General features: G+C 46.2%; 1 protein-coding gene across 1 annotated transcript; it reads left to right on the top strand.

The window, feature by feature from the left end:
• Positions 1-24,483: 24,483 nt before the first annotated feature.
• Positions 24,484-69,622, top strand: VTCN1 (V-set domain containing T cell activation inhibitor 1). The gene is made up of 6 exons (XM_037499628.2): positions 24,484-25,033; positions 53,732-53,796; positions 64,727-65,074; positions 65,961-66,239; positions 66,409-66,578; positions 69,115-69,622. The coding sequence occupies exons 1-5, from the start codon at positions 25,002-25,004 to the stop codon at positions 66,531-66,533; spliced, it is 849 nt and encodes a 282-aa protein (XP_037355525.1). The 5' UTR covers positions 24,484-25,001; the 3' UTR covers positions 66,534-66,578; positions 69,115-69,622.
• Positions 69,623-71,821: the final 2,199 nt, after the last annotated feature.

The raw sequence follows: 71,821 nt of genomic DNA, 5'->3' as shown, positions 1-71,821 counted from the left end.
AGTATTAGAAGATGGTTCTATTTTTTTAATTTAAATAGGACAACTGCTATTTATGTATATATTTTCATATGCTTAAAAGAAATGGACTGGCAGAATGTACATGAAATAATTATAATGGTTACCTCAGAGGAGCAGAATTGGGAGCGATGGGATAGATGTTATATTTTACTCTATTATTTGAATGTTTTTCTAAAAATAAGAAGAATTTGCTGTGAGGTAGACCTGATCCTTATCTTACACTTTGCTCTTTCATAGAATAGAGGATTCATCAACAAGTAGTTATAACAGTAATAATTCTTTAGCACCTTCCATGTGCTAGGAACTGCCCTTTGGGTGTTTTACATATGGTAGCCTATCTAATTTTCATCAGCCGCCTCTGAGGTAAGTTCTGTTATCATCCCCATTTTACATGGAGGACACAGTAGCAGAGGGAATAAGCAAGCTACAAGGTAACCAAGTGATGGAGCTTGATATTGAATCCAGGCAACCCCATTCACTATGTTATGTTGATTAATTGATGGAATGAGTGAATGAATGAATGCTAAAATTAAAAGAGAGTTTTCTAGCTAAGCCTCTGATAAGTAGAAGAATCAATGAACCAGGAAAGCTCATTCCCAGGGCATTCTGCTTAATCAAGGTTCTACAATTTATCTTTCACTGCAAGGTAATAGGCTGTTTATACTCAGAGCCTTCCAAATGCTGAAAAGACACTGATGTTAACAGTTGTTGATGAGTGACTGGGAAAGGCTGAACATTTTAATTTAAAGTAAGTGAAAGAATTAATTGCCAGCAAATTAAAAGGCTTCAGCTGCCATTTCTCTGCTCCCTGGTCTTCTGCCTTCCACCCAGAACAATAACAAGTGCCTTGTGAGCAGAAGCATGACTGGACAATTTTGCAGCTTCTGCTTACATCTGGGGACCTGGAAATGTAGGGAAGTAGCCTGTACTGCAGAAGTATCTCTATTCCTTAAGGGATGACAGGACTCTGTGCTCAAGGAAAGGGCTGAAGCATGGACAGTGAGTCCTGGAGCAATTACATATCATTGATATCCTCAGCATCTGGCAGTGCCTTGCACATAGTAGGAGCTTTCCATAGGACCTGCTATTGGCACCAGCGGTTCAGAAGAAATCTTGATGGTATCGGGGAAGTTCTAAGAAAAACAATAAATGATCCTTGGTTGAAACAGAGTTTTCTATATCAAAAAAAAAAATGCATTCAGCATATAAATACTAATCACGTGCTATGTGCAAAGCACTGTGGGAGATACAGGTGAATATAAAACAGTCCCACTCTTTAAGAAGCTAATAGTGGCATCCTGGAGATACACACACTGTGCTGCCTTCATGACTTTAGCATAGGCAGAACAATTTTATAAAGCTGAAGTCAAGAAAAAGTAGCACTTATTTTTAATTTTAAAGATGACTCAGGAATTTTTTTTAAAGATGACTCAGTAATTTTGTGGGCATATCACATCTGCATACCTGACTACCCTGAATTTTTGCAGTATGTGGGGAACAAATAAAACCACTTCCCTAGGGCCATTGAATGTGATTCTTGCAGAGTGGGTGGGGGGGTGCTTTGTGCACAGCTGAGTTGAGGGGAAGTTAGCAGATGAGCACTTTTCCATGGAAGTAAGGAAAACAATCTCACAGAAAGATGTGTCCACCTGTTTGATGAGGGGGGAAAGGAGAGAAGAACTGTAATCAACAGCTGTGATGGAGACTTGATCCTGAATGATCTTAAAGGGCAGAGAGGAGGGGCCTCCCTGGTGGCGCAGGGGTTAAGTCTCAGCCCTATCAAGTTATTGTCAGCCACTGCGGCCTGAGTTTAATCCCCAGCCAGAGAGCTGACCCACATGGTGCAGCAGACCTCTCCTGTCTCCCCGCTGCTCCCCTCAGCAGTGTATTTCACTAGATCCACCTGTTCTGCTCCCCACTCTATCTCTGGTGAAGCCTCTCACCCCATATCTCTGGCCAACCCCCCAGTTCTTGTATGCATAAATAAACAAAAATAAATCTTAAAAAAAAAAGGGCAGAGAGGACTATGTCACTGAGAGACAAGACCGGCAGAGTTAGAAAGAGCAAAACTTAAACCACTCACACTTTTATCTTTTGCAAGGTGGATTAGCACCAGCAGTGAAGTTCTGAGCTGCCACATACCAGGAATATCACAATTCTTAGGTTGTCTCTAATCAGAAATGTTAACATCTCTTTGACTATTTGGCCTAAGTCTTTGGGAAGACCATGTCGTGTTGCAGGGGTCTTGGTGTTAGACAGCTAGTGCTCAAAACTCATCAGCCTCATGACCCTACGCAAGAAAAACTTATGTGAACAGTAAAATATTCATAGGGTATTACTGAGATGAAATGAAGCAACATGTAAAATATATGGCACATCCTGAGTACTCACAGCTGCTAGCTGTTATACTAGCTAGCAAACTAGTATAACTAGTTTGTGTAACTGCTAGCTGTTATACTAGCTTCCCCCGTAAACAAGAAGTAAGTTGTGGAGAACCTTACATACATATTGTGGGGTGAAGCACTTTCTCTAAGAGTCAATCTGTTAGCAGGCAGACTAAGGGGCACTCTGAGACCCCCAATCTTGCACATTCTAAATGAATTCTGGCATCCACCACATAAATACAAAGCATATTCTGTGTGTAAGATTTCAATAGAAAAGAACTTTAATAGAATTAGTGAGGATGGAGAGAATGAATATAGTTAGTTTCCCAATGAAATATCCAAAGTTACGCATCCCCTCGGGGTAAATACCCAGCCAAGTAGGACTGGCCCAAAAAAGGGCCGCTGAGGCCCAAAAGCTTGCCACAAGTCTAAGTCAATTTCTGGCAGAGACTCCTAGGAGAGGGGCCAGAAGGGGACAGGGAAGTCTGGAAGGAAAGATGCAAAATCATAGTACAAGTCAAGATAAAGGCTGCCATTGTCAGCCTCCCCACAGATCTCACACCATGTCTCTTCCAAGTGTGTCCTTCCATGGCCCCAAGGCCATGGTGCAAGTTCAAGGCCAATAAGCAAGTGTGGCTTCTTCACGAGTCTCTGCTCCACATACCTCCTGCAAGTCTCGTCTAAGTCTTCTCTCCCCAGTTCTCCTTAGCTTCTTCTCTCTGCTCAGCTCTACCCTTCATTAGGTGGCCAGGGGACAGGGACCCTCCCCTTATAGACGGCACTGTTCCAAAACCTCTGGGCTCACACAGGTCTGAGTCTAAACACTGGTTCCCTTTTCACCAACTTTGCAAACATTGGTAAGTTGATTAACCTCTAAGCCTCAATTACTTTATCTGTAAACCGTGGTGGTGATGGCACACGGGTGTATACAGTACTTGTGAAGATTAAACACTGTATGTAAGCTGTTGGAACATACTAAGTGCTCAAGAGGGTTAGCAAGTATTTATCATCCTAGTTCTCCATTGAACAGCTCTGTTCAAAAGGACCAGCGACTCACATCCAGCTGTGTGTGTTGGGGTTTTTCCTGCTAGTTGGAAGCATTCCAGAGCCAGGCTGAGATCAAACTCAGTGCAAACAGATCTCCTGGCTGAGAACATTTTCTAGCGGTGATGTGATGTCAGGGAGGTGTTTCAGAAAATGAGTTGGAGGCTTCAATGGAGACACACCCTGTACCTGAGCCAGGAACAAGGATTCTAACCCCAGAAGCTTTCAAGTCAGCTGGGAGGGCTGGACAAAGGGTCCATTTGAAGCTGGCACAGTAAGACCAGGATCCTGTCAGCTCCCTAATGGGGGTGAGGTGGGGATCTCTTTGCTTATCAAGAATAAAGGCTGGGGCGGTCACAATACATTCTGGAGGTACCCGGGGCCCTTGGTTGCCCTCAGAAATCTTTAGGGTGTGCCTTCAATTAAGTACAAAAAGAGAACTCATAGGGATGGGGCCATCTGGAGCCCCTTGGATCAGCCCCTGAGATGCTGCAGGATGACAGACTGGGCTTTGAGATCTGCTGAGCCAGAGACAGTGTCTCCTTGCAGCCACCAGCAAGTGCATTCAGACATGTGAAGGGATTGAGTCTCTTTTGGCTGATACCCTCCTCCATTCCCCACCCCCCTTATTCTTTTTCCTCCTCCAGTTACCCCCCCAAATTGTACTTCCTTAGACCACACCTTCTTCTATAGAGATGCTCACTTACTGCACTTTATTCTCGAGTTTTGTGTGCCTAGCCCTCTGCACTTGGCGAGTGTTTGCACGTGTCTGTGGAGTGTTGATCCCAGGGCGTGTGTGAATATGTGTGTTGATGTGACCCATACCTGTAGCCATGAGGGACTTAAAATCTTAAAGCCAAAACCAAAGGAAATTTGCTCATTTGCCAAAGCAAAGTCTGAAAGTGATGCTTTCCTTGCACCAAAGCTTAGAAGAAAATATCTTGCTTCAATTTAAGATGTGAGGTAGAAATTGTAATAAGTCAGTCAATCTTTTAAGAAGGCACTACATCTATGTGATTCAAAATTAAATACACACACACACACACACACACACACTTGACTTTTTCCCACCCTAACCTCTGAGTGTTCCCTTCACCTTCCCTAACTGGTAACCAAGTTAATAGTTCCTGTGGCTTCTTCTAGAGACTCCATGTGGATTCTTCCAGAGACTCTAAATGAGTGATAGGTGTTAAAAAACAAAATCCACAAATTTACTTTACAAAACTCTCATGAGTCAGGCAGCATCCCATCTAGATACTGCAAGGGGTTACACAAAATGGAGGGGGACCAGAGAGACAGAGGATGGGACAAGATTATTAGCAACTCCAGATTGATTGGTTTGGAATTATACTTTGGGGAGTAGTTGAAACTGCAACTATTAAGTCAGGGTGAAGGCCAATACGAAGAACTCCTTCTTGGGCCTGTTTTTTAACCCAGAGCATCCATTTCCCCATGTCTGTTTAGTAACCCCAAATCCAGGGAAATCTGCATCCCAGTTTTGTACAAACACAAGGACATGACAAAGGCAAACAGAACAAAATCTTGTGTGACAGACCCTTAGTTACAAGGCCCCTGTAATTTGGACCCTGTTTGTTTCCTCGTCCTTGTTTGTTATTTATGGAGTTAGCCTGGTCCTTGTTTGTTTATTGAATTAACCTGGTAAAACCCCGGCCAGCCAATATCCTGCTTCCCTGATGCCCTGCCCTGGTGATCAGCCCCATAAAACCAGGACCCCTCCCTGGTCTAGACTCTAGGGGATAGGTCACAGCAATCAGCGCCCCTCTCCTGTGGTGTGATCCACAATAGTTGCTGCTCCTGGCTTGAAACCAGTTGTGGCTCTTTCAAAATTTGTGTAGAATTGAGGAAGCCAGACAAGGACTGTTCGGGATCGGTGACAAATAGGCTTCCCAGGCCTCTGTAAGTGTATCCACCTCCTAATCCTTAAGAATATAGCAGAATCTGCTGAAAAAGCTGCCCAACAAAATCCTTAGACTCTGGTCAAACTTGTTAGAAACCCTGATTGCCATTTAGCTAAGCAAGGAAGTGTCTGTGATATGTTACACCATATGCTGTACCTGGATGAACACTTATGGAAGAGAGGAAACTCAGTTACATAAGATCACAGCTTTTGAAGCCAAATGGTTTCAAAGGACACTCCTTTAGAGGGGTCTTCTGTGGTCTGGGCCCTTGGGACCCTGGCTCTGAAGCAAATTCCAAGCATTGGGAGTCATCCTGGTTTTAATCTCAACAGTCCCCTTGACACACTGGATTCTCTCATGTTTGCAGTCCCCAACCACCAAGCAGATCTCCTGTTCCTAAAACAATAACATCTATCTGCAGTGAAGGTCTCTATGCCCTTTTAGCTGGTCACTCCCTGCGCTTTCCAGCCCCGTGCCTTCTTCTCTGGAGCATCCCCAGCAGCACATGGCCCTGGCGGGCACTCTCTACCCCTCCCAGGTACATCCACCCTTGAGTGCTCCCGTCCCATTGTCCACCTGACATACTTGTAACATATGTAAAGTCCATCTCAAATACTACCGTTCATAGCTTTATTTGGCTCTCAGGCTGAATTTATTGCTCCTTCATCTGTGTTCCTATCGCTCTCACCACCTCAGCTGTGGGGATTGATGAGTCTTTCTTTCCCACAAAATGATAAATTTCTGAAGGACAGGAAGTTTGTCTTATTCATCTTTGTAAATCCAGAAACCAGCACAATTCACAAAACGTAGCAGGTACTTAATTAATGACTCTTAATTGATTTAAATTGAGGGGACCGAAATAGATCAATGGCTTTCCAGTCATTTTTGAACACACTTTAATGCATTCTTTCTTTAAAACAAAATGTTACAAGGAATCTCAATAGATAGTTTAAAGATAGAACTGATGTGGCTGAAGAGTAAATTAATGAGTTTGATCCAGAGGCTATTTTATCATACTCGTTTTCCATCGTTTGCTTTCCTCTGCATCCATGTATAAGAGAATTGCTACCTCCATCTATTTCCTCATCTCCACCATCTGTTGAAGACTCCACTCACCGCTCTAGCTAAAAATAAAAAGTTCAGCGGGTCTTTGAAAAATTTTGTTTTGGTAAATGTTCTTTCATTATAACATTAGTGAGAAAAAAAATCTCAGGTGACATTGAACAAAATAAAGTAAAAGATTCAGACATTAAATTTCCTGCAAATAAAATCTCTGGCACAAAAAAAAAAATTCCTTGGGCAAAGTCAAAAGACAAAATGTTATTTGAGGACCTGCCTTTTTTAAGTTCCCTTTAGCTAAAAGTCACAGATTTCAAGAACCTATCAATGATTTTAAGTAAGGACTGATTGTATTCATACCCCTACTCTATCCCAAGAGTCCCCAAAGACAAGTCCTCTGTATTACCATGTGTCCCTACTCATAGTTTTCCTGTGTCGTCAGAAATTTCCGGTCTTGAGAGCCTAGGGAGTGCGGAAGAGGTTTTTGGAGAAAAAAAGGCCTCTAGCTATTGGCTCAGGTTACCAATTTACAGATATTTAAATGAAAGAATGAGCGTATCTCCATAATACCAAGGACTCTGGGAGTTAAACCACTCATGTTGGGTAATTCTACTCATTCTTCCTGCTTACAGAATTGCAATTTAAATTTCGAGTCTGTAGTCTATTATTTACAGAATTTCCCTTTATAGAATTGATTCTGATATTGTTTTCTATCTTGTGTTATCCAAAGACTCACTGTGTATTAATTTTCCCTGCAGTTTTATAAACAAAGCTGGTTCAATATAGAACACAAGAGGATATACTTGGAACCCATAGGAAGCATTCAGAATATTTGAGCTGTGTAGAATTTATGATAAAGATAAAACTGAAGCAATTTCACTGAGTTTGTAAGCAAAATGAGAGCGTTGGACTAGATGATCTCTAAGGGCTTCTCCAACCTTTTGAGTTTATGATTTCTGGACAGAGGAGAAAAACAGCATAGGTTTTAGATGAATTGTGTGAGAAATAAATTGTTCTTTGCAGAAATGAATAGAATAGAATAACAATAAATCTCAGAATATTTAAAAAATTATCTTCTATGTCTCATTATCTATACAGTTGCTTTTTTGTCTGTTATTTTTCCTACTTTCTTAGAAATGTCACTTGCTATGGAGTTTCAAGTATGAGTCAGCAAGTGGAATGTGTACTTGTGATATACTGCATACCCCAATGGACAAAGTCCCAGGACCTACAACCATTTTGCAAGGTCAATAGGTCTAAGTGAGGGAAGGAGAGGACATTTTCCAACTGTGAAAAATGCACAAAAAGAGGGTGTTTCAAAAGTTGGTTCACTGGTGGGAATTCAAAATGCATTTTCTCAAACCATTCAGGTGATGTGGTTAGTTATTAGGCTAGAACCCACGAGCCATTTAACCCAAAATGTAACATGACGGTCATTAAAAACTTTATTTTTAGGGCCTCCCCTGGTGGCACAGCGGTTGAGCACTGGGCTGCAAAGCTGCCCACAGCCTCTGCAGCGCCAATTCGATCCCTGGCTGCTGGCGAGGGTCCCACATAGCACGACAGACCTCTCCTGCCGGGCCCGCTGCTCCCCTCAGCAGTGTATTTCGTCACTTTGCCTGTTCTGTTCCCGGCTCTGGCTCTGGTGAATTCTATCACCCTCCCGCGCTTCTGACTGTACCCAGTGCTTGTGCGCTTCTGACTGTACCCAGTGCTTGTATAAATAAATAAATAAATCTTAAAAAAAAAAAACAAAACTTTATTTTTATATCATTAGCTTCATTTATAGCATTATTTTCTTAGGGAAAAAAAATTCATCCCTTGTTCCTAGCTGTGATGCCATGGACATAGCTCCCTCAGCGAAGAAGTAAAGGCAGATCTGCAGTGGTGGGGGTGCTTGTGGAATGTGACCCCAGCCACCTACACCTGCCTAAACTTGTTCTACTGGAGAACAAGGACAGGTTACCTTGAAAGGTAGAGTTCTGAAAGTTAAGTCTCCTCACTCTTATGTTTAAATTATTCTATAAATCAAATACAACAAATTGCTTGTCTTTGCATTAATTTAGATTCCTGTTTTGTGACTATGATTAAGGACTCAAGGGTTTTTTTCTCTTTGTTATAATTAGTAAATGGTTTTATGTTCTGTGATTATGATAAATTTGTTTTTGAAATTCATTACCATCTCTAAATTGATCATTATCACAAATGGGTTCCAATACTTGACTGTCAGTGGTTTTCTTTTAGCAGAAATAAATGATTGAAAAAATTTTAATTAATATCTTGTGGGTTTCCTTTTTAACTACTGAAAGAGAAAAAAATAAACAGAATGATAAAGTGTACTTTGACCCAAATATGAGCTCAATCATTCATTCAACAAACATTTATCAAGTCCCAACTATTGGGCTAAGTCTGCTGGCATATTCAAAGATGAATAAATCACATTACCTGCACTCATGGAATGTATGAATTACAGGAAATAAAATACATAAATAACTCTATGAAGGGTAAAATGAATAAATACCACAAGAGAGGACAGATTTTTGGGCAACCAAGGGGGAGGAGAGGATGTTCAGAAAAGCTAGGAAAAGCTTCCTGGAGAAATTGATGCATAAATTTGGTCTTTATTGGAGAAGCAGCATCTAAATGTCTTGGGAAAGGACCTTAGTGGGGAGAGAATGGAAAGCATTGATGATTTCAGAAAGTGGAAGCGACATGGGTTAGCTGAAAGGAGTAGAAAGCACATGGATACTAACTCAATGGCTGTGGTGATTCAAATTAATTTGAGATGCTTGAACCATAGGAGAGCAGTGTGAATGGGGCACGGATTCAAGAGATGCCAAGGAAGCAATACCAACAAGACTTGGGGATCTTTCAGAAATAATGAGAGGAAGCAGATTTGAAAATCAGTAAAGGTAATAATTGAGTTTATAGAATAAAGGCTCTCAAACTTCACCAGCCCAAGTAGTCCCTGGGGAGCTTATTTAAATGAAGGTTTCCGGCTTCACACTGTGCAAATGAAAATTCAATAGGATTTAGGGTTGGACAGAAGAGTCTGTATTTTTAAGCAGTATCCTAGATGGTTTGAATGCAGTGGTGCTCTGATCTCACTTGGAGAAACACCACATGGAAACAGATTAACAAAGTCCGCAGGAAGGACAGAGGTGGCTGGCGATGGCTTCTTGGAGAACAAGCAAGAGGATCTGCTCACTGAAGCTCCTACCCTATGCATGTTGCTTCTCCATCTCGTCAAAGCCTATGCCTTCTTGGAGCTTATATTCCAGTTTAAAAAAATATACACAGTAATTGATAATATGGTTTTAAACAGCTCCATGGAAACATTAAAGCAGAATCAGAGTTTGAGAAGAATGGGGGGTATAGAGGAGTGTAGGGAAGTTGGGGGGGGGGCTTGGGGGAAGAACTTTTAGTTTGAATCATAAGGAAACCCTCTCAAAAAATGCCATTTCAGGGGCCTCCCTGGTGGCACAGCTGGTTGAGGACAGAGCTGTGAAGCTGTCTGCAGCCTCTGCAGCGCGGGTTAGATTCCCCACCAGTCAGGGAGAGTCCCACATGGCACGGCTGACCTCTCCTGCCACGCCTACTTCTCCCCTCAGCAGTGTATTTCAGTCTGTCTGCCTGTTCTGTTCCCCGCTCTGTCACTGGTGAATCCTCTTACCCTCCTGCACCTCTGGCCTGAACCCCAGCTATTGTACAAATTTTAAAAAATGCCATTTCAGTGGAAGTATGAGAAGGAGAGTTGGCCATAAGAAGATCTGAGGACACACAGACTCCTGGGGCTTCTCTCTGCTTCTAGTCCACCGGGTAAATGACTCATATCATGAAGAAAACTGACTTCTGGGTAGAAGTTAGGCTGACACTCCAGTGGTTGCAGGCTGTCAAAAGGCAAATGCCCCTCTACTATCCTCAGCCAAACAGGCAGCACCTTCCAGGAATAACACTGATAGCTGGGTGGTCAGAGCTGACATATGTGGGGTTGCATGTGAATAGCTTGGCAGTCTCACAAAGGGCCAGCCCCTCCCCTCTCTGGGCGTGGCAGGCTTCTGGAAGGGCAGCTTCACTATCACCACACAATCTGCAGTCCCTCAGGTGCCTTCCTGCATCTCAGGCCCACAGCCCCTGTATAATGTGCTTGGGTTTGAAACTCAGAGGAAAGGCACTGCCAGTTAAACCTGCTGAGATCAGGTTGCAAACAAAGGGTCACATTCAGTTTGGGGCTTTTGAGAAAGCACCACCAGTGGAGTCTGCCTTGGGTTGCCCTGAGCAGTGATTACAGATCCAACCTATGGCTCAAGTAGCTGCAGCACTGATGGAGGCTTATGTCTCTGGAAATCTGCTGTAGCAACCTCCATGCTCCAACCCTACATCTTCAGCCCTCCCCATGTAGACTGGATTCTTGGACTACCTACCACCCCAGGTTGACTCTTGAGTTCTAGTCATCCTAATTGGTGATAAGGCTTCAAACAATCTAACAGTAGAAAGGTTGGCACCCAAGACCAACAACTTGGGCCAATACTCTGGGCCTTACAATTCTAATTCAAGATCATCACAGCAGGATTAAGAAGTCCATATAAACATTCACCGGACCATCTTATAGAATGAGGAGGTTAAGTAATTCACTCCAAATTGATGGATCAAGACAAAATCCTGTAGAAAATTCCACAGAAAATCCCTAATACAACAGAGTTAACTATAAAGACTTCAGAGTAATAGTATTAATGATGCTTACTGAAATTAGGAGAACAATGGTCAAACAAAATGAGAAATAAAACAAGGATAAACTATGAACATCTCCAAACAAGAAAATCACAGTAATAAAGATTGAAATTTAAAAAATTGAAAAAAAGTTGAGCTTATCAGTAGACTCAAGCAGGTTAAGGATCCAAGTAGTGAAATATATGCTAAGGTAGTGAAAAGCATTTGACAATACCGAAAGGAAGAAAACAGAATTCTTTTAAATGAACCATAAGTAAATCTGTTACGCACCAAAGAAGTATCAAAATATGTGGAAATAAATATTAACAAATCTAAAAACAGTCATTGACAGCCACGCAATCATAGTGGGGTATTCTTGAGAAGAACATTGGGTCACAAAACTATTGTCAATAAATTCATGAAGATTGAAATCACATCAAACATCTGTTAATTAACTCTCTCAGCAAATCTGCTGGGAAAATGACTGTTCTGGTACAGGGAAAAAAAACTTTTAACTGGGAACTTTTCATTGGGGGAACCAAAAACTTTAGACATTATGAAGTGGTAATTGCTGTTTTTAACCATAATTGCTGGGGCCACACTGGCCCCCTGAGGCTGCTGTTATATTTATTTAGGCACACATGTATGTATTATGTGTGGGAAAAGGAGGCTGTATTTTGGATGCTGCAACTTCTTGAAAGTAAACTACATGCATAAAATCTACCCACCAGCTAAATGGCTTCAACCCATGTAGGAGAAACTTCTCAGAATTTCATCTTCCAACAAGCCTGAATTGCTGGGCTTCTCCAACTGCTATGTTGACATCAGAAAATGCAGCATTTTACAAGCTATAGATCTGCCTAGAGAGCCTAGAATTTTTGGCAATCTTGCAAATCACAAGGGTTTTAATTAAATTGCTTTCAAAGTAGCTTTACTTAATGGGTCATAGGACAAAATATAGAATTAACACAAAGAATTTCCTAATGGAGTGAGAACAAATGGGAGGTGGCTTCTGGAGAGTTTCCTGTAATTGGAACCACCAATCAGCAGTGTGGCACGGAGGGCTCCCTGATGGAATGATTTTTGCCTCTGAGTCAGCAGACACTATTAAATGCTGAAAAAGAGTTGACTTTCCAAGTGCAGAAGTGCTGAGGGGAGACAGAAGTATTAGGCAAGGCTTCTCTTTGCTAGGAGTCTGTAATCTAGCCGGGAGGTAAGAAATTGGTACATAAAAGGTAATCACCAATGTAGGTAACTTGTAAGAGCCAAAGAAGTAATACAAACAATTGGAAGTATTAGGTGGGGCCAGGGTGGGAGCTGTGAAAGTGGGAAATTTGCTGCTGGAGCAGTCCATGACGTGTGGGTAAGGACTCTTGAGTAAGTTAATCTAAATGGAGCAGGATATTCAGAGATGGGAATGTGGCAAGGAAGTGTTATAGGGCAACCCCGATATAAAATGGATTGCCTCACTGTGGGTCCTCACCACGCGCTTAAAAGGGACTTATTAATACTCCACTACAGGCACACACAAAAGGTTAATAAAAGGTTTATTGACAAGGGAAAAGGAAATAAGGAAAATGTACAACTCAGGGAGAAAATAGGGAAATAAAGTCTTTAATGCGTCCTACCGGATCCGCCGACCTGGAAACCCAAAGGCACTCTCAGAGCTGACCGGACTCTGTGAACTGGCGGGGAGCCAAAATGGGGGATCCTCCAAAGCCCACGTGTCTGCCTTTATACCAACCTGGCTGCTGAACCCCACCCTCAGGTCCCAGCCACCTTCCCTTGGGTGGTGATGGGATGTGGAGTTCCCAGTGTCTTTGGCTTTGGCCTGGGGTGGGGGTGGAGTCCACAAAGCCATATGGAATTAGCTTTAGGACATCCTGTTCCCCCAACAGAAGCACAGCCTGGGTAAATTGGGAATCAGATAGAAAAGACTACTGCAAATAAAAACAAGTTGAAACTTCCTCCTGTAGGACTTGAGAAGCTGTTTGGGCTTCTGAGCAGGAGAGTGACACATTGACAGTTATATTTATGGAAAAGTCATCCAGTGAGATTTTACAGATTGGCTTCAAGGGAGAAAATAATGAAAAAGAAAGAGACTAGTGAAATAGTCCAACCAAAACTGGAAGCCTGATCTGGAGCAGGGGTTTTGGGGAGACAAAGAAGGAGGGAGTAGGAGGTGGGGTCACAGATAAAGTTTTAGGTTGAACTTTAAAGAGGATTGGTTTTTATGGTTGACTTATCTATTTCTAATTCGTATTTTCCAAACACTGCTCTGTTAAAAATCAGGACCTCCTAGTCGCTGAAGGGGATAAGAAGAAGCCACCCCAAAATATCCCACATTGGCATAAAGGTTATTTTGAATTGAAGGCAATTAAGAAATATTAGACACAGAGAAATTCTCTGCTTCCTCCTTACTGCCTAAAAGCAGGACATCAATTTCTCTTTGTATAAATAAGATAAATTTCTATTTGTAAAGGTAACTCCCTTTCCAGCACCAGAACGAGAACACTTTTAATCACTAAAGATGACTGTTACTCTAGAGATAGCACTGAGTGGAGAATGCATAACAAGCCCCACTGAGTAACCCATAACCCACGCACTTCCTAGTCACCTCCCCACATCTTCCTGCCCCTAATGGAGGTTTCTATGAATGTCTAAAGCCCAAATGGGGGTTTCTATGAACTTCTCAAAAGTGCTTTCAAGATAAACCTTTCTCCTGTTCATCTGTCTTTTGTCCATTTGATTCACAGATTCCAGGTACTCCGCCTAAAGAGGGTAGGGGAAAAGCTCTTCACCCTCTCCACTGACCATTCAACAATTCCCTCAAGGATCCAGCAATCCTCAATCACGTGACCATTTCCGTTTCTAATATTGATCCCAAATCTCAAATGGCAATCTGAATTTCTCTAGTACATGCAATGAAGTATAGCTCCACATCCGTAGAGATCTCTGTTCTGTTCACTGCTCTATCACAAAAAGCCTCAAATAGGGCCTCCCCAGTGGCGCAGCGGTTGAGCGCTGGGTTGCGAAGCTGCCAGCAGCCTCTGCAGCACTGGTTCGATCCCCGGCTGCTCCCCGGCCACCAGAGGAGGGTCCCACATGGCGCACAGACCTCTCCTGCCGCCCGCTGCTCCCCTCAGCAGTGTACTTCGTCAGTCTGCCTGTTCTGCTCCCCGCTCTGGCTCTGGTGAATTCTCTCACCCTCCCGCGCTTCTGACTGTGCCCAGTGCTTGTATAAATAAATAAAAATAAATCTTTAAAAAAAAAAAAAAGCCTCAAATAACACCTGGTCCATAGTGTGGGCGCTAAATGTTACAGACGAGTTTCTTACTTTGTTCTCTTTCTTCAGATCTTAGACTCCTGCATACAATTCACACTCGGTTCTTATGTCACTGAGAAAAAACAACTAATCTGAGGAGAATATCCACGTATGTCCACAACAAAGTCAACATTCCTCCCACCGCCCCCTTGCAACCTTACCCATATTTGTTCCTTCTCTCTTACCACAAAGGGCAACTTGTCCCAGTCCCTATTTAAGGCTGAGTGCCCCAATTGTGACATCCCACCCCCTCTGCCTACTCAAGACTTCGCCAGCAATTAATTCTTCTCTCTCTTGCATCATCAGATTTTCCTCTCAGATGGGTCATCAGATGACCCCTCTCCCTGCCTCCCTCCCTCCCTCCCCTGCTGTTTGTCTCAGCTCTATGGTCAGTTTGCAAGTTTTGTCTTTTTCCTGACCTTTTGTTCAGTTTCCATATATTCCAGAAAGTGGAAAATGTCAGGCTGAGCTGTTGATGAGCTGAAGTTGGGACATCTCAGTTGGATAATCACCACTGGCATACAGATCGGTTTAGGGGAGTGCCCCAAGGCAGAAAAGCAAAATGGCCATTTGACCTGTGCTTGGTTCTGGCAACCATGGAACTGGCAAACAGTTCTCCTGGCGGCCCAGATCACGTGCCGAAGGACTCGACTACACTTTTCCCAGTGTGTCATTTATACCTGACGGTTAGTAGGTGCTCAATAAACATTCACTGAAGAATAAATATCTCCCATCTTACATTGTCCCTCCAACTATTATTCCACCCCCCTGCAAAACCCACAAGAACATTGTTTATGTACTTCTTGTTTTCACTGCCTGTCCACTCAGTCTCTTATACCCCCCCATTTATTTATTTATTTTCTTATATCTTTGTTCATTTTTGGATAATATTTGATGTCTCCCCTCAGGTGTGATCCCTGCAGTTCTCCCACTACCACAGCCCCCGTGACATCGCCACAGTCCCTGTGCTCTCCCCTCCCCAGAGATGACCCCTCTCCCTGCCTCTCTCCCTCCCTCCCCTGCTGTTTGTCTCAGCTCTATGGTCAGTTTGCAAGTTTTGTCTTTTTCCTGACCTTTTGTTCAGTTTCCATATATTCCAGAAAGTGGAAAATGTCAGACTGAGCTGTTGATGAGCTGAAGTTGGGACATCGCCTGTAGACTGAAAGCTTCAGGGAACAACTGATAAGCACCCTCAAGGCCACACATACCCTGATTCACACATTTCCTGTTAACTGTACCCCTTGCTTTGGTCAATAAATACCTAGTTGCTCGGGGCTCCGACTTTGGAGAGAGAGCTGCTCTGGGCCTGCTCGTGTAAAGCCCACCAGTGTAAACAACACGTGTTCCCCCACCTCTCTGGGTGCTCCCTGGTTCCCTAATGAAATTCTGCCATAACAGTGCAACTATCCAATATTTTTCTTTTTCCCTTCTGACTTATTTTACTTTTTTTAATTTGTTTTTTAATTAATTTGTTAGGAGGTCACACTGCATTATGACATTCTATGCGCTGCTGTGTGCATTATCATCAGCATAAACATTTGTCCTCACACCCAGCTCAACAACCCAAGTCCAGTCCTACCCCCTTCACCCACCCCTTCCCCAATGCGCCCACCCTCCTCCTCCCTTCTGTTAACTAACTCTTATGCTCTTTTTTTTAAAGGATAATTGGGCTTTATTTATTTATTTATTTTTGTAGAGGCATGTTTTATTTATTTGTTTGTTTGTTTGTTTGTTTTTTGTTTATACAAGCGCCGAGTACAGTCAGAAGCGTGGGGAGGGGGGGGTGAGAGAATTCACCAGAGCCAGAGCGGGGAGCAGAGCAGGCAGAAGGACCGAAGTACACTGCTGAGGGGAGCAGCGGGCGGCAGGAGAGGTCTGCACGCCATGTGGGACCCTCCTCCAGTGGCCGGGGAGCAGCCGGGGATCGAACCGGTGCCGCAGAGCTTCGCAACTCAGCGCTCAACTGCTGCACCACCGGGGAGGCCCTCTTATGCTCTTTTGATCTCTCTCAATTGCACTTTCCTCTCTGCCATCCTATTGCAATGCTGACGTCATCAGTGACCTCCATTTTTCAAAATCCAAATCTTAGATCTCATCTTATTTTGACATTTCAAGCAATCATTGGCCCAGAAAAATCATCATTCTTCCCTTTTCCTTGCTGGTCTTCCTAGTCACACTTGCTGGTTCCTACATGGCTCTCCAGCTTCTTAATAGCTGAATGTTCTAGTTCCTGCCTTCAACCATCTCTTTTCCATACCCTCACTCTCATACTTCACACTTAGCTCTGTGAGATGACTCAAATTTATGTCTAGGCCCTGAATTCAAGACTCACGTATCCAGCATCTCCTCTCAAATTATGACCCGATATCTCCTTTGCTACCTTAAAATTTCAGGTGACTAGAAATGAATTAACCACTTTTTGGTTGATGACACGTTCACTTTTGGTCAATGTTTGCCCTTCTTTTTAAAATATTATTTACTGGGCCTCCCTGGTGGTGCAAGGGGTTAAGACACAACCTATGAAGCTGTCCGCAGCCACTGCAGCATGAGTTCGATCCCCAGCCAGGGAGGTGACCCACATGGTGCAGCAGACCTCTCCTGACTCACCCATTGCTCCCCTCAGCTGTGTGTTTCAGTCGATCTACCTGTTCTGTTCCCCACTCTGTCTCTGGTGAATCTTCTCACCCCTCCCACACCTCTGGCCTGTACCCAGTTCTTCTATGCATAAATAAATCTTTAAAAAAAATAAAATATTATGTACTTATTGTTTAAATAATGTGATGTTACCTTTGAACCTACCACCCGATAAAGAAAATAGAATACTGGCAGTAATGTCGGGTGCATTCTTATGATCTTCCTCCACCCCATCTCCAGGTAACAGCAGTTCATCATCATACAGGTGACACCCTCTTACTGTCTCCATTAACGTCAATGTCTTACCCACCACCAGTATCTCCTGGACTGTCACAATTGTCTTCAAACTGGTTTCCTTTTTCTATTTTTGCGCCTCCCACCTCCTGCCTGCTTATTCTTTTCACTGCACCCAGGATAATTCTTTAAGGTCAGCTCATATAAATTCTCTATTCATAACTTCCCATCTGATGCAGGATGAAATCCAAAATCCTTACAATGGATTGCAAGGCTTACTGTGACCTGCCTTTCTGTGTCCTCATCTGCTGCCATACGCCTCACTGTTCCTTCAGCCAAAAGTCTTTGAAGTTGCTATTCCAATTGCTTAGAATACTCTTTCCCAAAATATCTCCAAGTCAATCTCCCTTAGTTCATTCAGGTCAAAACTTAGAGCTTCCCTAGGCAGAGGGCACGGGCTGGAGGAAGGGCTCTCCTTCACTGGAGAGTTGGAGAGCAGCAGCTGGACAGCAGCGAGCTTACTGCCAGGAACACCAGGTGCTGGGAAATAATTCCTTTACTTCTGAAGGGAGGACTGGGCAGCATATGACACGCACACAGCAGCCCGTGATAAGGAAGGTGAACAAGTAAACTGATTGCGATGCAATCACAGGGCGGATGGGAGTCGGGTCTTGTCATGCGAAAGAGGGAAGAAAGGACCAGGTCAGGGAGTCCTCGTGTGCAATCGCCCCCACTGCCTGCTGTGGGCAGGGCTCTGCGCAGCTGTCCTGGGGGTGGCCCTTTCCAGACAATGCGACCCCTGGCCAGGAGACAGAGAATGAAACAGTCACAAGCATCTGTGGTCCCAAGGGATGTGGTATCACAGGCTCATGTGGGGAGAACAGAGGGTGCCTCTTCAAGCTGGTGGGGGGGACTGAGGAAGGCAACATCGTGGAGGCTTTCGGAGCTTTAAAAGAAGGGTAAGGTTTTGCTGGACAAAGCAGGAAAGACTAGAGGTCAAGGGATCAGGTGAAGGTAGTAGGTCAAGGGTCAGGTGTAGGTAGTACACCTGAGGTACACCTGAGTACACCCGAGATATAGAAACGGAGCCCTGGATCCAACACCCCAATCTCCTCTCATGCTTAAAGTCTGGAGTCCTGGTTACCCATGAATCCCTCAAAGGCCACACAATATGTTCATTCTAGTTACATCCTGAAAGAGGAAAGTGCTACCTCTCTGCCCACCATTTCCATCAGCTTCAGGGGGGTCACTTGCGGGAGTTCTTTTTTTTTCTTTTTTAAAGATTTATTTATTTACACCAGCACTGGGTACAGTCGGAAGCGCGGGAGGGTGAGAGAATTCACCAGAGCCAGAGCAGGGAGCAGAACAGGCAGATTGACGAAGTACACTGCTGAGGGGAGCAGCGGGCACGGCAGGAGAGGTCTGCACGCCATGTGGGACCCTCGCCGGCAGCCGGGGATCGAACCGGCGCTGCAGAGGCTGCGGGCAGCTTTGCAAACCAGCGTTCAACCGCTGCACCACCGGGGAGGCCCACTTGTGGGAGTTCTATGTGACTTGTTCTATTTTAAAAACTGTAATGAGCCAGTAAATCCAATCACCCAAATTATAAAACTGCCGCTGGAATTAGGAGATAGATAGAGCGTGTTGTACAGGGAGGACACCACACCTTCTGGAGCAGCATCAACAGGGCCGGCTGCTTTTAAAGTTGCAAATGAGAATCATGGATGAAACTCTACAGTAAATGCGCAGCCCTGTGCCCCTAACTGACCTCCCAAATCTTTGGCCAGAGCTCCTTACATGACAGCTGGTTCCCTGCTTCTTTAATTAATAGCAGCAGGAGCCACTGGCCAACCCAGTTGCTGTGTCAAGTAGCAGCTGTCGCCTAATTCCTACTACTGCAGAGAGGAACAACAGCAGTTGAGTCGGCCTGGAGTCTATTTTCCTGCTGCTCATGAATGGTAAGCTGAGAACTAAACCGTGGGCCTTATTGTTGGGGTTACAGAATGATTCACAGGCCCTGGCAGAGGTTGTTAGCCTTGGCTCTGCTAGAAAAAAGGAAACACGTCGAAGGTTGTGATTTCAGAGTGACAAATAGTCACTTGAAACCATGGTTTCAGCTTGAGATTCCAACTTGGCTTTTTGTTTTCCTGCCAGTTAACCAATTTCTGTTTGCCTGCCCTAATCAACCTGGCGAGAAACTTCCCGAATGCTTCTGAAATTGTTTTCCCTCCTCCTCTTTGCTCTATAGATGAATCCAGTAGATCTCTTTGTTCAATGCCAACCTCAGACTTTAGCTTAGGATGTAGGGGACATCTGATGACCAGAACAGAGACCCAGATGAGGATTGGCTGCCCACAGCAGTCACCACACCGTGTGGCCTCCTGGAGTCAGACACTTGATGGGAAATGACTCAGAAATTAGGCCTGAAAGACATAACAAGCCCATATGGAAAATCATACAAAGTCGGATCTCAGGTTTCAAGAAACATAGAAGCAGGTGGAGGAAATAAGAGAAGGAAACCCCAAAACTCTAACAATAAATGTTTATTGTTTATGCCAAATGCAATAGCATTTAGCTGTGGAGAGGGGCTTAGTTTTTCTCAATAGGGGGCCACTTGACCACAAATCCCTGGGTGTGGGCGGTGGGACTCTTTTATTCATAATTATGGGAATTCAACTGGTTCCTGCCTGACCTACAGGCTGTAGAGAGACCTAGGCTTATGAACACTCCGTTGATATCTTTGTCTATGTCAGCGTCTACCATAATGCTCTGTCTCAAGATGAAAGTTTGGTTGGATGGAACTTTACAGCATGACATTCAGTTTGAGAGAGTTTTGCAAACCACTAGGGAAGCAACGTCCACTACAACTTGCCAGTCTTGCACAGAAGAGAGACCACAGCCAAGTCCCCAGCCTCCAACAGCCTCCTCTCAGAAGGAGCACATGTCCCTGCACTCACATTTCATTGACTCAAATGAGTCACACAACCAACCCTGTGTCATCAGCAGAGGGGAGTATAATCACTACTCGAGGAGGACAATATTTGGGAACAACATTTCACCATTCTCTGGGTTAATGCACTGATTTGGTAAAGGATACACATGGAGACTGAGGCAGGTGGGGACCCCTCACCCCAGCAAGGTCAGAAGCATCATCACCAGCCTGTGGCCATATGTGTTAGAGCCTGACAGCCCCACACCCAACCTTTTTGCCTTAGCCCGTGTATCCTGCTTGGAGTAGCAGGCACGTGTACTGTCCGGAGCAGGAGGGAGAAGCAACAATGAGCCTCATCTAGGAAAGTTTGAACTGTCTCCCCAATAAGATATACTGGAGTCCTAACACCCCCCCCCCAATATCTTAGAATGTTACTTTATTTGGAGAAAGGGTCTTTAAAGACATAATCAAACTAAAATGCAGTCATTTAGGTGGGTCCTAATCCAACATGACTTGTCCTTACAGAAAGGAGAAATTTGGACACAGATATAATGCAGAGGGAAGATGATAAGTTAGAGAGAAAAGATCTCCCAGCCAAGGAGGAAGAAAGGGAGCAGATCCCTCAGAGCTCTCAAGAGGATCCAGCCCCAGGACACCTTGATTTGCAGCTTCCAGCCTCCAGCACTCGGTGATGGCAACTGTCTGCTATTTATGCCTCCCAATTTGTAGTGCTTTGTTATGGAAACCCCAGTAAATGAATACAGGGAACGTACCATTTCTTGGTAGAGACTACTGGATGCTATTTTGAAAGGGTTTCTGGAGTCACACCAGACTAGCAGCAAAGTGTCCCGAGATTACCTGGCAATGTCTTCCATGAATATGGGGAGGGGAACAGTATTGAACTTGAAGTCAGCTAATCAGGAAATGCACCCAGGCTCCAGCACCTCCTGACTTGGTGATGACAGCAGGAGTCAAACAAACTTTTGACCTGGTGAGCTGATGGGCAGAGTTGCCAGGACCCCATTCCCGGGGGCTTGGCCAAGCATGAGGGCGGGAAATGGCAGACTACCATGGAATCTGCCTGGGTTTGGTCCCCAGCCTGACTGGTGAAGCAATCAGTCCTGCCCTCATAGAAGAGCACTGGCAACTAGCAAAAGTCAGTCAGTCTCAAACAAAATGATGGCTCCCTAATATTTTACAAGATATCAGCTTCCTTTTCAATAGCCTTTTTGCTGTTTGCTATATTAAGATGATATGGTCTACTCTTTCCAGCTACAGAGCATTATGAGATTCCTTTGCTGCTATCAGAACCTCTTAAGATTCAAAAGCCTTGCTAACCACAAAGTGTTTCTCAGAGCAAGTCTTAGATTATACCAGTGTATAAGAGAAAGCCTGAAATATTGATCGAAAAATCCAGAAGTGTGTGTGTAATAGTTGCTTTTGGCAGGCAAAGATCCCATTTATTTTTCCTTCCTGAAGGCAGATTCAACAATAACATTTTGATGTTGGACTCTGTGGGTGTGTGTGATGTCTTTTAGCATGCTGGGGGCTCCATGGAGCACCATTCTAATCTGGAAGCTAGCTGACACTTTTGCTATCCATATTAGGTTGGACTCTTAGGAGACCATGAAGTGACTTCAGAGGCCAGAGAGAAACATGGAACACAATAATATGAAAAGATAATGAATCTATTGCTTTGTAAGAATCTACCCCCAAAGTAGTGGCATCAAACCATAACCATGTTATTTGCCCATGATTATGTGAGTCAGTAATTTGGGCTGGGCTCAGCAGGGTGATTCTTCTGTTCATGGGGTGGTGGGGCGGGGGGCGGAATTTCTGTGGCTGCAGGCAGTTGGCAGGGTTACCTGGAGACTGGTTGATGTGGGGGATCTCATGTGGGATGGCTCATCTGTTTCACAAGGTGGTTTTGTTCTCAAGGTGGTGGCAGAGTCCTCAGCAGCCACAGAGGCAAGCTTAAAAGGTAAGTGCTTTTCAGGCCTGCTTGCACCACATTTTCTAACGTCCCAGTGGCCAAAGCCAGGGTCAGTGTGTGGCATGTCCTGGAACTCTCAAAGGTAAAATTTGCTGACGGCTGGTAGAAGTTAAGTTCCAGAGTCAGTGAGATCTTTGCTATTTTCATTATCCTCTCATTTATACCTATAGGCAAGGAGGCCTGGGGAAACTCACATTATTGACCTTGAACAAATCCCTTAATCCCTGAGACTCCGTTTCCCATTTGGAAAACTCACCCCAATAGGGTTATAGCAAGGATCACATGAGTCCATAGCCTGTTGCCTGCACATAAGTGGGCACCCTTCTATCCACCAGGACAAGTTGTGAGGAGAACTTTAAACTGGTAACTGGGATGCTAAAGAATTTTTTCAAATTCATGAGACCTTTCGGATCCAGATGCATCCAGTTAGTTTCTGTCTCTGTCTCTATCTCTCTCCCCAAGATTGACAGGGATCAAACAGATTTTGTACTTGTTTCCCACGTCTACTTTATCTGTTGTCTTAATCTATCTCAAAGGCAACTTGTTCTTTCCTGCTGCTAAAGGGTCAATCTAGCCCACAAGACATCTCCTCCATAAAGTGTTTGATGGATCATTCCCAAGTTGATCGCTGCTCATCCATCCATCAAATATTCCCCAGTTCTTTGTATGTGTCTGGCATGGCATAGGACCTGGTGACACCAAGATGAATGAAGCTACATAGTTTTTTATCTTCTAGGAGCTCACAGATGAATGAACAGGAAAACGCCCTTGCATTGTGTGCTGAGATAGAAAAATGTACATTCATTCAACAAACACGTAATGGTCCCTTCACTTTCTGTTATTTTATGTGTCTTCTGCTGGTGTGAAATACAAAAATGAATAAGATGCCTTTTTTATTTTTAATAGGTGTCCAGTGAGGGCATCAGACAAGTCAACAGTCACAACTGAGGATTGCTGCTGTGGGCATGAGCTCACATGATGCCAGGGCATGCACCTGCCAGCCTGCAGCATCTGGGGAAATTTCCCGTGGAATTCATAGCAATGAAGGAAAATACAGGAGATGGATTACAGGCAGAGAGAGTAACATGGACACAGGCAAAGTGGCTTGGGGGAGCATGGCACCTTGGAGCAGCAGCTCAGCTTATCCAGTCCACAGAGAGAGGGGTATGCGAGGGGTTGGGAACAAAATCTGGAGAGGAAGGCAGCGGCCAGAGCACAGGGTTGGGGCACTGTTCATGTGTTTAGCAGGGAAGAGGTCTGATCAGATGTGCCTCTTAGAAAAATCACTCCAGCCTGAGTGGGTAGATTGGCACATACAAGGGACAGACGGTGTGTGTGCCATGGGAGGGCCACGGCAGAGAGATGGGAGATTGACTAATAATTCATTTCAAACAGGAAGTGTTTGAACAGGGATTCAGTGAAGTGGGGTTGAATTAAGTGAGTCTATTGGGGATAGAGAGAAGGGAGAACATTGGGGAGCTACAAAGGAGTGGCAGGGAATGAATTGTGTCGTTCCATAAAAAACATTCACTTCTTGAAGTCTTAGACCCAGTACCGCAGAATAAGGCCATATTTAGAAAGAGTGGCTTTAAAGATATGAGTTAAAGATCATTAGGGTCATTAGATCCTGAAGCTAAAAGGTCATCCTAATCCAGTATGATTGTGTCTTTAGGAGAAATGGCGATCTGGACACAGAGAGGCAGAGGGAAGACCACGTGGGGACCAGGGAGATGACAGCCAGGGACAAGCCAAGGAGAGATGCTCAGAAGAAACCAGCCCTGTCGGACCCCTCATCTTAACTTCCAGACTCTAGAATGATGAGGAAATACATTTCTGTTGTTGAAGCCCCTCAGTCAGGCTATTTGGTGAGGACAACTTGAAGCAGCTAATAAAAAGACAAGGCATCGGGAGGGGGCAGGAGTGTGGAGTGAAAGGAGCAGAGAGCACAGAGGGTTGCAGCCTTGGCTCTTGTAGCCTCTCCCAGGAGGCTGCCCTTGCTCACTGGCCCCCACTTGGGGTGCCTGCATGGGTTGTCCCGGTGTTTCCTGCAGGGCCCTCCTGAGCTGTGGCGATGGCTGTGATAAAAGGAGGGAAACTCTGCTCTGGGGGGTGGTGGTGTGGAACGGCAGCTCTGAGGAGTGTGAGGTGGGTCGTGCAGCCCCCCTCACGCTGTCCCTGAAATGAAACTGCAGGAGATAGGCGCACAGCTGCAAGGTCTCAGGGGCCCAAGCGAGTGCCCTCTTGAGTGCACACTCAGCGCCTCTGTCACCTCAGCTCGTGGCCTTTCTGAGGCCCGTCGGCGTGAATCTCCGTCAGGAGAGACCCCTCCGGTGGTGACCAGGGCTCAGCGTGAGCACCAGCTGCCCAGAGGTGGGGGCTCAGCACCCGGACCCCAGGCCTCCCTGGTCAGCCCTGCCCTGTGAGCTGTTGCAGTCCTCTCTCGTGTGGAGATTACATCTCCCTCCCTGGCCCTCCCTTCCATGGGGGAAACTGCGTGCCGAGCAGCAAGCCCAGGTCCAGGTTTCAGAAAGGCGCTGGCTGCTGGGAGCAGGCACCTCCGGGCCTGCAGGGCGTCTGCAGGGAGCACGTTTCCTCATTCCTGAGCAGCTGCACGCACCGTCTGCAGGCAGCACTCCCGCGGCCCCGGCTATTTAAGGCCGGTGCACGGAGCCGGCTGGGAGTCACAGCACCGGGAGCGCAGGTCCACGCACCCAGCACCCTGCACCGCAGAAGGGACCCTCCACTCGCCATGGCTTCCCTGGGACAGATCATCTTCTGGAGGTAGTGCATTCCTCTCTATCCTCACAGGCCACGGGACAGCATGGGGCTTTTGTGGGTGCTGAGGACTGTGGGGCAGCCCAGTAGGTCCCCACCTGCTCTGACCTGGCACTGGGTTGTCTGGAGCCAGGCCAGACAAAGGCCTAGCTGGATTTGACTTAACACCACAGCCCGGGCCCTATGGATGCCTGTTCAGGAGCAGGTTGTTTTCTGGTTGGTGGTCTGCCCTGGAGGCTTGGCACCTGCCTGGGCAGCTCTGGACCCAGGAGTGTGTGTACTAGGGAGGGGTTCTCCCCATGGAAGCTCCATGACACAGGAGCAGGATGGCCTGGGGCTGCTTGGAGGGACAGAAGGGAGCCAGCGGCACAGATCCCGCCTGGGAGGAAGGGACAGGCCTGGCCGCGCCCTTGGTAGTGCTCAGTGGTCCACTCCACCCTCCATCCACCCTTCAACTCGAGGATGGGAGCCCTGGCTTTTCTGGGGACTCCTTGGGGAGGAGACCCCCGCCCCCCCTCCAAGGCTGCTGCTGAGTAAACAGACCTTGGTTGAAGGCTAGAGCCGGCCCCACCCTGGGAGCTGCAATGGGGGTGGGGAAAGACATAGAACCCCAGGCGAAGGGGCGCGTGGACAGCGTAGAAGCTGACATGCAGATGGCTGGGGAGCCACGAGGGTGGGTGCTCGGAAAGGAGGAGCAGGAGGTCTTGGGGAGAGGCTACCTCCAGAGATGAACAGAGAAGGCCCCAGCCCTGCCCTTGCGGCTCTCATTTACCCACTTCTGCTGGGCTCTTTCCTGCTCGAACATCACTTCCCTTTCTAGAATCAAAGAGACAGAAGGTGAAAGAAGGGTTTGCCTGAGAGTCGGTGATTCAACATGGACACGCTTCATGTGGGTGCTTTGGGATGTGTGGGTTGGTCTGGGGCTGTGTGAAGGACTGACCCTTCCGGGCCGGCTGTCCTTCTCAGCGAAGGAAGAGGAATGGAAACCTCAAAGTGATGGTGTAAAGAGGATGTTGTGTCCCAAGGCAGCCTAGAAAATCCTTATCTGAAATCACCAGTCCTGCAGCAGGGTGGGCGGGGCTCTGTGTGATGGGCAGGAGCTGCTGGGCAGCACCCCAGCAAGGAGACTCTACTCCCCTGGGAAGCAGAGTGGCGGAGCCTTCTGTTTGGACTTCTTTGGCCCTGTCCCCATGTCCCAAGAAGCACCTATATCAGAGGAACTGGCGTTTTTCCAGCACCTTCTATCCTCATGCCCTAGGCTAGGTGTCTTACAGTAGCCTGCTGTGATCCTCACCATCTCCTGTGAGGGTTCATTATCATCTCTGGGAAGTTAAGTCATGTGTTCCAGGACACACAGCCTTTAAGAAACAGAGCAGCATTTAAACCTGTTCACCCTGGCGCTGAAATCCCAAGCTCTTTCTCCTGTGCCTTCCCAGCTCCTCCGCCCCCCACTTCTCATGCCTCCTTCCATAGGTTGAAACCCTGCTCCTGCAACAAGTGACTCTGTTGTTGCAAGGCCTGCAGTGTGGGCTTTCTAATAATACATTGCAACCAGCCTGACTGGTTTTGCAGGAGGATTAGCAGGAGGTGGGTGTTCAAAATGCGGATCCCCCACCCTTTAGAGACCCACTAGAATTCACAGAAGCTCCTCCTGCTGGCCCAGCAGATCTCTAGCTGTTCATGCTTTGCAGTGACAAAGGTAGTGAGGAGCTACAAACTTGACCTCTGCACACATCTTTGTGCAAAGAGGCCACCAAAAGGAGGGTCAGTTTGTACACCTGGGAGAGCCTTTCTGGGAGGCACCCGGAGCCTGTGTCCACTCTTGGCCCTAACCCATCCCTCCTCTTTGCCATAATTACCCTAATTCACAACAATACCTTTCCTGAGGTGATTCTACTTTGGTGATGGGGGAGGAGCTCAACCTCTGCTGACCCAGCAGGTTATTCTCTTAAATAATGACCAGAGAACTTATTGCCATCAAACCTCACACTCAAATGCATGCATCTCAGGGGTGGAATTCTGGTGTGCGGTTTCTACGTGCCTGGCTTCCTAGCAGACTTAGTAAGTGTGTGCTCAGAACTCCCTTACCTCTTCCCATCAGCCTGTGTCCTTGGTCCTTGGCTGCAAATTTCACCCATAGAACATTCATTAAGGATCTGCTAGGAAGCCAAGGATGGAAGAATCAGGATGCCTGATCTGAAGGGTTATGTTCTGGACACAGTGTTCACTGAGCACCTACTCCGTGCTGGGTACAGTATGAGGCCCTGGGGCAAAGGCGGCTAAGAACCAACTAACAGCCCAATTATATGCTGACAGAGGAGAAAAATTCCCCCAAGGATAATTTTAATGCACCATTCATAAGTCCCGAGATAATAAGGACAGAAGCAACAGGAGCACTTTCCTAACTTGAGGCTTTAGGGAGGGTTTTCTTAGTCAGGCAGTGGACGAGCTGTCCGGAAGGGTAAGTTAGCATGATCCAGGTGAAAGAGGGTGGGAACAGACACTCCAGGCAGAAAGAATGGAATGACTTGGCATAGAATAGAACAGAACAGAATGGAATAGAAGCTGTGAGCTCTCAAGGGGGGCTGGGAAGTTACAGGCTATGCACCAGCAGAGCATGGGGCATGAGGCAGGAGAGCTGAGACGAGGCTGGAGAGGCTGAGCCAGTTCGTACTGGGCCTGTGCACAAGACTCAGAGCTGGGAGTTTGTGGTCGGGGATGAGGAACCATGGAAGGCTCTCAGCAGAGGTGTCTTGGTGTGGGTCGCTCCAGAAGCAGTGAGGAGGACAGATTTGAGGAGCGTGAGCGTGGAGGCCAGGAGAAGGGTAGGGGAACTGCTGTCATCAGAAGTGTAAGGAATGATAAGGACCTGGAGTAGAGCATGATAAGAGGGATCCAGAGGTGGCAATCCATCTAAGAAACATGGGTGATATTTACTAAATGAATGAAGGGACAGGCAGATGCAACAGAATAGGAGCAGATGAGGTTAAGGGAAGAGTCTGGAAGGAGTTGGGGAAGAGGAAAGAGGACAGTTTCTTTTGGCACATGTTGAGGTTCAGGTTTCCCTGGATCTCCAGGTGGCCATGCTCAGCGGGCAACAGCAGGCCGGAGGCTGAGACATCAGTCTGATAATCAAAACTAGCGGGCAGGGAATGGTCACCTGGGGTGTCTTCGCACAAGAGCTCAGAGGGAGAGGAGCAAGAGGCCAGGGAGGAGAAGCTGAAGGAACCAGCATTTACAGGACAGCAGAGAGAGATGAATCAAAGAGCTGGGGTACGTGGTGGGAGAGGGCAGCACCGGGCAGAGCTCAGGAGGAGGAGTCTCAGGGACACGTAAGCGGGATCCATGGAACATGCAGAGTGGACAGGGGCCGTCCAGGCTGTCCAGGCCTGGTGCTGACAGGGAAGTCCAGACAAGAATACAGCCTACTCAGCATTTAAGCAGAGCTTTGTGGTTTTGCTCAGAAAGTGGGGAGGACTGGCTCCCCGAGTAGTCCCTGCACCCCAATGAAGTCAAGAAGGGGGAAACATCTCTAAGTCTAGGCTGAAGAAGGGCTGAGGGGTGCCCTGAGCGTGCCATGAACAAGAACATCAAATAGCTTGACATGTGGTAGCTCTCCTTCCACAGAGCAGAGCCACGAGCTGCACAGAAGGCCCAGTTGGCATGGATTTCAAATGAGTATCCTGCCTTTTCCCTCCCCCTGGTTTCTTTATTGCATTCTGTCTTCCATCTGAAGCGAGCTCTTTGGAGCATTTAAGATTGGGGAAGCCACCAACAACTGTAAGATTGATGAGGTCATGTAGAGGAAGGAAGCTACCAGGTGGAGAAGGAGCAGAAATCTTCTTAGCAGGGCAAATCGGATGAACCAGAGAACTAGAAGCCAGCACATCTGAGGCCATGGGAATCTTGGCCCAGGCCCAAGCGCAGGAATCTTGGTTTCCCACTGCACCTGAGTTTTGAAGCTGGAGCCTGACTCAGACATACCAGACCTCCACGGCCAGACAAAACAGCAGTTGACACAATGCAAGTTTTCCTGGTGAGAAAATCTTAATGCCAATGGCCTGGCCTGGGAAGATCACAGTGCCGGCCATGTTGACACTTAAACCCCATTGGGATATGAAAAGATGAGGCTATAAAAATCTGAGGCTCCAGGACTTCAGAGCCCATCCCCATGAACAGGAGGGGGAGCTGGAAAGTGAGGTTACTGCCAGAGGAGAGGCTTGTGTTCCTCTCCCCAGCAGGGCTGGGTTATCTTCTGCGCAGGGGTGCAAATTCTTTCTCCACCATTGACCATCCTCTGCAAGCCTCAGAGTCCCTTTCTACAGAATGGGCTGACAATAGACCTTAACTCCCAGGGCCGTGTGGATGGCAACGTCAGCGACTGCCACAGCTGTTGCTTTCATTTCCCTCTACAATGCCAGAAGCCTAGCTGAGCCCATGAGAATTTGTTAACCTCCACCTGACGACCCACAGGTTCTCCTGTCCCAGAAACAGAAGTTCCAGTGAGGGTATACTTGAAGTGCAACTGGGGCCTCAAACAGTTAACTCTAACAACTCTGGAAAATATTCACCGAGTTTTGAATAGATCATTCGATCATTATTTGAAACAAAAAATCAAGTCCACCCTACCTTTTGTTGTCATGAGTCTGAGACACAACCCTAACATTTAGATGAAATGTCTGACCCTCCAGTGTCAAACATTAAGGTGAGTGAGGCTAGTTTGGGGGGCCTTTCTATGTACAAGCTCACAGTCTAGAGCTTTCTGATGAGGGGCTGCTGACATGGGGAGCCACAGCTTTCAGAGGGCAGGCGGCCTATGGGCCATAACCCAGCAAGGGTGTGGGCTATTGGCTAAGCCGCCCCATGCTGCTCACAATCTCCAGGTCACAGACACAAATATCAAGGCAGGAGGACATGGTCAGTGTCTCCCAGTGATGGCAGGAACCAACGAGTTCTTACTTAGACTTTGTTAGCAAATTATCATCAACTCTGCTTCATCTCCTCCCACTCATAGCAGCTGGATGAGAATCCAACTCATGACCAGCAAAACTCACCACCTTGGGGGCCAGTGATGGCCAGGGCAGAAGAGTTTCTAGCCAGCAAGGAGGGAGCTCTCCCCAGGACAGGCTGGCCAGTGGACCAGCAGCTTCTCACCAGTGTTGGCTCAGCCACTCTACATCAGCAGAAACTAGAGAGGATGACTCCCTTGCGGAGCTTGAAAGGACGCTCTAAAGTCAGCCCACTCCCTCATGTTATCACAGGGTAATAAAAATAAATAGATTTGCATACAGATCATCTAGTGAAAAAATGGGTAGAACAGGGCTCTTACAATGAACTATATTGCCCGGTGACCCTCGCTTAAAATCAGTGCTGGACCCCAACAGACCAGGCTTTGCCCAAGTATCAAGGATCCCTAAATCGGAGAGACCAAAGCTTCATCCATATTTACCTTTGACATATGAAGGGAAGATATGGACTCTAGAGCTGGTCTGCTTTTTGGCAGGGAGATCTCAAGTAAGCTACTTAATGCCGCTGAGTCTTCAATTCCTTCTCCTCATGCTGGGGGGTTAGAAACAGGACCGACCGCATAAGGTTGTGGTGAAGCTGCGTTGACAGACCATCTTGCCGCGCCTGGCATGGGGTCAGCCTGCTGTGTGTTAGCCCATTGTTTTTACAAAATAACATAGTGACTTGGAGGGAGAGGGAGGAAGATAAGACCAATCAGGCTTAAGAAAACTCTGCCCACATTCTTTGGGGCTTTCAGGGGACTCATGCTAGTCCCAGTGGTGCGAGATTCAGGAAAATCCTTGGCTCCTTGACCAGCAGCAGCAGCACCTGGGCCTGTTAGAAAGACAAATTCTGGGGCCACCAGAGGGTTGAGCACAGCGCTGTGAAGCTGTCCGCTGCCTCTGCAGTGCTGGTTCGATTCCTGGCCGGCCAGGGAGATACCCACATGGCACAGCAGACCTCCCTTGTCTCGCCCGCTGCTCCCCTCAGCAGTGTGTTTCCATCAGTCTGCCTGTTCTGTTCCCCACTCTGTCTCTGGTGAATCCACTCACCCTCCCACGCCTCTGGCCTACTCCCAAGCTATTGTATAAATAAAAAATAAATCTTAAAAAAAAAAAAAAAAAAGGCAAATTCTCAGACCTACTGAATACAGACGGGCTGAACACGGCAGTGTTTAAGCAAGACCTCCATGTGATTCGGATGTTGCCGAGTTCTAGAAACATTGCCCAGTAAACCCTTATTTAGTACTGTCCACAGATTCTTAGAAACTGTGACTTTAAGCGAAGTGAATGTCTAGCAAACCAGGTCCTCAAATAACCCTGTTTCGGATGATGGTGGCTGGGATTTGGTCTCATTAACGTCCCAACGAAATAACTGAGACGAGGCTGCCCGAGGACCCGCCCTCGGAGCTTGGGGAAGCACAAGGATTTAATCTAGAGAGAGAGAAATTTCATCTCCGGTCATTTCTCATTTCTCATTCCACATCAAACGTTGACAGAGAGACAGACGGGCTTTGATGAAAACAAAGGGAAAAAGGTGAAGCGTCTGCAGGTAGGAGACCCAGGATCTATTTCTCTTTCTATTCGCTTTCCAGAGCCCCCAGCCATGGGCCTGACGCTTCAGATACGCGGTGTCATCACCTCATAACACCTCGCAGTGTCTTTGGTCACGGGGGAAGGCGCAGATAGTTTGTACTTTCTTATTCTGCAGATTTAGAATCAAACATCCCATAGACTAAAAGCCATAAACGACGTGAGAAAACCACCGTGGCAGGCAGGTGTGCTGGCTTCTCTCTTGCAGTTGCTGCTCTAGGCTCTTCATTGTGAACCTTCCCTGGCCTAGGACCAACTCCAGAGTCCATATTTTCCCTTCATATGTCAATGGTAAATATGGATAAAGCTTTGGCCTCTCCGATTTAGGGATCCTTGATATTGGGGTAAAGCCTGGTCTTCCCTTTTTCTTGCACTAATGCCCCCGCCCCAGCTTCCCACTCCGCGCTCAAAAGATGAACTTACTTTATCCTTGACTGAGAAAACAGGATCCCGCGGACAGGGACGCCTTCATCTTTCCACTGCCACAGCTACCCGCTGTGCTCCTCTGTGCCCTCCTCTGTGCCTCCCCTTCTGGAGCAGCCCCCTGCGCCCTGGATCCGACCCACCACGCCTGCTCCGGGACCACCTCCAGCAGCATCTGTCCCTTGCTGTCCCTTTACTGGTCCTTCCCAGCTTGCAAACCCCCCCACCCCCCACCCCCAACCCTGTCAGAGGCTTCTCTCAGGCTGGAGACCTCCCCAGCCCCCACCCCACCTTCCTTTCCCCTCTCAGCATCTGCAGGTGCTGGTTGGCCAGGGGTGCAGGGGGAGAGCCCGAGGGGGCTCCCAGCACAGACTGGAGCCAGGAAACGCTTACAAGAGAATCACTTTAATATGCAAGGAGGATTCTGTGAAGGTCCCAGTTTTCCACCCTGAAGGCAAATACAACTGCAAAGAGGTGACTTGCAAGATGGTAGCTTGCATTAGCATTTCCAGGTGGTGTCAGATTACCTGAAATTCCTGGGGGCTTCCGGGCGCTGCTCACCTGGGGTCTCCAAAAGTGCAGCAGGTCTTTCTCATTGTCTGGGATAACTTGTGAACAGCCTGTTGAGTTATAGAAAACATGTTTGCTCATTGTTAAATAAACAAAACCCACGTTACGTACAGTTTCTGGCACACACTCATTGTGCCCTGAGTCTCACTGTGACGGCTCTACTGTAAGAGCAAGCCACTGACCCAGGACACTGATGGAGTGAACAGCTTCCTGGGAACATGGGATTGAAAGGTGCCTCTTAGCCATCCATCTAACAGAAAGGGATCCTCCTGCATAAAAGGTGGGTGACTGTAGAACTTGCATTATCAGATTGTCAGAATTACATAGGTTAATACATAAAGTTGCTGGGCATTTATGGCAAGCCACGTTTCTAGTATTCTTCTCTCTTCTACCTAATTCGTTGGGTGTGTCCCTGTTAGGGGGAACGGGTGAGGACCCACAGCCAGGAACCCGTTTAATATCGGGGTTGCTCTATAACATCCCTACTATACCAAGATAGTGACCTCAGTGCAGCCAAATGCAGTGTTGTCACCTCTGGTCTCTCTGACATGACTTCACAGCAGCATTCAGCACGGATGGCACCCTGCCGCCTTCCTGCCACCTTCCTGACACTGGGCTCTCCTGACCCCCCTGGGGAGCTGGAGCTGGCTCTGCACCTGGCCCTGTGGTAGCCACCTGTCTCCTCTGCCCCCCTCAAGGGAACCCCCAGGTTCCATGCTCCAGGGAACCCAGCGTGCTAGGAGGACACTTGCTTTCATTCACTTTCTGTTTTAATGATTGGCTCTACCCTTGCAGTAAAGTGTCAGGATCCAGGAACAGAGTGTAACAGAGTGTATAGGGACAAGTGTCATTTAAAGTGTTTGTCATAAAGTTTGGAGTCAGGATAAAGTCCTGCAGCGCATGAAAGCATAAATCATGTCCTGGCAAGGGCCAGCTGGGGAGGGGCTTCTTCCAGACCCCAAAAGAGCCCTGAATGTAGGTCTTCAAGCCTCGTATAAAGTTCCCAGACATCCCGGTGGGAGCCGTGTAGGGTTGAGCAAGGAATTACTCCCGTCCCAAAGACAATGGTCTTTGGTTCCAGCTTCTGCCTGTCTAGGGAAACTGCTTCCCATTCTCTTCCTTCTGTCTTCTATTTTTTTAAGAGAAGCCAAGTTTAGTGATTCCCTCCCTAGGCAGCTAAGAGAGAAGAAGCCAGGTCGATGGGAAAATCATAGCATCATTCTAGTGCCCCGAAGTCAGAGGGTCTTTGTCCAAAGGCCTTAGTGTTGGGCAGTGGCACTTTAGCCCCAGCAGTCAACTTTTCAAGGCCCTGCTGTGGCCACTGGACCCCACTCTCTCAGTGTTTTCCTTCAGAGGGTCCTCTGCCTCCTGGGAACTCACCCATATGAGCCACTTAGGACAGCGGGCAAGGGAAGTTGGGGACAGGCTCGCAGGTCGCTGCTGACCCAGCACCCAGGAACATGGCTAATTTGGGAGCAATCAGAGGGAGAGGAAGCAGGACTCCAGAATGTTCCTCACACAGAGGGATGCCCTGTCCCACCCTGGGGACAAGTGTGCTTGTCAGTTACCCCCCATGAAGCTGCTGCTATGGCATCATTCCTGCAGGCCAGGCTCTGCCTAAAAGCCCTGACAGAAGAATTCCTCGCAGTGCCAACCTCACCCTCTACCAACAGCTAAAACTGCATGGACACAGATTTGTAAGTGAGAGCTAGATTCCCAAGTTAGCCCACAAGTCTCTGCTCCATGCTGTAGCTGTAACTGGAGTCACAGGGATGTTTTGTGCTACTTTACCTTCCATATAAGTGCACAGCCTTTCTGAACCATTGGGACTCAACAAGTTCTAAAGACCTTGCTGAGAAAGCTAACCATCATTTATAGTGTTGCTGTAGGCCCTGTCCAAAGCTTCAAATAACCACCTTCAATGGAGGATTTGGAAAGTAGCCATGGGTGCTGGGAAGACTGGTAGATTTGGGGACCTCTATGGGTGGGCTAGCCCTTTATCTGGATGGGGAGGCAGAAGAGCCTTTCAAGGTCATTGGGGTAGCCAAGACATAATGTACCATGCTCCTGGCTAGAAGGTCATCTTCTCTTTGATACTACAGTCCCCTCTCACATTCTGCTTCTTCTCCTGCAGTTTTATGTATTAAAACTAAGTGTTTTAAATCAATTTTTATAGCTAAAAAAGTTTCTTACACCTTCATACCACAATGGTTGGAACTGTGTATAGTAATGTGCATTTCTGCAATTTCACTAGCAGGGAAATGCCTTAATAGGCACCCCCCCTTCCTAGAAACTCAGTCCCAAGGCATGGAGGGAGTCCTCTCTTGGCCTGCCTCCATTTTGCTGGCCCCATCATCCTGTCACCTTGTGTAACAGGGTGGTCCCCAGGAAAGGGGGAGGTTCCCTGCCCCACCCAAGGGAGGGTGGAGCTGAGCAGGAAGAGGAGAAGCTGCAGAGGAGACTGAGGAAGGAAGCAGGATGGAGCCAGGAGACCTGGAGGAGGCGCATGGAGCCTAGAAACACGTGAAGAAACTGTTTGTCTTTTGGTCGTGGACCGGGTGACAGATGTGGGTGAGACCTGTGGGGAGGTGACAATGGCAGCTTTTATTTTGATGTTGATTTTGCTCTTTTCCTTTTGGGCTTGTCTGGTTGTTTCTGACCCTTTTCTGTGGGTCCCCACTGGAAAATGCTTTAGACTTGTGGCAGGCTTTGGGGCCTTGCTCTGGGCCAATCCCATTTGGATGGACTTTTACCCACGAGGGGACGGGTCACTTTGGGTGCTTCATTTAGAAACTAGACTCTTTGCCTTACCTGTATTGTTTCCTAGTTTTATTAAAGTTCCTTCCCATTAAAGTCTCCTATGTTTTGTGTTGATGCGGCGGATGGCAGAACCCATTTAGAACAGGCAGGTTTGAGGGGTTTGGGCTGCCCCTCTTCCTCCCTGTCCTATAACACTTGGAGCACCTTATTTTCAAATAAGCAAGGAAGACAATGAGGGCAGGAAGCCAGTGGATATTGGCAGAACTCTGCTACCCCATGGTGCCCTTACTCACACATCCATTTCCATGATTTTCTAATCAGATCCATGATTACAGCTGTTTACTATAATATATGCACAGGAATCTAAAATAGTCTAGATCGCTCTGGCTTCAATACCTAGACCCTTTTCTAATTTAGAAAAAGTATTATTTTATTTTCAATACAAGACGAAGTATTTGGGGTAGCTGGGAAAGTCGGGGTGTCTGGGCTAGTGGGAAGATGGTCTCATGAGGCAAATCACCTTGGGCCCAAGGGCTTGGTAGCTGCACTTTGCCAAGAGCCAGGGAGCCAGGCTGCCCAGGAATCTCAGTGCCAAGACCCAGATGCCAAGTCCACTGCCTTTCTTTATAAGCCAGTAGAATTAAGAGTTCAGGGAGAGGAGCACTGGGATGAGGAAGAGGGGATTGGATAAAACAAAGCTGTCAAGATCATGGCTAAGTGAGGGTACCAGGCCTTTTTTCTTTAAAGAGATTTGCCAAAACCTCTGTGCTAAGTCATAGAAGACCAAATCTCACAAAACTTTGGAACAAAACCCAAACTTCAAGAACAGCTAAATCTGGCTATTTTCTCATATTCCCAAGTTGACATTTTCCCACAGACAAATGACAAGATCAATGAAATGCTTGACTTTTACAGATTAGCAAATAACTATAGTTTCACAGCAACTGACCCCACATGTTCTGTTCATTCTAATAAATACGTATCTGAATGTAAAGGCTAATTTTTCCAGCAGAAAACATGGGGCTTACGGGAGAATCTCTTTAATACTTGTGGAGGATTCTGTGAAGTTCCCAGTTTTCCACCCTAAAGGCAAATACAATTGCAAAGAGGTGACTTGCAAGATGGTAGCTTTCATTAGCATTTCTGGGTGGTGTCAGACTGTGGTGTCAAATTACCTGAAATTCCTGGGGGCTTCTGGTGCTGCTCACTTGGGGTCTCCAAAAGTGCAGCAGGTCTCTCATCATTGTCTGGGGTAACTTGTGAACAGCCTGTTGAGTTACAGAAAACATGTTTGCTCACTTAAATGAACAAAACCCACGCCCATCTATCAGAAAGTTAGGTCAAACCTAAAGAAAACAAAGCAATGTTTTCTTTTTAAAATCTATTTCCCTTGTTTTGTGGGATTAATGCAGAAAATCACAGAAGAAAAAAATATATATCGGAATCTAAATCATCCCTAATTCAGAGATAACCACCACTCATTCATTTATCCTATTGCTTTCCTTCTGTGTAGATATTCAATAATGGTATCATACTGTACACACCATTCTAGTAATAATTTCCATTGGTTTAGTGAATATTCCTCACATAATTATCCTTCTCTGATGGATTTTCTACAATGCTCTAGTATTGTCTCTAGTAATAAACCCTAATTCGCTCACTCAGCTCCCTGCTGGGGGGCATGTAGGTGCTTGCATTTATTTGCTTGCAATTATGATGTTGATTTTAATCAACACGATAGTTAACATCCTTGGGAAGGCGTGCTGCTTTAGAATGAGTTCCTAGATGGAGAATTACTGGATCAAACCTTGCTGTGTACATCATAAACCTGATGTCTGTGGTCAAACTGTCCCCTCTGCTCACCCTAAACTTTGCACCAACCCACACTCTTTGGCACCATCTAGGCTCCACGAAGTAATCATTGCTGCTTACCCAGCAGGAACCCCTACCAATATTTTGAAAAAGAAAAGAGCAAATTTTGTACCTAACATTCTCGTTTTCCCATTTGTGACATTCTCAAGTCCTAGCCTCCTCCTTAATTTACCATGCAACCCTACTGTCAGTAAAGTGACTGAATCACTTGTTTCTACCCAGGTGTCAATTACTAATGAGAGAAAATATGACACTACATATTTTAATCAGGAACAAAGCCAAAGGAACAGATTTCTTATTTATAGCTAAAGATGAAAGTGACTGTGGGGTGAGGAAAATGCCAGAAATGGTAAAATACAGGCCAGTTGTTCCTAAAGCCATCCTTGACCAGGTCTTTCTTTATGACATAGCAGAGAAAACCAGTTAAATGTCCACACCTTCTTCTTCCTCTCTCCACCTCTATCAAGGAAAACCTCAGTGTTTTCTGCCAGGTCTTCCCTGCTCCAACTCACAATTACAAGTTCTATGGAGGAGACCCTCAGAGGAGACGAGAAGGTATAAGAGAAAGGAGAGAGGAAAGGACATTTGCAGAGAGAGAAGAACGCAGATTTGAAAATATGAGAGAAAAGAGAACAGAGGGTGGATTTCAGAGTTTGGAGCAGGGGGCGCAAATATGAAGGATAGAAATTGAAAATGAAGAATTATTTTTTTTTTAAAGAGAGGTTTTTCTGTGCCTTATCCATGCAGTGCCTTTGGGTATTTTCCTAGATATCCACTGGACTCAGTTAAACTCTTCTATTAGATTTCCATTTCTTTGACTATGACATGATCAAAAATTGGACTACAGGACATTTGGGCTTTCTATAGGTTACAACAAGGTCATGTCTTTGGAGCCAGACACTACTTCCATGCAATAGTTAAGAACTAATTTCTAAATATTTATTCATATTTAGTGGGTAATTGTATATGTTCACACAAAATCTGCCCCAAAGTGTAAATTAAGGAGACATAACCCTGAAATAAAAATATGAGCTGCCATTCAGCCGGGCTGTCTCTGGAGGCATTTCAGTTCAGCGGAAGAAGCATAAGTTCCAAAATCACATCAGCTCACTACAGCATTTATCAAATCCCTCAGATGAGTCGGGCACTATGTCTGACACTTAGGGGGATAAATATGACAGATATATTGATCCAACAGGACCAGTAGATTATAACCAAAGCCAAATTTTATTTCTATCTCCCTCTGACCTTTTAAAGTGAATTCTGTAGAAAATGATAAGATGAAGCCTGTGATGAAAACGTGGTCTCCCCTTTAGCTGGGTGATGTCCCCCCCGTCCCTGGCTGCCAAAGGTGCACCCGACACCTGCCCCTGGATGCTCAGGCCCCTCTTCCAGGCATCCCTATTGGTGAGACTCAGCGAGGCCCCAGGATACACAGAACAAGCTCCCTTGTACCTGGATCCCCTGACTCATAGAAAAGTGGTGACCTCCAAAGAAAACTCTGCTCTCTTTCCTCTTCTCATCTCTCTCCTTCCTGTACTAGACCACACTACCCAAGTACAATAAGTCCAGGGTGTGCCTGCCACACTCCAACTTCCTGCTTTGTATTTGTGCATTGGGGAGAGGGGCGAAGCATGGCCCCAAAGCACAGAAAAACATTTTTTCCAAAGACATAGCTTCACAGATCTCCCCTCACCCTGAGTCCTGTTTGTTATCCTTCATCTGATGGAAATGGACAAGATTTATGGGGCCGGCTGTCAAAGACCTTGCTGAACTCTGCAGGGGGTGCAGTATCTCACTTTGGTATGGTGGAACTGGCTGAAACTTTCCATGTAACACCCTATTACCCAAAAAAGAAAAATTAGGGTCCCTGTACTTGGAAAATGTAGAGGAGACTTAAGAAGGTGCAACTGTGTAAACAGATCATTTCAATACAGTGTGACCCCACGGTGAGAGCAAAATGGACAGGGTCCAATGAGGACATGGGGACAGCTGCTATACACACTTGTCCTCAAATTATCTAGAGGGAGGCCATGTATGAGAGAATGCAGCGTCTTGTGAGTGAGCAGAATGTGGTATCTTCTCCGGAACTTCGCACCACAGAATAAATGCTATTGATGTGTCCCCACTCGAGTGCCTGGAGGAATGACTAAATTATAGGCTCTTAGTAATAGTGTATAATTAGTTAAAGTGGATAGGAAAAGGATCCTTTTTTTAAGGGTTTGAAAGGAGGCCCAGAAATCTTAGCAGCCAAATGTAAAAATAGTAATCCTCTCCACTCTGCATGGAGGTATTGCAGACAGGGCCGGTTCTGGGGGTTGGACCCCCACACGTATCTCACCGCGCTCCATGAGCAAATGTGTAGAGCCCAGCGGGACAAGCACAAGCCCAGACAGCAGAAGTGAGAGGGAAAACATGGGGCCAGCCCGCCACACCTGCCTTCCCGCCCTCTGTGTTCTCTCTGCTATCCAGGGCTCTCTTTTCCTTTACAATAGTTTATTTCACTTTTCCAGCCCCCACTTCCAGCGTGAAGCTTGGCATTACCAAAGGGACAGAAAATATACTGCAGGAGTCTGAGCTTCTGTTTGCTCCACTAATGCTGCCAAGGCAGGAGGAGGGGAGATATGACCAGTTAGAGCTTTGGCTGAAGTTGCTGCTGCTGAGCCCCAGATGTCCAGGCAGAATCACCCTCGCCACCCCATGGGTCAGACCCTGAGGATGTTGTAAATTAGTTGTTTTACCTATTGTCCCCCCCACGCCTTTGAAATGCCCCCAAATTCTAACAATTATGAATCCAGACTCCCCCACTGGGAACTGGCACACCTGGAAGTAGCAAAAACCATTGTCAAGCCACATTTCCCAAGTTTGAAAATGTGGATTCTGTGGTCACAGGAAATTTCAGAGAAAGAAACAGTGTTTTACACCGGAAATGCCATAGGCACTGCCCCGGTTCTGCCCAGTCCAATCAGACTCTGACCCGCTTGGCTGAAGCCCCAGCCTCCTCCCCTGGGAGAATGTGATTGCCTGCTTCTGGGTAGGAGAATTCCCAGGATGCAAAGGAACCAGCATCCTAGTTTTCCTGCCTCTTTTCCTGCCCCATCTGTGTGGCCAAGCCCCATGGTTCCCCCTGGGCTCCGAGGTGGCCACCAGAACTGATGTGTTTAACAGAAATACCAAAAAGAGTAAGTCCTTGCTTGAGTGAGATACGCCTAGAAAGAGAGAATAAATACTGTCAATATAAAACTAAGATACCTAGTTTTTTATCCAAACTTTTGTTTCTAAGATTTATTTATTTATGCACACAGAGCTGGGGTACAGGCCAGAGATGCGGGGGAGTGAAAGGATTCACCAGAGACAGAGCAGGGAGCAGAACAGGCAGACTGACTGAAATACACTGCTGAGGGGAGCAGCGGGATGAGTCAGGAGAGGTCTGCCGCGCCATGTGGGTAGCTCCCTGGCTGGCCGGGGATTGAACTTATGCTGCAGAGGCTACAGATTGCTTCTTAGTGCGGTGCTTAACCCCTTGCGCCACCAGGGAGGCCCTTTATCCAAACATTTAAAATCTAAGGCAAGCTCTGATTTGGCTGGAGTGGCTTCCAGTGCGCCCACCCAGCTCCCTTCCTCCTGGGCATCTGAGTTCATGAGAGGCAAAGCTAGTCAGTTTCTAGACTAGGGGAAACTGAGGCAACATTGCTCTAAGGACGAGTGATTCTCAGTCCCTAACAGAACCTCCCTCTAAGTGTCTCTGGAGGGGAACTTCCTCCCCCAACTCTACTACCCTCCACCACTTTGGCTTTGAAATACAACAGATTTGTATTCACCATCGCCCCAGTTCTTGACCCGGACCTTAGCCCCCCTTTTGGTAGCAGGAAGGGGAACTAACGTTCTCAGTGCATTTGCCATATGCCAGGCACCATCCCGCAGACAGGTGTACATCACGAGAAGGGAGACCCCTCCCTGCCCTCGAATACTCTTCCCTTAAGCTCAGAGATAATGCCCTAAGCATTCAAAAGATGGTAGTGGTGCCACCCATGTCTCCAGCAACTAGTAGGTGCTCCGATGTAGAAAAACTGCTAAACCATACAACAATAAAAATACACACAAGCTAAAATTTAAAAAAAAAAAAATCTTCCTTCCAGTTTCCCTGGTTGTAAAGATCTAAATAAGCTCATTGAATCTTAACTTTGATCTTTGGGTCAGGGTGGGAGGGACGGGCTGTCATCCCTGCTTTGCCAGGGCCATCCAGGAGCTTAGTCAGCTTAGCCCTTTGCCGCCTACACTTGGGGTTACCCTCTGCCAGCCTGATGAAGCTTTCTTTGGCCATCTCTTAAAGTTCCCGGAAGCTTGGACCCTGGATGACAAAATCTCGTCTGTAACTTGTTTTTCCAACTTGTTCAATATGCCTGAAGCAGAGTCTCTGTATGTCATTAAAGCTGATTCTCCCCTACAGTGAAGTAGAAAACTTACTTTTAAATTTTTATAGTGCCGTCTGGTAGATTCCGCTAAGAAAATGAAATTTGAACAGTGGGTATCATTTTCTCTCCGTATCACATCGGTGTCTACAAGACCTGCTGGGTTTTATACATAGACTCCATATTTCCTTTTCTCTCAGCACTTTGAAGATAGAGTTCCATCATTTTTCTGGCTTCCCTTCCTTCTTTGGACAGTCAGCTATTAATTATGCCTTTCTTGGTAAAGTCTTTTCTCTCTCCCTACTCTCAATATCTTTCTTTTTCAGTTTCACTATGAAGGATCTTGCAGTTTTCAGTTACCATCCTAAAGATTCATTGAGGTTCCGGAAGGTTGGGATTTCTCATAAATACTGAAAAATAGTTTGTTGTTTTCCCCTTAAATATTGCCTCTCTCATTTTCTGCTCTCTCTTTCTGGACCTCTGCTTCGATATACATTAAAATGTCTCATATTTGGTCTTTGTATGTCTCATCTTCTCGAAAAACTTTTGTCTCTTCTTCATCATGTATAATTCTTTAACTTACTTCTGCATAATTATTGCTTAATGAATAACGTCTTACTTCTGCTTAATTATCTTTCAGTTGCATCCAACCTGCTAGTTAACTGTGCAATGAGTTATAAATTTCAATTCTTTTTCATTTCTAAATATTCTATCTGGTCTTTTTTCAATTCTTTGGGATGCTTTCTGAATCTCTTGCCCCTATTCTAGCTTTGTATTCTCTCATTCACTTACTTTCACATATTTAAAAGACTCGTTTTTTATACTCTATATCCAATGATTTCAATATCTGGAGTCTGTATTTCCACATCTACTTCCTGTTTGTAGCAACAGCTCTTCATGGCACCGTCTAGTGTGTGCTTTGAAATTTTTATTATTATGAACTTATATTTTGGGGAATTTTATCCGCTGAAAATTTTTTTAAAGGTTTATTTATTTATTTATACAAGAACTGGGGTACTGGCCAGATGTGCGGGAGGATAAGAGGATTCACCAGAGACAGAGCGGGGAACAGAACAGGCAGACTGATGAAATACACTGCTGAGGGGAGCAGCGGGCATGGCAGGAGAGGTCTGCACGCCATGTGGGACCCTCGCCTGCTAGCCGGGATAAAGCCGGTGCTGCAGAGGCTGCGGACAGCTTCATAGCACAGCACTCAACTGCCTGCGCCACCAGTGGAGGCCCTGCTGAAATTTTTTGAGACCTGGGTTGAGAGTACATTTCTTTAAAGAACATTTGCTCTTGCTTCCTCTAAGCATTGAAACTTTACCAACTAGAAACCCTTTAAGTTTAATCCCTGGGGGTGTCTGGGATAGCTGCTGTGTGACTTCAGGACTCAGACCAGTAGATGAAAGGTAGAGACACAAATTTTTCTCATCACCCGGAACCAAGACCAAATGAGGTGGGTCCTACCTACTGGGCGCTTACATTAGGGTCTGAGCTGATGTAAATCTCAGGTTAGAGTCCTTAGCTTGTATGATTCCTTTTGTCCCAGGAATTCTGCATAATTCTTAAGACAGGTGCTTGCGTCCAGTATTCTCTTACCTCACGGAATTCATGTTTCCTTCATTTCCATCCCCTGCAATCTCTTACTTTCTGGTCAGCAAAACCAAGTGTTCAAAAAGGTCCCTGTGTGTTTGGGGGTGTGGTGGTGGGGGAGCTGGATTGGTTTACTGAGCATTTTAAGCATTTTTTAAGTCAGGTCATTTTTAAGGACATTTCGTATGCACTATTGCTGGAAATTTAATTTTTCACTCCCTACAAAGTTCCGTTTTCTTTTAGGAAGGTGCCTTGATCTTGTAAGCCATTTATGGAGAGAAATAACTGAAAGGGCCCAGGCTTAACTAGTAATCAAGCACAGCTATGATGTTCATTTAATTTCTAGTTTCACTTCTTAACTCCAGCCAACCAGGTCTTCTTCTATTTCTTACCCTCCAAGGTTATAATTCATAGCACCAGCAAGATTTCACACAGTACAGTTTTAAAAAATAGTATTTTTCTTTAAAAAAAGGGGAAGTAGAGGCCTCTCTGGTGGCACAGCAGGTTGAGCACAGAGATGTGAAGCTGTCCACAGCCTCTGCAGTGCCAGTTCGATTCCTGGCTGGCCAGGGAGAAGCCCACATGGCAAGGCAGACCTCTCCTGTCCCTCCCGCTGATCCCCTCAGCAGTGCTTGCAGTCTGTCTGCCTGTTCTGTTCCCCACTCTGTCCCTGGTGAATCCTCTTACCCTCCTGCGCATCTGGCCTGTACCCCAGCTCTTGTATAAATAAAATAAATCTTTAAAAATATATAATAAAATAAAGGAAAGTAGGAGAGGAAAATTTTTTATAAGTCAAGAGTGTGTTCATTTCCCTTCATTACATACTATGAATATTTAACGTATTCATTAATTCAACAAGTTTTAAATAGTATGTGCTACACACTCTGTGGGGCGCATCCTCTAAGGTGGGAATTTGTTCAACAAACATTTATTAAGTCCCTTCCGTATTCCAAGAACCGGAAAAACAGCAGGAACAAAGCATAGAAGGAAGAAACAGCCTGTAGATGAAAGGTAGAGACACCTGGTAGACTTAGGTGCCCAAAGTAGCTCAGGATAGATGGAGCCTGGAGGTAGGGGGCCAGAAATAGTGGGGTGAGGTGAGGAAGAGGGGTGAACAGGAGGGTAAGAAGGAAAGTGAGAAGAGCAAAGGGCTGTGGGACAAGGTGGGCAGAGGCTGTACCTCTGAAAAGGAAGCGCTCCTAGGAAGCCGAGCTTCAGCCCAGGTGCCATATGGCCCCTGGAAACTTCTCCTAAACTCCAGTTGGGAAGATGCACAATTAGGCTGTTTCATTGCCGACCACACACACTGCCCTGGGGAATACCAGCTTTTCCAACAGTGGAGACACTTCATGGGAGGTTCACCCAAGGCTCGAAGTGTGTTTGTCATTTAACACAATGGGATCAGTTATGGTGCTGAAGGAATCTCCTGGAAATGTTTGCTCCATGGTGAGACTAAGGAGCAACAGGAAATACAGGTATTGTATGGGAAAAGGATTAGTAATCAACTCTGTACTGACTTTTGTCTCATTCTCCTTGGGCCACAGGAAAACGGTGTGCACAGGCTGTGATGTCCTAATGTGTGCTCCCTGGCAATCAGGGGACAGTAATAAATAGAGCAGCTTAAGGGAAGATAGAATGGCTTTGCTGCAGGCTCAAAATTGTTTAGGGGAAGGTACCTATTTAGTAATAACTTATAGTTTTCTACCTGCTAGTCCCCTTTCCTTCCTGAAGCAAAGTCTTCATACAATCCAGTATCATCACTAAGGCCACAGGTGATGAAGTCTTAGACCTGTGTCTCATCATGCTCGGATTTCCCAAGGGTGAACACTTGGATGAGTAACTCAGCACTGGACCGGTTTCCCCAACCAAACAGAGGTACTAGGTTTACAGCTCCATCTCCATAAAATGGGAATAGGCACCAATTTTCCTACCCCCACTTACATGCAGCCACCTTGGATTACAAGTCCCAGTATGCCATGAACCACATTTCTGCATGGGGGCAGCTGGGAAGGAGTGAGTGGATACATAAAAGGAAGTGGATTAAAGAAGGGTAATAGGGGGAGGGCCTCCCTGGTGGCACAAGGGGTTAAGCACCGCACTATGAAGCAATCCGCAGCCTCTGCAGCATAAGTTCGATCCTCAGCCAGCCAGGGAGAAACCCACATGGCGCGGCAGACCTCTCCTGTCTCACCTGCTGTTCCCCTCAGCAGTGTGTTTCAGTCGGTCTGCCTGTTCTGTTCCCCGCTCTGTCTCTGGTGAATCCTCTCACCCCCCACATCTCTGGCCTGTACCCCAGTTCTTGTATGCATAAATATTTTTTTTAAAAAAGAAGGGTAATAGGGAGAGACACAAAGAGGAGAGATGTCTTCCAAGAGACACTTGGATGAGATACGTGGGCGAGAGCTATCTGCGAGGCTAATCCTGGTTCTTGCCAGAGACAATGGCAGCTGTTATCTTGACTTCATGTTGGAGTATGTGGCACAGTTTGAATTTTGAGTCTCTTTTTATGTCTCAGTTCTCTGGGACTTGCCTAAACTGTTTTGTGTGGTTCTCCACTAGAAGGTGTCTCAGACTTGTGCCAAGTTTTTAGGCCTCAGCTGCTCCACTTTGGGTTGAGCCTGTTTAGCTGGGAATCTGCCCATAGGGGTGGGTAATTTGGGGAGTTTTGGGGAAACTATTATTTGAAATTCTTTTCTCTCTCTCCACTAATTTTTTTTATTTATTTATGCATACAAGAACTGGGGTGCAGGCCAGAGGTGTGGAATGAGAGGATTCACCAGAGTGGGGAGCAGAACAGGCAGATCTACTGAAATACACTGCTGAGGGGAGCATAGAGGAGACAGGAGCTGTCTGCTGCACCATGTGCATCACCTCCTTGGCCGGGGATCAAACTCTGGTGCTGCAGTGGCTGGAGAGAGCTTGATAGTGCTGACTCTTTAACCCCTGCACCACCAGCATCCTGTGCCACCTCCACTAATTCTATTAAAAATCATTCACACTGGGCCTCCCTGGTGGCCTAGGGCTTAAGTCTCAGTGCTATCACAGCTAGAGCCTGAGTTCCATCTCTGACGAGGGAGCTGACCCACAGGGCAGAGCAGACCTCTCCTGTCAGGCCTGCTGCTCCCCTCAGCAGTGGATTTCACTAGATCTGCCTGTTCTGCTCCCCACTCTGTCTCTGGTGAATCCTCTCACACTCCCACATCTCTGACCTACACCCCAGTTCTTCTACTAAATGAATATTTAAAAAAAAAATCCCAAACAGGAAGCCTTGCCATTCACTGTTATTAAAGCTGTTAGGGCAGAGTGGGTTTGAGGGCGGGGCCGAGTTGTGGGGGGCTGGAGTCTCTCCCCCTCTTCCTTGCACACACTCCTCAGTCTCCATAGACACCTCCTTCTATTTGCCAAATTCTTCCTGACACTCCCCTGACTACCCCTCACTCTCATGCTCTGGGCCCCTGGTTCAGAGCTGACCTTGACTTTACCAGCAAAAGAAACAAGAGAGAGGCGAGGACAGGCTGAGAAATGTACTCTACAGCCTGGACACTTCAGGGAATGGGAGCAAAACTTGAGTAGACAACAATCTAAGCTTCTCAGAAACTTAAATCCTGTCCCAATCAATATCTAGAAAAGGGTTATGTAATTTTACCTTGAAGCCCGATGATCTGTTCCGCACAGTGTTTAAAAATAATTCCTTTTCTCCTTTTATGGGGAGAAAATGAGAGAAACTTTTTGGATAGGCTGAAATAAATGTCTTCAATTTCAGCATTCTTTATAAACCCAGTCACTTTATTAGTTTATGAACAAAGTAATATGCTTGATTTATCCATTTTTACTTGATTTACTAAAATAATCAGCTTGGGATATTTAATTTAAAAGTCTAGAATTTATTCAAATGGGCACCCATTTTTCTGTTTACGTTAGCTTTTGGGGTTTTCATCATTTATCAGTTGCACAAGTGGAGGTAAGCTGATGTTGGAGAGCAATGAGGACTCAGCTCTGTCAGTATTGAGAAGGAGGCAGATACTAGAGAACACAGAAACCATTAATGTTTGAGTCAAACAAAGAGCACTTTGTGTCTTCCAGAACCAGGGCTCACCATACCAGGGAGCAGATCCAGAAAAGCCTGGTTTCAGAAATGAAGCAGGGAGGACAGGCAGGGTGGAGGGAGCCTCTCGGAGAGTGGCCTCCTGGCTTCCTGGGCTTTTTCTAGAAGTTTGACTTAAAAGAGTACAGGCTTGTCAGTTGGATTTCTGGGTTTGAGACGTGGCTCTCCTACTTTCTAGCTGCGAGGGCTTGGTCAGTGACTCCCGCTGAGCCTTAGTTCCCCTCCTGGAAGCCGGTGGGGAGATTAGTGCTTATCACCTTCCTGTCCTGTAAGGGATGAAGGAGACCCTAGGTGTGGCCCGGTGGACTGCTGACACCATGAAAATTTGTCCTAAATAGATAGGTGTCTCTAATTTATTTCTTGGTCATTCAGGGATAAGGTCTGTCTGATGCATTATGTTTCCACAGCATCAGTCAACCTGCATGTGGTTGGAAAATAAGGCAACGGTGGAGCTATAACATGGAAGCTGGGTCTATTGACATGCAAGGTCCCCAAGGCACGGGGAATGGAAATAGCAGAGGAAATGAAAAATCAGTGGCAAGGGCTCCGTGTGCTTTCATTTTTTTTTCATTTAATTTTCTTTTATTTTTAAAGATTTATTTATTTATGCATACAAGAACTGGGGTGTAGGCCAGAGGTGCAGGGGTGAAAGGATTCACCAGAGACAGTGGGGAGCAGAACAGGCAGACTGACTGAAATACACTACTGAGGGGAGCAGCGGGCGAGATAGGAGAGGTCTGCTGTGCCATGTGGGTAGCTCCCTGGCTGGGCAGGGATGGAACTCGTGCTGCAGAGGCTGCCGATTGCTTCATGGTGCGGTGCTCAACCCCTTGTGCCACCAGGGAGGTCCTTCCTTTCATTTTAAATGAGCACTTGCATGCGGGGGCTTTCTCCCCAGAGAAGCCCGTGCCGAGCTGTCAGCTCCAGTGTGCAGCGCCCGCTCCAGCGTCCCTCTCCTGAGCCAGAGCTGTCACTCCATTGTTGGTGCATTTCTATCACCCTGGAGCGACTTCAGTCCTCCTGAGCTGTCCGCTTTAGCTGTCTCTGTTCTCTCTCAAGGTACCAATTATTGTTTCTTTTAGGGGCCTATTACAAAGTCACACAGGTTCTGAGTGGTCTGCGCATCACCCCACTTTTCCCCATAAGCCCCGTCACCTTCATTGGGCGGTTTTGTAGAATGTGAAGTTTTTTCCCAGGGCAACCTATCATGTCCTCACAGAAATGTCCAATTTCTTTCAAGTGCTGCAAAAGGCGGCAGCAGCCGAAGCAAAGACAAGCGCAGGGACAGGACAAGCCTGTCCTGGGCGGGTGCACGTGTCTGGGGACCCCCAGCTGCGAGGTCGGGCCTCCTGGGAGGCCGTGCATCCTGCAGCCTCCAGAAGTGCCTCCTCCAGCCCTCGGCACCCGAGAGGGATGCGTGGTCCCGACCTGTCCAGGCAGCAGAAATAGCATCTTTCTTTGTGTTCCACCTCACAGAGAGATTATATGGCAGCATAAGCTGGTGAAATCTATTTCTGAATAAAGCCCTTCTCTTCACTTTCTTTGAAATTTATGCATGGAATGCGCTTTGATGCTCCTTATTTCTCTCAGATTTGAACACTTGCTACCCCCCTAAATTCCTGTGAGAATTTGTTCCTCTCTTTATTGAAGCCCTGACTTCATTTCTGTCTTGTGTTATTACTGTGTGTGGGGGGGGTGTGCTCGTGTGCACATGAATATTGTATGCGTGTGTGTGTACATTTGTGTCATGTGTGTGCATGTGTGTGCGAGTGTGTGTGTGTGTGTGTTACCTCACTGGCTCATCAAATCCATGCACCCCAGCACAATGTCACTCCTGTAGCAAGTACTTAATAAATGTTTACTAAATGAGCAATCCTCCCAAAACACCGATTTCATCATGTCTGACAAACGTGCCCTGTGAATCCCAATGCCGTGGTTAGAGGACATAGCTTTGCATTAAAATTTTCCTGTAGCATAGTTATTGGAAATTATTCTGGGGAAGTAATAACCAAAAAGCAATGTAAGAACACCTCATGTGAAATATTTTATTCATCTTTTTAAAAAATTAATAAGCAGCAGACTGGAATTATTTAATTTGGCTGTTCCTTTAGCTCCTGCGTCTCTTCCCAAGGCTCTGGAGGTTGTTATTTTCCAAGGAAACACCAGCTCAGAGAAATCCTCAAGGCGACTCCTGCTTAGAGATGGGCTTATTGACAGCTGGCAGGGTCCTGCTTCCACAGCCGGGGGGATGTGTGGGTCTGGGGCAGTGGAGGTGGGCTCAGTAGCATTGCAGGAACGCATAGGGTCCCCTGGGCCTTTCCTGTAGGTGAGAGTCAGGTGTTTGCTCAGGGTCTTGCTGTGCAGGCCCTCCTCAGAGAGGGTGGGGGTGGCGTGTGTCCAGGCTTGTAGAAGGTGTCCACAATGGCAGGGGAGGTGTGCAGAGGCAGGCTGGAGAGAGGGCACACCCCGCCCCATTGAAAGACCAGATGGCACGTTGCAGAGAGGACTTTATCGTGAGGGAAATGCGAAGGCATCAAAGTTTTAAACGGAGGACTACTGTCATCAATTTGTAATCATTCTCACCAATAGTTCCGCACCTGCCCTGAGGGGCTGTGCCCACAACAGCTTCCATCAGCACCACCCAGGACACCTCTATTCTGAGCTGGAAACATGTGCTTGTTATGTAACCACCACAGAAGAACAGGAGTGCGAACAGCTAATACTTCTTGAAGCTTCCTAGGTGTCAGACACTGTCCTAAGTGATTTTTTTTTAAATGTGTTAATTCATCTTCACAAGAAGGAAACTGGCCACGCAGCTATTAAGTGCTGGGGTTGGGCCTTGAACCTGTCCAGGTGGGTCCAGAAATCATGCTTAGATTCACAGATTTATTCTGTCTCCCAGGTCACCCCCAGGCCCATTTCCAAATAAGCTGTCTCTCCTTAGTCACCTCCCATCAAAATTCTGCAGTCATCACAGACACTGACAGAGTAAGGAACAGGTAGGAGAGGCCCAGACCCAGCTGGGGAAAAAACACAACAGCTCTGGTGAGGCATGGAGTGACCCGGACAGCGGTGCCAGACACAGAGAGCTGGGAGGGAAACAGGTTAATCCACAGGATTCGGCAACTCAAAAAATGGGGGGGAAGCCACAGTGAGCGCCAGCACCAAGCCTGGGATGTGTTATTTTTTATGGATCAAAAAAATACTATGATGTCTTCATTATTATCAGTGGGATTATCCTCCAGGTTTACAGGTTACAGCTTTTGATTATGAACTTAGAGCAAACAGCTGCAAGTAAGAGTAAAAGGTATTACCTGGGACGTCAACTGCCTGATGGTGTCACTTCTGTGTGGAATGCAGGGAAACAAAACAAAGCGTCAGATGGAGTGAAGCCCGTAACAAACCCTAGAAATCTGACTAGAATTGAGGCTACCAGAGGGGTAGGGGTGAGGGGCGAGGAGAGGAGGGAGCACTACTGGGCTCTGGTGGAGTGACTTGGGTGACTTTGGGTGACTTGGGCATGATCCTGTACCTCCAAATCATATACGTGTTGTAAACCAATGTGACCTTCATTTTTAAAAAAATATAATACATGAGTAACCCTGTGGATTATGCCACATTCACTGTCTAGTTTGATGTTAATGGCCCTTTGGTAAAAGTTTGCTAGAGGGTCTCCCTGGTGGCGCAAGGGGTTAAGCACAGCACTGTGAAGCTATCTGCAGCCTCTGCTGCATGAGTCCGAGTTTGATCTCCGGCCAGGGAGCTACCCACATGGCGCAGCAGACCTCTCCTGAGGAAGGAGCTTATTCAAGATGGCCCTCTAGGGAGCCAGCGGGACAGGCACCCCAAACAAGCAGCTCCCTGGGTGGCAGGAGTGCTGGGGTGTGGGGAGGGGTGTGAGGGAGGAGGATGGGATCCCACCTCCGGGAGGTGTGGCTGCGGCAGGCCAGGTGAGCAGTCAAGGGTTTGGATTTCCCAGCAGGGTGTTTTCTCTGCAATCAGCAGACATTTGTTTCCTTTGACACTGTCACTGCAGAGAGACTGGGAGAAATTTATCAGGGATGCAACGCGATCACTTTGCCAGGATCCCGGGAATGTTAATGGCTAGTCGTGAGGAGGGAATAAGGGAATAAGGGGACACAATTCAGCGTGTTAACAGTTAATCCAGAGGCCGGAATGCCACTCAGTGGTTAGAGTTTAATTCCACTTGTTCCTAATTTTTAGTCTAGGGGTGTCTTCTGTCACAAAATGGAGAGGATCTGGCTACCGGTCACAAACAAGGTGACTTAAACAATAAAAATTTATTCCCTGGCAGCTTTGCAGGCCAGAAGTCTAAGATCGAGGTGTCGGTGGGTTAGGTGCGTCATAGCCGAGCACTGTTCAAGTCCCCTCTCCTCGCTTCAGGGACCGTGACATGACGGGAGGAAATTTTGGCTGACACCCTGCTCCCACCTTCGCCAGGCACTCTCCCTGCCAGTAAGAGGAGGCTGTGTCCTGACCGCCCTCTTCTCACAGGGACACCTGCCCAATGCAGTAGGGCCCAGCCTGCTCCCTGTGACCCTGCACCAGCCGATGCCCACATGAAGGCGCATTCTGGGGGACGGGGCTAAACGTCAATCTATGAATTTTGGAGGGATACACTTCACCCCATCCCACCCTTTTAGCAGCCAAAGCAGGAATTACTCCTATTCCCATGTTAAAGATGAAAAACTGAGTCTCAGAGAGAGAAGTTACAAGGGGGAGTGAAAACCTGGGTCACAAAGGCGAGTCTGCTCCTGGCCTAGGAGTCAGGGCCTCTCCCCGCGAGTTTGCTTAGCTGTTCTCACACATGTGGAGCAGTAACAATTGGGGTTTCACTGCGCGCAGAGAGAGGGACCTGTCAGATGGGGCCTTCTCTTGAAATCTGGCAGGTGCTCTACCATTAAAAGCATCATTTTGCTTATTCAGTCGTGGCCCCTGGGGCCACACCTCGGGGAACCTGACCACCCAGGGGAACTGTTTGCTTAAATTGTTTCTTGAAAGTCTGTTGTTTCTCTCCAGTGGATTCCCTGAACCAAGGGGAACTGGGTACAATAAGCCTATTCAGGCAGAAAGTAAGATGCCCGTCCTTCCTTCTCTCTCTATGGCATCGTCCTCTGCCTCCTGTGCCTTTCTTTTGTCCTGCCTCTCATAACACCAGTGTGGGTGTGAGGACCGCGTGAGTGGCCAGTGATGCGGAGTGTGGTCCAGATCACCTGGGGACTCACGCATGGGGCAGGTGGTGATGGGCGAGCTTCCAGACCCGCTTTGCCAACGAACGAGCTGGCTCTGCCACCGCCTCTGTTCCAGTCGAGTTGCTCTCACCGGCTAAGGCTGATGTCCCCACTCAGAGCAGGGTCTCCTGGACAGAACAGGGGGGCTTGCTCCATGGGTGAGCCCCCCACCCTTGAGAGGCAGTGGAGTGCAGACACAGGAGGCAGATTCTAATCCCAGTTCTGCCACTGACCAATTGTGTGAATTTAGGGGAGAAACTTCATTTTCCTGTGTCATTTCCTGTAAAATGGAGATGAATTTGTTTACCTCTAAGTTGACCGACTGGATAAATGCCATGACCTGTAAATGGTGCCTAGAACAGTCTGCCACACAGTTCTGGTGTTCGGCGAATAGAATATACTTCCTTGTTTGCTTATTCCCAAACGCTACTTATTAATCTTTTCATTGAGAAGCTGCAAGATGCAGGTCAAGAAGCTGACAGTGGTAATGTCTGGGGGATGGAATTGTACCAATGCTTGATTTTATTATCCTATTTTGGTTCACTTGCATTTTCTGAACTTTCTATAATAAGCAGAAAGTTCACTTTTTTATTTACTTTTTTGATAAGAGAAAACAAATTCCTTTGGGGCCCCCAGGGTCAGTGGAGGCGGTATCAGTGGCACGAAGTGCAGCCAGGACTGTTGCCGGCCGTGGTGTTTCAAGTCCATGGAAGGAGACAGGGAGATTAAGACTAGGAGGAACAGTCAGTGATACCAGGTGCTGAGTGTGGAGCCAGTTTCGTGCACGTGGCACCTGGCATCACAGAGATGGCATCCATTGTCTCCAACATTCTGGGGAGTCTTCCCTAATCCGGAAGGAGGAAGGTCAATGAGCCACCGTCATATAAACATCACCCTCGTCACCTGCCTGAGTGCCCCAAGGGGACAGGGAAGGAATTGCTGGGGCTCCTTTCTAAAATGCCCGTCTCTAGGAGGGGGCTTATCTTGGAGAAAAAGCTGAGGTGGTTTCTGCCGCACCTCTCACAAATGCCAGGTGAGCACCCTGCTGGCGAGCCGCGTGTCAAACGGAATGGAGAAGTAACTTCCTCTCTCTCTCTTCCTCTCTCTCTCCCTAGCGTTATTAGCATCATCTTTATTCTGGCTGGAGCAATTGCCCTCATCATCGGGTTTGGTATTTCAGGTATGTGGGTTCTTGCTTTACCGTGATCCATTCAGCCCTCACCAATAAGTGCCCTATTATCACTCACTGTGGCAGCAAGAAAGAGCCCTGGGGGCTTAGACCCAGAAAATTTCAGAGCAGGGCGCTGAGTTCTCTGAGTTGACTGTGCTCGTGTCACATGAGCCACTGAACTCCCAGCCCCCTTGTTTATAGAACAGAGACTCACATCCCCATCACCACGAGGTTGAGTCACATGTGAGTGTTTGTCTGTGCTGGAATGTTCCTGGGGTGGCGAGTGAGGCTGCAGCTCTCTTGGGTTTGTCTTGGGTTGGTCGGGGCCTTCGGTAAGGAGAACACAGCTGCTCCGTGTCGGAAACAGATGCCATCGAGGCGCAGATGGTGAGTGTCCAAGCGCAGCTCCGGTGTCAGCTGTAGGAGAAGCTTCTCTTCCCCCTTCGGTGTAGACATGTCTCCAAAGCGTCTCTCCTGGAGGTCACTTTATTATTGCTTTTTAATAGTATGACCCCATTTATTCATAATTGTATGTGTGTCCATACAAACACTAGCAGATGTTTTACCCTATTAGCATTGAGATGTTAATAATCATCTCTGGATAGTGGAAATTTGGATATTCCAAATATTCATTTCTTCCTGTAGTTTTATTATTTTTAAACACAATCACATTATCCTTTTAAACAGAAAGTAACAATAAATCCTCTTCATTTTTTTAATGTATATATATATATTACATCATTGTTCATTTTTAAGATCAGAGGGAGGAAGGAGCACAGGGGAATGAGGTGATGGCGCACGGGTGCCTTGGGGAAGGAAACTCTATGGGGACTTCACCTGGCGGGGGGGAGGAAACCTGGATGTCACTTTAATTAAGACACTGAGTGATGCCAGCAGCTGTGTGTGCTCCGAGGCAAGTTGTTTGCTGTTTCCCTTCAACCTCCTGATTGAAGTCAACTCATTTATTTTAACTAGGTCTGCGGCCAAAGCTGTCACTTTATAGCTGCAGTTTTTATAGTTCCAGCTGCCTTTCTCTGTCACTCTCCCCCAGGGTGGGTAGCTGCCACTCCACAGTGGTCCCAAGGCCTAAACCAAGAAAATTCATTGTAGATGTGTTTGCCTAGGAAAGACATCAACATTCTGTCCCTCTTCTTTGCTGTCAAAAATATGTGTATTTTTGTCTTGCATTTTTTTAAAATTCCCTGTCATTTTCTTTTTGATTTGTAAGAATTCTTTATTCTGGATGCAATTTGGTTACACGTATTGCTAAATTTCTTCGATTCTGTCTTGCTTCTTTACTCCTTTGATGTCTTTCCATGAGCAGATGTTTTTAATTTTATAAACCTTTTTCTTTATACCTGGAGTTTTTGGAGTCTCTTTAAGAAATTGTTCCCTATTCCAAGGTCATGAATATTTTCTTCTAGGTTATCTTGTAGGAGCTTTATTGGTTCGCCTTTCATATTTCCATCTCTAAAGCATCTAGAATCAATTCTGTGCCTGCTGCGAGATCACTGGTGACATTCACATTTTCTGTGTTCTGTGTGATTTTCCAGTTGACCCAGAAACATTTATTGAAAACACTGTCCTTATCAGCACTTCTCGTCAGTGTCACTTTTATCATAAAATCAAGTATCCAATTGTATATGGAATCTGTTTCTGAACTCACTAGTTCAGAATCTTTTATAATCTTTCATAACTTGTTTTCTTCTTACATTATTTTTTCTATTTCCTTTCTTAATCATGGACATTTCATGGGTCATCCAGGCTCCCTCTTACTCTTGTTCTTTCTCATCATAAAACAGGTTTACAAGGTGCTATTCTCATTATAATTGCTTTGAATGGATCAGGTTTCTATTTATACTTTCTCTGATTTGTTTCCTACTTAATTGTGCCTTTCATCTTCATGAATGTCTCTCCTCCTGCTTTACTTTGCTGTCATTTAATTACTCCTCTAGTATCTTCAAATAAGCACTTCACCAAAGGGTGTGTTCAGAAAGCCAGTAAGTAGTTTTTAGTAGACACTACCATTCGCTTTTCCAAAGTGACTCAGCAATTTGCTTTTCACCAGCAGTGTTGGGGAGATCCAGTGCTTGGTGCCTCACCAACACTGATATTGTAGAATCCTGTTGTGAATTTTATTTTTGTTTCCTGGTGACTGTAAAGACTGAGCACATTTTCATATGAGAAATATCGCACAACAGAGCCAGACGCAAAATGGCATATGCTGGATAATTCCATGTATATAAAGCTCAAAAACAGACAAATGAATCTCTGATGTTTGAAGGGGAAAAAAAAAAGGTTATTACCTTGGAAAGAGTGAAAGGTTAGCCAGGAGGAGGGTGCATGGAGGTATGGCTCGGACTATAAAATCCTGGGTTTATGTGTGAGTGATGGTTCAGTGAGATGAAGCTGTGCTGATTTCACAAGCTGCAGTCATGGTGTGTACATTTTTATGTATGTATGCTCTATGTACACTAAAATATTCATTATGCATTGAAGCATAACACACATAAAGTGTATGCATTATAACGGCAGTTATACATTTAAATATGTATTTGTAGAAATAAAATATTGGCAAAGCAAATATTTGGGACCCACATTTAAAAATATTAATATATACATTTTGGTGCCTTCTTTACTAATGCTTTCCCATAGTGATTTTCCTTATTCTTGATCTTATATACCACCTTGAGTTAAAATCCTCATGTTTGTCCTTCATTCTAAGTCTTGGTGACTAACCCTTTTGGGGCCGAGGGCTAACTTGTGTAGTATCAGAGTCCGTGTGGAGTTCTTCTGGTAGGCAGTGATGCTGCCCAGCCCAGCAGGAACACTCACGTTGTCACAGCTTCCCGGTGACAGTCAACACTTACTATTAATACCCCTCCCTGTTGCAAAGCTATGGAAATCTCAAGCACTTAGCTGAGTTCCTTGAAGCAGAGGGTTCTCCTTAAGTGCTTTTTAAATGGACAAAGAGGTGGATGCACGGAGAGCTAAATAACGAGATACAAATTAGTCCACAATATCTAGGAATGTACCACTAATCATATTAAAACCATGCCATCAAAAAAGAGGGTGTTTTTTTCATTTTGTTTTGCCTTCTTTCCTTTACACGGGATAAATGCTGGTTATTTTTGGATAAAATGGGTTATTCATTAGTTTAACACTAGTTAGATTTTTCTCAATTACTTCTATAAAAAGGCCATAACCCTTTTTATAGAAGAGCATATTATCACACGTTAAATCCATTCAATACAATGTCAGATAGCCTAATACATAAGACAATGACATTAAGGCAACAATATCAAGTAGGTAATGGTAGTGATGGTGGTGATAACAGTGATGAGATGGAGTCTTTTCTATATTCCCCTCGCAGTGCTAAATAACTTTGCATGCATCGTTTGATTTACCACTCACAACAAATAGGAGGCAGATATACTTCTGTGTCCTAATGAGAAAGTGTCACTGTGTGTGTGTGTGTGTGTGTGTGTGTGTGCGCGCGCCAAGGGGCCACACAGCTAGCAGGTGGGCACTGTGGTGTTTCAGACCCTGATAACTTGCTTCTAGACCCCGCTTTGCTCCCTCCCACCCTGTCCTGATAAGATTCAGGCAGACTGTGCCAGACAAGTGTTTTCTGCTTCGCTCTGCAGGTATTATTCCTGAGATACAGCTTTTAAAGACTTAAAGATATTTCCAAATACAGGGGGGAAAAATGTTCTATTTCTGTATAACTTTCCTGAGGCCTATATATCACCTCCTGAGAGCCAGCCAATTCCTGACAAGTTCTAAGTGTGGATTCTATAAAGCATATAATGCAATTGAGATGGATGGTTTTGAAGAGGTCACGGGTTGTCCACAAATCCCTGGCAGGACAGTCTCCATGGATGACCCATGGAGAGGGCAGGAGAGGCTGTGGAAGGCCCCTGGGCCAACACTCCCACACCGGGGGCCGTCTAGCAGCTCTGTGTAAAAGAGGAGCTTAGGAATCTGACAGACAGGGCCTCACCTCAGGTGTGACACTAACTGTATATCCTTTGGGATTTAACTTCACTTTCCAGAATCAGTTTCCTCACTGGCAAAATAATCGGGATTATTGTGGATTTTACATGAAGCACCTGACACGTGTGTAATAAATGGTTGCTGCTGCTATTTATATTGATAATTATATTGATCTTATGTATGGTGTCAGTGCCATTAATAACTTTCTGTTATGAATACAGTCATAGAACTCCTAAAATGTGCACCCCATCCTGGCCACATGGGGGCAGGCCTTCTCTGAGGCTGGGGAGCCCGGCAGGAAGACAACACCCTGCCTTCTTTATTTTTTTCTATTGCATTTATTTATTTATGTATATATTTCCTTCTTGAATGCTCCATCGCCAGACACTGGATAAACCCATCAGGCATGTGCTTATGGCACTAAGAGGTGCATTGAGCAAATTTTGTGGAAAGAATTTATAGTTTTTTGAAGTGAAGTCATCTGAGGAAATAAACAGCAGTGAGCTTTTTCTTCCACTTATTTTATGCTTTCTCATTGTGTTTATTCTGTCGTGAGGAGTGGGTGTGGTTTTGTTGGGCAGGCGCTCCGCCACCTGACCCCACCTGACCCCAGCACGTGGTAGGTAGGAAGTGCTCAGTGCCAGGTAGGCCCATTCTGACTCTGGCTCCTACCTGCTGGACCAGGACTTCAGGCCTTTCATCTCATGTCCTGCTTTGCCCTGATTCTTAAAGTGGACACAGCAGCCATTCCTCCCTTTCTTGGTTATCAGGCTTAACATGAATCACTACAAGCAAACCCCCTAGAGACGTGTTCGTTCCCCTGGGCTCTGACCACTTAAATCAGAGATTTAAGGTTTATTTTAACAAGTCAGTTTCTACATTAGGCACATCACCTGCCTGGCATCATTGAGTGCACTTCAGAGAGACTCTGAGGGAGCCATAGTAGTAGCCACATCCCCATTTTTGAGATGAAAAGACTTGTGGAATAAAGAAGTCAGAAAAGTTGCCCGAGTCACATATCCAGCAGGGGCAGAGCTGGGACATGAGTCATGGGGGCCTGTGCTATGTGCTCGAACACCGGGGTCAGCTGTTGCTTCATGCGTGGCTCCTGCATCCTCATCTAGCCTCGCCCAGTGGCCCCTCAAACTTCGCAGGAGCAGCTGCTACCCCAGGCTCTGCTCTCTTCTCTGCAAGCCTTGTGCAGGGGCACCTCCCATGTTTAAGCTGCAATGTCCTCTGGAGAGCTGGAGTCCAGTAGATGCTGGGTGACCATGGCTGCGGCCTCCCGGTATGCTCTCTGTGCTAGAATCTACAGGAAATGTGTTTTCCAGGTTTTACTGAGTGGCGGTGCATCAATTCTGTCAAGAATCCCTGTCTTGTGTCACCGCAGCTCACCTCCCAAGACACGCCAGCTCACACGGAGTAGGCAGTGGGAAACGCTCTCCCTGTGGGAAAACAATGGCTGGGGGCTGGCTTGCTCCCCTCGCTAACTCCTCTTTCCCAGTCAGACCAGCGTGGTGAAGGTAATGAGCCCTAAGGAGCTGGAGAAGTGGTCTCAGAAGTGGCCCAGGTTGCCAACTTTTTTTTTAAAGATTCATTATTTATGCATATAAGAACTGGAGTACAGGCCAGAGGTGTGGGGGGTGAGAATCTATTTACCAGAGACAGAGTGGGGAACAGAACAGGCAGACGGACTGAGATACACTGCTGAGGGGAGCAGCAGGCAAGACAGGCGAGTCTGCTGCACCATGTGGGCAGCTCCCTGGCCGGCCAGGAGTCAAACTCATGCTGCAGAGGCTGCCGGATAGTGTCATAGTGTGGTGCTTTTAACCCCTTGTGCCACCAGGGAGGCTCCGGGTTTCCAACTTTAAAGAGGTTTGATGGAGGTCAACGAAGTCCTTCAAAATCTGTGCCTGTTCAGGTTCTCAGGATTCCATAGCAAGAGAGAGCTGCCCCTGACCCATCTCCTCAAGCCCTCTTGTCCTCCACTCGCCAACTCACACAAGAGCCCCTGGTGGCTAACAGACCTGGAGAGACATCAGGCAGACCTTTTCCTACAACTGAGCTCCATGGCCAATATCTGTTTGCAAGTTTGAATGCACATTTTTTTTTGTGAGGAGCAATATTTATGTGTTGCTGCTTGCAAATTAAATGTCATGTTGTCACTTTTAACCATCACTTAGTTACCTAACAAATAAATATTTGTTGTCTTCTGGGTGCAAAGCAATAGCTAGGTTCATGGTTTACACTCTCGCTGACTTTTATTTCTCCTTTTAATTGATGTGGAGGAGGGGGCTTAATTGACATTACACTCACTCCATCTGCCACTTCTTTAACACAGTCTTAAATGGGCGAAAGCCTGCAGAGGGCCCCCAGGGCACTCCACAGCTGCCTACTTTAAATCATCAGGTTCTCGAAGAGATATTTCAACAAATTCCCTACCTGTGGGCTCGAGGCCAACGCATTAAAATTAATTTAGTAGCACAATTACTGAACTAAGATATGTCATTACCATTTCATTCTCTCCATAAACTGTGTTAATCATGTACTTTTTTTCAGAAAAGTAATTTTTCAATTCAACTTTAATGGCACTTTATAAACTACAATCCAATTTACCCTTGCTTTAACACAGTTACATTTTCTGCATGATTTTATTGAGAATTTCTCTGTATTTTCACTGCTTTCCTTTTCCAGGATTCACATTTCCACAGAATTGAGAGGTGGTGCTCCTGCCAAACACTACTTAGTCCCACAATCATTTGTCTAAAACCATCATCTCAAACAGTGCCTTGTTTTCTACTGATTTCCATTCATTCATTCATTTATTCATTCACTGTAGTAACATACTAATAGGCACTTCTCTTAGTTTTCTTAGGCTACTATAACAACCCAGATGCTTACATAACAGAAATTAATTTTCTCACAGTTCTGGAGGCTAGAAATCCCCCCCCCCTCAGTTTCAGGTGGCCCCCAGTCTAAAGCTTCCATCAGAGATCCTCTGGCTACTTAAAACAGAGGTGATGACTTGCCCTCCCCCATCTCGCTCTGAAACCCAGGAGACAGCCCTGGTGGTCTCTGAATCATCTCCAGGATCATTTTCTACCCTTTTCTGAATTCATAACTGAGTAACTCTATGGTCCAGTCCTAGAAGCTCTAAGAAGTCTGACAACCTTCCTCTCTTCACTGTTTACTTTTCACTTTTCTGTCCCCAGCTGGCAGTGTTTCTGCTGATCTGGCCCATCTATCCTGGCCTCTCCTGAGGATGCTGATTAAGTCCATAGCTTGCACCTACAATCTCCTTATTAAGTGGCTGTTCAAACATATCCTTCATGTTCTCTTCAGAACTTTTTCATTTGTTTGCAATATGGATAGGCGTGGTTTTCCAAACCCTTAAGTCATGATTCCCTTTTGCTTAACAATCCCTCCTTCAATGCATCTCTTACCTTCCCCACATTTTACTATAAAGCATTCAAGAATAACCAAGTCACTCCTTCAACAACACCCTGCTCTTAGAAATCTCAATTAAATATCCATTTACAAGCTAAACATTCCACAAAACACTAGTTCAACCGTATTCTTCACTACTTTATAACAACAGTTGCCTTTCCCATTACATAGTCCTCATTTCTGCCTGACATTCCACCAGAATCACCCTTAACATCCATGTTTCTAATGTGCATCTCAAAAGTCTTCACCCTGTTCCAAAGTCTCCCACCTGCACAGGTATTTATTACAGCAGCACCCCACTCCAAGTAGCAAAACTGTATTAATCCGTGTTCTCCAGAGAAACAAAGGAACTGACTCACATGAATCTGGAGGTTGAAAAGTCCCAACGTCTGCAGTCAGCAAGCTAAAGACCCACCCGCGAGGGTCAATGGCTTAGTTCCAGTCTGAGTCCAAAGATCTGAGAACCAGGAGAGCCCCAGAGCCAGCAGGCCCAACACCTAAGAAGAAGCAATGCTGCCATTTGAATCTGAAGGCAGGAAAAGACTGATGTCCCAGCTCAAAGCCATCAGGGAGCAGTGCAGCAGGGCTAACCGGGGGCAGCCGAGTTGACCCAGTTGGCGGGTCCTCACCTGTACACTTACATCTACAGGTTACCACTCAAAACCAGACCCCCGGGGAGAAACAACAATGATAGGATTCATTTACACAGGGAGTGAGAAAATGGAGAGCTAGTGGAGGAAGAAAGAGAGAAATTGCTGGCGTGCTCATGGCCAGATGCCTTCTGTCCTACCCCAGATAGTGTCCACTGAGCAGAAACGGTGTCCAAGCCAAAGCCACATGTGGCAAACTGGCAGCTTCTCCACAGCACCACAACTCCACAGCCAATTAACTCACAAAGCCCAAGCCTGGTCCCTATTCTCCATCACTCTGGCAGACTATTAGGGGGTGGAGTCTGGAAAGCTCCACCCTCCACCATGGAGTTGGTCTTGAGCGCCACCTTCCTCTTATGCAGGGGTCCCTCTTACTCAGCTTCTTTGTTCTATGGAGGGCTCCCACTGATTGGATGATGCCACACACCTGAGGGAGTGCAATCTGCTTTGCGTGGTCTGCTGATTCAAATGTTCATCTCACCCAGAAACGTCCTCACTGCAATACCGGAACAGCGATTGGTCAAATGTCCGGGCACCCTGGGCCCAGTCAAGCTGACATCTAAAATTAGCCATCACAGCTTTATAGGACTTACAAATATGTTTAAGACAGTTTCTGCCCTTGAAGAGCTTACAAATTAGTGTCTGAGATTGACTAAGACAAGGAAGAGGAAGACAGCCGCTGTAATGAAAGTGAAGGACTGTGTTAAGGGGGAGTAAAGAAAGCATCTATTAATTTTGCCTTGGCAGATCAAAAAAGGTTTCATGCAAGGACTGCCATCTGAACAGCCTTGAGTGGAAGTGGGATTTGGATAACTGGTGATAAAGGAGAGGAGGGAACTATAAATTGTAGGTGCAAGATGAACAAGGAGTTGAAGATGCATAGTATAATTGTATAATCTCCATGACCTGGGATGTCTTAGATATCAGCCTGTCAAGTAAAAATCATTGAAAGGCAAATCAAATATTTAAAACAGTGTTCAAGAAAATGCCAAGGCAGAGGACAGGCTATGTTGCATTTATATTCAGCAGCAACACTTCATATTAATCTTTCATCATTTCCCTACCGAATCTCCTGCATCAATGGCCATGTGTGGCAGCGACTCCAAACTTTGTCTTCTTCCTCATGATGAAGTCTCCAAAATGTCCTCCCAGCCCAACATGTTTTTTTTTTTTTTTTCCGCTGTCTCTATTTGCCCTAGAATTTTTTCTCTCTCTAATATAAATCCACCTAGCTCTGTCTCTCATCCATTATCATCATCTGCTTTATGAAGGCCTAGGACCCACTAGCCAGCTCCAACCTTGAAGGCCAGATGCCAGGACTCTCTAAAGATAAGGATTACCCTTTGCCTTCATAATGCTTATCTCTTACATTTGAAAAAATAGCAAGTATGTTTTGCTTACATCTTTTCCCATGAAAGCAGAAAATCAGTAAATCGCTGTGAAAGGATGCAGTAAATGAGGCTGCAGAGGTTGCAATGAGAGCTATTATCTATGGGACATTTACTATGTGCCGGGCAGTGTTTAGCTTTGAAGGCCACGTTGGTTAATCGAACATTACTCCCCAGCCCTTGGGAGACCTAGAAGGTTGCCAATTAGAAAAAGAACATGTTCAGATGGACTTTAAGACCAACCTGAAAGCTGAATGCATGGGAAATGGGTTGGATGGAGGCAAATTTGAGAAGCAGGAACACTTCAAGATAGAAGGCCAACTTTCATCTTAGAAGGAAGCTGAGACTCATCATACTGGGCTTTGGGGCTGCAAGGAGTGGTTTGTGCAGACTGTTTAATGGGAGGTGTTTGTTGAAAACACACTCAGAGATTGGAAGAGGAATCCTCTTTCTCAAGGTCTGTCCCTCACACTTCTTCGTGTCTATCCACTCTCCTCTTGAGCTCTAAGACCTGTCCTCTCCTTAGCTTCACATCCAAACCAGAGAAGGAGCCACTGACGAAGATTCAGCTAATGTGATCGCCCCTTTGGGCATCCCCACTCTGCAGCCTCCAGTGCAGAAGGAATAGCTGGTCAGTCCTTCACAGACTGAAGGGGCTACTGGCTGAGTAAGTGGGGAGAGGCCGTGGCCCTGCTGGCACCATAAGTAATATTTCCACAGGAGGGATGTTTGGAGAAGGGGGGCTGACTTCTATCTGAGGGAGAAATCAACTCAGTTTAATTAAGTACGATTCTTCATTATGCCATTGTTAGCACTGTCACTTTCACCAAATCACTTATCTGCTCTCTAAGCCTTGGTTTCGTCATCATTCAAGTGGAGATAAAAGTAGCAGCACTTTAGAGTTTAGCATTCTTCAGAATTACCAGCAACAGTTAGTTAACATTAGGTTTCTCTTCTATGCCACCTCTGGTTAACCAAGAATAATACCTTAAATGATTATAATATAATAATAATAATAATATCTTAAATAATACCTTGTGATTACAGTTTACAAATAAAGCTCACAGCCATCTGATCATGTCCTCACAAGAACCTTTCAAGGTAAGACTCATTTTTCTGAGTCCAGAGAGGTTACATGACTTTCCAAGTTCACACAGCTATCAAGTGACACGGCTAGGACTTAAATGCTCCCCTTCAAACTCCAGGTCCAGTATGTCCTCTTCTTGAGGTCTCTCAAGATTTAGGGAACCGGTCTTGAAAAATGAATATGTTTGACAAATCTGTTGTGTCTTCTTGCTCTTTCTTTCCTTCTTATATAAGTTATCTTCTTTTTATGCATCTCCTATTCTCCTTTATTTCCAATTTACTACAGAAGTCTCTGGCTTTTAGTAACCAAGGGGTTGACGGCAGAAGTTCTGAGGCTCCCCTTGGCATTGACCCTTGCTCCCTGAATTGCAGGAAGACACTCCATCACAGTCACTACTCTCACCTCAGCTGGGAACATCGGGGAGGATGGAATCCTGAGCTGCACTTTTGAACCTGACATCAAACTTTCTGATATCGCGATACAGTGGCTGAAGGAAGGTGTTCTGGGCCTGGTCCATGAGTTCAAAGAAGGCAAAGATGACCTGTCAGACCAGGATGAAATGTTCCGGGGCCGGACAGCAGTGTTTGCTGACCAGGTGGTAGTTGGCAATGCCTCTCTGAGGCTGAAAAACGTGCAACTCACAGATGCTGGCACCTATAAATGTCACATCATCACCTCTAAAGGCAAGGGGAATGCCAACCTTGAGTATAAAACTGGAGGTGAGTTACATTTGGAAAGCGGGAAAGAAAGTGTCACAAGGTACTTGAGACTAAAGGGAGGGCATGGACCACTGCTGACACACGCTACCTGCTCGTGTATGCATGACCAATGTCAGAAAAAGGCCCCCAAATTCTGCTAGCAGCCACCCTTGTGATCCAGAACCCACACCAACACCAAAGTAGCCCAGTATAATAGCAGGTCTTAAAACCTTTCTTTCTGGATTCTAACTTCTTCTAAATTTTCAACGGTATTCCCTGAACTGTTTTGTCAAAATAAATGTAATCTTTTCTCTGGTAGCAGTTAAGAGAACCATGTCATCCATCAGGGAGTTTTCTATGCTAAGTCAATCTAACCCAACTCTGATATGAGCCCCTCCAGGGACTCATGACAGTAGAACTTATTTTAGGAGAAAGTCAAAGGGAACGAACCGAAACAACTCGTCCTGTACCCTCACTAATCCTCTCTAGTGAAACCCACACGTCCTTACCGATTCAATTTAACACATTTTTTTCTGAATGTACATACAAGGACTGAGATTGATAGTGGGAAGAGTAAAAATATGATTGAGAAGACAAAGATGATTGTCCTTGTTCTTGTAGAACTCATGGTCTAGAGCTTATAGAGTTGAGGTTAGGACAGGGAAAAGAAAAATATATAAATATCTATAAATAACTGGTAAAGTACATCAAAGGCTTAGACAGATCTAAGTACAGTGACCTGGGGATTCAGAGGAAGCAAGAGATCACAGCCAAATGCATGGGTGAGCCCCCATGGAGAATTTGGCATTTGAGAGGAGCAGACAACCCACTGGGGAAATACTGGGTCGCTGCAAAGGCTCAATTTGTAAGAAATAACATCTGCCCTTCATGACCTTCAACCCCGTAGCCTTCAGCATCCCAGAGGTGAACGTGGACTACAATGCCAGCTCTGAGAGCTTGCGCTGTGAGGCTCCCCGCTGGTTCCCCCAGCCTACAGTGGTCTGGGCATCTCAGGTGGACCAGGGAGCCAACTTCTCAGAAGTCTCCAACACCAGCTTTGAACTGAACTCTGAGAACGTGACCATGAAGGTGGTGTCAGTACTCTACAATGTCACCATCAACAACACATACTCCTGCATGATCGAGAACGACATTGCCAAAGCCACCGGAGATATCAAAGTGACAGGTGGGTTCCTCCCCACCCTGTGAGGGCTTCCTGGGGTGAGAAGAAAATATGAGTTAAGATCTGATTTCTTTAGCAGATATATTATGTACTGGGGGCAGCGAGATCTAGAGCCTCCCTGAAGCCTTGATCATAGCAGCAGTTGGAATTAACATTATTTCTCCCTTTACAGAGTCTGAGATTAAAAGGCGCAGTCACCTCCAGCTGCTGAACTCCAAGGCTCCCCAGAGTGGCGCTTCTTTCTTCGCCATCATCTGGGTGATCCTGCCTTTCTGTCCTTACCTGATGCTAAAATAATGCTCCATGGCCACACAGAAACATGCTAAGTCATTGATGTGACAGGTGAGATGGATCCAGCATGGGGTGGGGGTTCTCTATGTGTGCCTGTATCCTGTTGGTACGGGACTCTTGGGTCCTTTGAGAAATAGGGATGATGGAGATGTTAATCCTGCAAGTGCCAGACAAGAATTTATTAAAATTTATGCAATTCAGCATAAGACAGTCAGCTTCAGGGACGGGGGCTGCATGCACACCCCGAGAATCAGGTGGAAGCTCTATTAAGCAGATCTAATGCAGCATAATTAAAAGGGTCTTTAATTAAAAGGGCTCTTGCTTTGCTCTTCTTTCCATGAGATCATTCCGTCTCTCACAGTCATAAGCTCTCATGCCTGTGACCTCTTCATGATGGATTACACATTCTTAGCCTGGAGGGTTGTTTGCCTAAAGGGTTTGTTAATGGTAGAAACTTTATTTCATCTGAAGTATGTACCGGGGAGGGTTTCTTCTTAGAGACAGGGACAGTCACCATCTGAGCGTGGGCAGGTGACCTCACCTCGAATCTCCAGTAGAGAAAATGCTACTTTCTACTTTATAATGACGTGGTGGCCTCACTCTGAGTTGATGTCCAGTGTCACGGGGTTTTCTGAGACTCGCAGACCCCGCCTCCTGCCTGGCACTCGATCCTAACAAGAGCCAAACAGCCTCTGGCATGAACCTCGGAAAACGTTAATAATTCAGGGGCTGCTGGCACCATCTCCACTGGTGGTGTGAGAGGCGCAAGCCTTGTTATTTGAGTATAGACACCATCGACAGACTTACAGGAAAATGACTCTATATAGTTCAAATATCTGTGTAAATTCTAACACATTTTCATTTACTGAATCATCCATGAAGGCAAAAATATCCTACTGACGAGAAAGAGATGCTTAGCCCTGACACGTTACTGTGGATTTCTCTATCACTCATGAAGCACCGTGACAGGCTCATAACCACTCACTTAAGTGACCTCCTGCTTGTCCCCTCCAAAGCCCATGTCCAGGCCTTGACGGGTGACTCAGCCGCCCGTCCTCCTGCAGAGACCTGGACTCTCTCGTCAGGACGCTGGCTCCGATTTCTGAATATTCTGCATGTGGAATTTGAATACAACGGAGCTCATCAGGTTCCAGTCAATATCACCACGTCACTCAGCTATTTTTGTTCCCCCTTGTCCTTCCTGTCATTTGTCACTGAACTCTGTAGTCTATTCCCATGTTGTCACTCAGACTGTCCCTAATCCATCTCATCTCACACTCAGGTGGGCTCTCGAACCTTTTGAACTTGCTCCTTCCTCTCCCTGTTTCAGGTGATAGAAAGCAAAATGCCAGAAAATTATTCCAGAGCAACTTATGGCAGCATTTACTTTGCTCCAGGACCTAACGTGACTCTGGGCCCTAGTATCACAAATTCAAAGTCCCCAGCTGTGGGGTCACAGCTTGCTAACCGGTCCTGCCCCCACGCCCAGCTTCCCTCAACTACCTGCTACTGCTGCCTGGCCTTGCTGCCCCTTCCTGGAAACCTCTGCTCTGTGGCAACTCGAGGCCACACCCCCTTCATCTGTTTCAAGTGCCTTCTAGCTTCTAGCACCTTCTCTTGATGACACTTTCATGTCTCACCCCTTTGGCATGCATGCATAACTGACAGCATCTTACGTTATCTGAGGCACAGATATTCCTTACATAGAATATTAAGTGTCTTCAGAGGCAGGCAGAGATCTGTAGACCTGTTTTTCCTTCTCCTGTCCTCCAAACACCTCCTACCGCACAGGGCACAGAAAGGATTCTTTGTGAGGAATCCAGCCAGTTTGCCATCATTTCCAGCCTTCACTGCTGTCAGTGGAAGAGGATTTCTCTGAGGAAGCTCTCCCTTGAGGGGTTCTCGCTAGTTGAAGAAGGAAGCTTGTCTTCTTTCTGATTCCCCACAACACTGTAAATGAGATTTTAATAAACTGCAATTAGATAATCTGACCTATAATATACAGCTTATCACCTTTACCTTATATTCACCTTTACCTTATATTCCCTAAGGTAAGCCTTTTCTAAAAAATAAAAAATAAAAGCCATGATGTCCACCTAACAGCAGCTGGCCACGTGCAGTAGGCAGGTGTCATATGCTGCTACCCGTTAACCACAGCCCTGCTACCTGCTCTCGGCAGTCTAAGGGATAGCCTTCAATCAAATCAATTTCTTCAAATACATGAATGGATCACGACTTGAGACATATGTTCTAACTGATGATGATATTTTAGGTCACACACATTCCCTGGGGGGCACTCAGACAGAAGTCGCCTTCGAATTCTATCCAGGAGCCTGCCCATTAGTCACTCTCCATTCGTGTTTGCTGCGATGATCACCTCCTCTGTTAAGGAGAGACTCATCGCTTCTCCTCAACTTGGTGCCGTGGGGCCTTGCTACAGCACCACAAAATATGGAAAAACAAATCCATTTCTGAATAGGAGATGCACCCATTCAGCATCAGGGATGCTCAGTTCTCAGCAATGTTTTATATCACAGTTATGTTTGCCAATGGTTGTTAACGGGTATCTCATTATTGTTATTTTCAGAATCCCAGGAATCTGCAGAACTATTTCACCGCAGCATATGACCTAGTTTTATATTTCTGGGGGCAAGTGAATTCATGTCTAGAAGCCTGGAGTAAACAAATAAGATCAAGATGCATCAGGAAGCCAAAAGCAACCCACAGAAGACTCCAGTATGAACAAGACATATCTGTCTTCAAAGACATATATTAAATGCTGGACGAAAGGATTCATTTAAACTACAGAATTGTGTTAAGACTGCTAAGTAAAATGATACCCAAACAAGTATGTCCCCATATCTCAGGGACTTCCCTGACCCACCAGGAGTGTGGGGTGGGAGGGGATATCACATCTCCCTGGTCGCCGAATCCTAAGTTTTATTGCTGTTATGTTGCTTTCAGGAAGTTCCTAGAAAGTTTCTATTGCGATACATTTGAAAAAAAACACATTTGGGCCTCCCCGGTGGTGCAGCGGTTGAGCGCTGGGTTGCGAAGCTACCCACGGCCTCTGCGGCGCCGGTTCGATCCCCGGCTGCTCCCGGCCACGGGGGAGGGTCCCACATGGCGCGCAGACCTCTCCTGCCGCCCGCTGCTCCCCTCAGCAGTGTACTTCGGTCCTTCTGCCTGCTCTGCTCCCCGCTCTGGCTCTGGTGAATTCTCTCACCCTCCCGTGCTTCTGACTGTACCCAGTGCATGTATAAACCAAAAAACAAAACAAAACAAATAATAAATAAATAAATAAGACATGCCTCTAGAAAATTAAAAAATAAATAAATAAAAAACCACATTCTAAAAAACACAAATTAAACTGTGCAGGATGCTGTAAGAAGCTGTTGATGAGCTGTCATTTCACAAGCCAGGGGTAGCTACATTTTAGTGATGGGTAAAGTGGTTCACTTTTCTTTATGAAGCTTCCAGAAGTGCCTTGGCATCTTCCCCACCTGACAAATGCTAAAGAAATGTGAGAAATTATCATAACTTTTACATAAATTTTCCTGATGTTCCGGATGATCTGAGCACCTTCTTTATTTCTCAGATGACGTCCATCCTCAGATGGCGTAAGAGAGCACTAGAGGTGGCATTAGGGCAACACAGGTGGAGGGCTGCACTTTCTACCCTGCACAGACCAAGACCTCAGCTGGAGCAGTGGGACTCAGCCTGGGGGGATGCTGCACTCCCTTCCCAGGGGACATTTGGAAACATCTGGAGGCAATTTTAGTTGCCGCCACTCAGAGGTGGGGGTGCTACTGGCATCTGGTGGATAGAACCCCTGAGTCTGCTCAACACAGTGCACAGCAAAGAACCACCCATCAAATGTTAGTCAGATGAGCTGTGCTGAGGTTAAGAAAAGCTGGTTTCGAGTAGGAGGGGATCTAGAAAAGAGGGGGGCAAACAAAACTGTTTGTTGCCTAAAATGGGCATTAGCCTCTGTGCCCTTGGCGGCTGCCTCAGCCCAGAAAACCAAAATGCCACTTGGGGCAACCAGGAGCTCTTGGGATTTTCTTCTGCTGGTCGGGTTTCTGCGTTCCTTGCCCTTCGTTCTACCTTTCTGCTTCTGGGAAAGAACTGCTGGGTTCGGTATCAAGTTCTCTCACCCTAAATTTAGGACCTTGCCTCACGGTCTCCCCCGTGACCCTGTACTGTCAAATTCAGAGAAAGGCAACAAAAGCATGAACTTCCTTGAGACACACAGAGACTTCCGAAGGCAGAGGCAGGGACCCGGAGGTGAGGCCTGAGCAGGAAGCTTCGCTCAAGGAGAGCGCCCCGCTGCCCGCCCCTCTTGCACGCTCCACAACTGACCCACCTCCCTGGCACGCGGCACCCACCCTAACAGTATTGTCATAGAAAACTTGAATTTAGGGCTCTAAGTATTCAAGAGAATGATTAAGTCCACATTTCCCAGCCAGCCATCTGCCTGGTTTATCAAAGAGCATGTGAGGAAAGATGGATACACAGTCATAGACCGGGCCTAGAGCCCGGCCCTGAGCACCTAACAGGCCTTGCATATATGTCTGTCGAAGGAAAGGGAGTGAGGGGCACTTGTGAGCCTGGGCGGGGTAGCTGGGTCTTTTCTTTTTAAAGATTTTATTTATTTTTACGTAGAAGAACTGCGGAATAGGCCAGAGGTGTGGAGGGTGAGAGGATTCACCAGAGACAGAGTGGGGTGCAGAACAGGTGGATCTACTGAAATACACTGCTGAGGGGAGCAGCGGGTGAGACAAGAGAGGTCTGCTGCGCCATGTGCGTAGTTCCCTGGCCAGGGATCAAACTCGTGCTGCAGTGACTGGTGATAGCTTCATAGTGCTAAGACTTAACCCTTTGTGCCACCAGGGAGGCCTGGTGGCTGGGTCTTTTTTAAGGAAAGTCCGCTAGCTTTTTACCAACCTGGTGTGTTCCTGCCTCAATAATATCTGCCTTATTTGGTAACCAGAACCATTAGAGAGATAATTCATAAAAAGGAGTTATTGCATTGCTCTAGCTGTATTAGTCTGCTAGGACCGCCATACATCACACCATAGACCAGATGGTTTAAACAGTAGAAATTTATGCTCTCACAGTTCTGGGGGCTGGAAGCCCAAGGTCAAGGTGTTGATGGGTTGGTTTCTCCTGAGACTTCTCTTCTTGACTTGCAGAGAGCCACCTGCTCACTGAGTCTCACATGACCTTTACCCTGTGCACATACTACTCGGTGTCACCCCCCTTCTTCTTTTTTGTGGGACTCTCGCCAGCGG

The sequence above is a fragment of the Talpa occidentalis genome, unplaced genomic scaffold (assembly GCF_014898055.3).
Source record: "Talpa occidentalis isolate TD23 unplaced genomic scaffold, MPIMG_talOcc4v2.1 talOcc4.9, whole genome shotgun sequence".
Classification (NCBI taxonomy): domain Eukaryota; kingdom Metazoa; phylum Chordata; class Mammalia; order Eulipotyphla; family Talpidae; genus Talpa; species Talpa occidentalis.
The sequence above is the reverse complement of the archived record's forward strand: the minus strand, read 5'-3'. Positions and strand labels throughout refer to the sequence as shown.

Bases quoted from the DNA above. Each gene is read 5' to 3' on its own strand.
- VTCN1 (XM_037499628.2), top strand. From the start codon at position 25,002: ATGGCTTCCCTGGGACAGATCATCTTCTGGAG. The intron at 25,034-53,731 runs GTAGTGCATTCC...CTCTCTCCCTAG, and splicing joins GGACAGATCATCTTCTGGAG to CGTTATTAGCATCATCTTTA. The intron at 53,797-64,726 runs GTATGTGGGTTC...CCTGAATTGCAG, and splicing joins CATCGGGTTTGGTATTTCAG to GAAGACACTCCATCACAGTC.